The sequence below is a fragment of the Oryza sativa genome, chromosome 9, assembly GCF_034140825.1.
Source record: "Oryza sativa Japonica Group chromosome 9, ASM3414082v1".
NCBI classification, from domain to species: Eukaryota; Viridiplantae; Streptophyta; class Magnoliopsida; order Poales; family Poaceae; genus Oryza; species Oryza sativa.
This window is the reverse complement of record NC_089043.1, coordinates 11,643,607-11,714,413: the sequence shown is the minus strand read 5'-3', so window position 1 is coordinate 11,714,413 and position 70,807 is coordinate 11,643,607. Positions and strand designations below refer to the sequence as shown.

Here is a 70,807-nt window from a genome sequence, read left to right as displayed (position 1 = left end):
AATGTACCGATGCAGCCTTAAACGACACCAACGTAGACGATACAATTGCCTGGACCGGCGGAACATTGGACTTACCCCTTCGCCGGAGATCGAACACCGATGCAGCCCTGCATCAGGTGCCAAGTCCCGCCGGATGATAATATAAAATAGAAAAGGTAAAAGGTGGCGATACGCCGAATTGTATTGATCGTAGCCATAGATTACAATGACCCCGGGTGTACATATTTATACCCATGGGTAGATACTAGTCCTTGTAGGACAAGAAAGAAACTTTCCTAAAGATAAAAGGAAAACACAAAGTCCTTATCGGACACTAAACACACTATAAAAGAAAACTAACAAACTATTCTTAATTAATAGATACACTTGCCATGCCGCATTCTCTTTGAACTCGGTCTCTTCTGGATAAGCTTCCTTTAGTATATCAATTTCCTTAACCGAATATAGCAAGAATCCAACAACTGACGACTTGATAACTCTCATCGGCTAATCTCAGGACTTCGAAGCTGGTGCTGACTCTAAGCTGATGAATACTCCGGGCTTACCAAATTTCACTGTTAACACTTAGATATTTTAGTATGAGAATGAGTAGCTTCATGCTTGTGTGTCACTCTACCCTTGGATTATCTTAACCCCTGCTTAGACTATGGTTATTGCAAGTAACATATAAATTATTAGTCAGGTTCTCTCTACTATGATCTTTCCACGGGATTAAATAAATACGATAACCTTGGAATACTCTCGGGTGAAATGCTACAATGGTATATCCGTGCGCTTGCGAATGAACTCTGTAACCATAATATACCAGGAGTATTTCTGCGCCATTGCTGGGAATTATATTTCTAGTAATGTCGTTAAGAAATACCAAAAGTCTGCCAGCGTGGTTATAGCATTTAGGTACTCTTACGCCATACCCGAACATGGAGGAATACAAAGGACGGACATGGCTATCATCACCTGCCACCTACCTCACTTTCCGTGGGCACACCCACATCCAACGGTATTTATCTAGCCTAAGCACCATGCCTATGCTACTAAGGCCCTGTTTCTTTCAGCTTGGGATTATTATAATCCAGATTATTGGGAGTAAGCTGAAAGAAATAGACAACTTATTAAAGTAGCTTATTATAATCTGGAGCTCAGCTTATTATAATCTGATAAGCTCATTAAGGTGAGCTTTTTCTAGATTATTGGGTGAAAAATTACCCACCATGCCACCCCACTCCCTCTTTAGACTTACAAACCCAATAATCTAAGCTCTAATAATCTAGGAAAGAAACAACTAACCGCTTATTCTACTATAATTTATAACAATCAAGCTTATAGTAATCTGACTCAATAATCTAGATTATAATAATCCCAAGCTGAAAGAAACAGGGCCGAAATAATATCACTAACTCCCCTAGGTCTCTCACCCTATGAATGAACAAGTTAGAGCTAGATCAACCTATAAAGGTCATTGGACTATTACCGTAGCATGAGACTAGCCTAGGATGATGCAAATATACGAAGTATCTACTACTCAGAACATATATTCAATAAAGAAATATATAAACCATGAGCATAAATAAATAAAGAAGATAATTCTATTAATTCAACTATAGTCTTTCCCGAACCACCGCCGCTTCCACTACAGGAAAGGGGAGGGAGTTGGAAGAGAAGGAGAGGGGAAAGGGAGGAATGGTGGTGGCACTGTGGCGGCCCTCCTCGCTGCCGTCCGCCTCCTATGCTGCCAGCCGCCATAGACGCGGCAACCGACACTCGTGTCCCGCCTCCGCAATGCCCTCCAGCCGCCACCCGTCCTACCCGTTGTGCCCGCCGCACCCCCAGCGGCAGAGAAAAGAAAAGAGAGAGAGGGGTGAGGTAGGAGATATGACAAGTGGTCCCATAGTTTTTTATTATTTCTTTTTCTAATTAGATTGCCACGTTGGTGTCACGTGTATGCCACGTAAGATCAAAACAGCTACGGATTGAGCCAAGGGGGTAATTTGTCCGGTTTTAATTGTTTAGAGTGTCAAATGTCTGGTTTTGTGGTTTAAGGGGGGTAATTTATACTGTCGAGATAGTTCATGGGGGTAATTCGTATTTTTTCCAATTATAAACTTAATCAAACTTAAGTTTGACTTGTAAAAAAACAAAATATCTTGTACCCCCTCCGTTTCTAAATATTTGACGCTGTTGACTTTTTTAAACATGTTTGATCATTCGTCTTATTAAAAAATTAAGTAATTATTATATTTTTTTCCTATCATTTGATTCATTGTTAAATATATTTTCATGTATACATATAGTTTTACATATATCAAAAATTTTTAAATAAGACGAAAGGTCAAACATGTGCTTAAAAAGTCAACGGTGTCAAATATTTAGAAACGGAGGGAGTATATATGCAACGGATATATGTACTTGCCAGGTCGCGGCTACTCATATTCCCAAGTTCCCAACTGGGTCAAAACATATACGCGTGCGTCATTGGCCGTTAAGGTTCCTACGTCACATCCTGATCTATCACATGTGTGTGCTTAAGTAGAGAACCCCACGTTGTAGCGTGTGCTATAAATTGATGGGCGAGTTGTATTCGAACGTGTTCTGCAACAGCTGCTCAGAAGAATATAAGAAATCACTACAAAATGCCGGAGGAGCGCAACAAGGACGACGCAGGAAACCCCGAGATGCATGTCAATTTTGTCCTAAAATAGTACTCACTCTATCTCAAAATATAAGCATTTTTAGACCCTGACACGATCTTCGAGATGCTACTTTGACCAACAATATTAATGAAACTGAGATGTTTTAAATAAAAAGTGTTGCATATTATGATAGTTTGTTTAATGATATATTTAGGAATGTAAATATTTACATGTTTGATCTTTTTTATTTTTTTTTAATTAATGATTAAAGTTAAAAATATTTGACTTATCACTATATTAAAAATGTTTATATTTTAGGACGGATAGAGTATTAATAAGGAAATGTACGTAGTATCTCAGCTCGACCGCTCAAACTAAAACCGATTATAATTACTACATATGGGGTTATTAATATTGTCCAATTCAACAAGCATACCAAGCTAGATAATACTGTCGATCAGGAAAGGCCTTGTTTGATCTGGGAACAAATTAATTAATCAGATCTTTCGAGAAAAGATAATTAATTAGGTACAGTTAACGACAGTGATCGGCAATGGCGGCACGAAGGCGATCGTCATCGACGTCGAACCGGGTGATGATTCATCACCCACCAGCAATGGTAGCCCTGCTGCCCCGGAGGCGGAAGGCCAAAGGTATTCGTCGCAAGAAGAACGCGGTGATGGAGGTGGTTCCAGCTGCGGCTTCCATGTCGTAGATTTAACCAGCAATATGGTGGTGCCCGACGACACGACGACTGAAGATCAACCTCGCCCCGACGCCGGAACGATCAACGGCGACGACTGTCCGTGCCAGATCAGAAGGGTCCATGGCCGTGTCCGCGATATCGACCCCGGCGCGTACGACCCCATGGTGGTGTCCCTCGGCCCCTACCACGCCGACCGCAAAGACCTCCGGCCAATGCAGAAGGAGAAATGGCGCTGCGTAGAGTACCTCTGCGACCTCACAGGCACCCCGAGCTACGTCGATTACTTGCCGGTGATGGATCGCGTCTGTCCCGACGCGAAGACTTACTACTTGGATGAAACCGGCCATGGCCGGAGCAGAGGAGGAAACGGCGCCGGCGGCCTCGCCCTCGCCGTCGAGCATGCCAACTTCCTCCATATGCTGCTGCGAGACGCCGCGTTCCTGCTCGTGTCCATCGGAGCGCTGGACAAGCTGAAGAAAGCCGACGAGGGCGGCGCCGAACAGCGGAGCCAGGACCGGTGGAAGGACGTCGCCATCGCCCACGACATGCTTCTGCTCGAGAACCAAGTCCCCTTCGTCGTCGTCGAGGACCTCTACCGTGCCGCCATCGACACCGCAGGCCGCCGTGGCTGCGACGTTCCCTCCCTCTCAACCGTCATGGGGAAATTCATCCGGGGCGTGATACAAGAGGCGGAAGAACAAGATCTACCACTGCCTCATCATCTGGATGGCAAGACTCCGCACCATCTTCTGCATCTGTGCCACACGCTACTCGAGCCGACCCCCAAAGAACCTGCGTCCCCGGTCCCGGACAACGTCGCCGCCCGGGTGAAGCGGCGGTGGCATCGCGCGGCGCAGTACCATGTCAACGGCGTTGGGTTGAAGAAGAGGCTCTTCAGCGGCGGGGTAGATCACAGCCACCACAGCCTGCTCGACGTCAAGTTCAAAGGCGGCGCGCTGGAGATCCCCGTCCTCCACGTCTACGACAACACCTGCAGCCTGCTCCGCAACCTGATCGCCATGGAGCAGGCGAGCTCCGACTCCGGCGTCGGCCACTACGTCACGGCGTACTGCATCTTCCTCTCCCGGCTCATGTGCACCGCCGAGGACGTCACGCTGCTCGCCAAGAAGGGCATCGTCGTGCACCACCTGGGCAGCGACGAGGTGGTGGCCGGCCTCTTCGCCGACCTGTGCAAGAACGTCGTGTTCAACGAGGACGACGACGAGTGCAACTACCACAGGGCGGCGTGCAAGGCGGCGGACGAGCGGTACCAGAAACGTGTCTGGAACTGGATGACGTTGCTCAAGCACAAGCACTTCAGTAACCCGTGGCTGGCGATGGCGACTGTCGCCGCCGTTCTTGTCACCATCTGCACGGTGGTGCAAACCTTCTTCACTGTATTCCCAAGGAAGTAAGAACTACGAACAAGTACTACGATGGGATTAAGAATTATATTGTATTCACTCTATCCTTTTTATTTTCATATATTCATTCTATCTTTAACAACATCGTTGTTTAGAATTTTATGAAGTTAGTTCGGACATCCTCGATTAGGCCTGATATCTATTATATCTATAAAGTAATAAAAAAAAGGAGTCTCCACGTTCGCTCTCACACGTTCGCTCTCACGGCGTAGAAATTCTTACATTAATAAAAAAAAAGAAAAAAGAAAAATAGAACTAGATTAGGATTAGGATTTGTTAAAAACTGAAGAAAGGAAAAAAATGCATACTAAGAAACTTCAATCGGACAACAGTCAAAAACTAAAAAAAGGAAAACCGAATCATATCATATATACTCTGGAAATGGACAATGTTTTGGGAATCCGCATGTTCACACTCACTACACTGGCCAAGGTCACCTGTGACGGGCCCAAACCCTCATCTTTGACGGCTTCGCGCATGGTCAGTGATCAGTGGTCACTGGTGAGTCCAGTCACCTTTGACGGGTAGCCGGCCGTCACAGGTGACACCCACCTCTGACGGGCAAGTTACTAAAAGGCCGTTAGAGGTGTTGGTCTCCGCTTGTCTAGGGCGAGTTGGCACCCGTCACAGGTGACTCATCTCTGACGGCCCTTTAAATAAAGGCCGTCAGATGTGATGGTCTCCGTAGTTAGAAGCTGTCACAGGCGATCTACCTGTGACGGCCCCAAAAGTAAAGGCCCGTCACAGGTAGGTCACCTCTGATGGGCCTTTATTTGCTAGTCCGTCAAAGGTGATGTTACCTTTGACGGATTTTTGTTCCGACCCGTTACTGATGAGTTAATTCCAGAAAAAAATAAATGCTAAATATTGGCTAGCCTCAGGATTTGCTAGCCATGCCCTCTGAAACACAGATACATCACAGATAAATTCCAGTCAACCCCCCCCCCCCAATATAACATCACAGATCCATCTCAAACATCACAGATCCCCAACAACACAGATCCATATCAAAAATTGACATCATTCACATATGCAGTTCAAATGGCACAATTTTGCACAGCAAATTCACACCCCTTGAAAGCCACAATTTTGGTCGTTGCTCATATAACCGCATATATACTTACCAAATGGATTAAAGCCATAATGTCCTCGACCTCCACAACCTGTCAATAAGGAAAAAAAAAGGAGAAAACAGATAAATAGTACAACGTAAATCGTAGTTGATCAAATTTGATGAGAATTTAGTAAACTACCATAAATATTGCACATATGAAAGTAAATTACATTGCACTTCATAAAAACATATTTTTTTACATCACAAGAAATTATGAAAACATCTTTTTTACATCACAATAAATTATCTAGCCAAGTTCATGAGTCTATCTGACGTGAAAACGTCCTTTCTTATTCATTATTTCTGCCAGAATGAAGACACACACTTCGCCTCTGATAGCGGGGGGTTGATGGGTGAGATCTTGAGGCCAGCTCTACCTTTCTGTTTAATAAATAAGATGTTAGCACGTTTTGAATAGCAATGTTGGTATTGAAATGAGCTTATTCGCCATTAGCAACAACCTCAGGGTCGAAATCTTTCACCTCTCTTAGAAATGTTGACATGTTGTGGCACACATGGAAACCACATTGGTCTCCGATCTGTTGTGCGCATGCGAACTTGGTGTCATGGTAAAGTTCGTCCTTGCCCTCCTTGTGCCTACCACCCTTTTCCACATATGGGCCCCAAGCCATATTTAAGGCCTTGGTGATTTCAGTGAAATCATAATCTTTGGACTTATTGGAGTTAAGGTAGGTAACGCTACTCCACTTAGGTACGATGACTAGGAGAATCCAATGTCGCTTGCGCAGTGGTTATGTAGCGTTAGTACTAAGAACCTTAACTTCAAAAATAATATACACGAAGGTAATTGTCCTCTTACTCTTGGTTATGTGCGCACATGATGTACTCCTTGTCTTGATGGGCCCATAAACACCGGTTGACATAGTCAACCACCTCAGTGAAGCTCTGTCGTAAATTAACCTCGTTCACCATGGATGGATCAAGGAACCCAACCTGATTACTAAGGCGACGACTCTCGATCCAATACAACCTTAAAACATTTACGTATTAGAACTAATTTAATTAGGAGATATAGTCCAATCATATCACAAGCATAGAAGGTATGCACTTACAAGGAGTAGCATTTTAGAAGACCAGTGTCCAACTTCCGGATCCTGAAAAGGTCGAAGAGGTCATCAAAGCCTATAGTTATATAGGCAGGCGATGATAGGAACGGCTGGTGGTCGTGATGTCCAACTATGGATGACTCCCTCATTTTCCGCTTAGCATTGCTTAGCTCCATGAATTGCTTATGTAGCTCTCGGCAAGCAATACCCATCACGGCTAATACATTGTCCTCCACCAATGGCATGCCTAGCTCAAATTGGGCTGGCGCCCTCCCGACCTTCCCCGCTTTGCTCACCGGCATCGACATCGTAGCCTTGCCCCTTTTTGGCTCCGGCACCAACTTCCCCTTGCCGCGTTCACGCTTCTGGCCTTTGACAAGTGGTGGGGAGCTATCGGCCTTTCTTGTGGTCTTTATTGGAGCCAAGCTTTGAGCTATATCTGCCAAGTCCATATCAGCTCCACCAAGAGAATGAGGTACTGACAATGCCGGTCCACGGGGAGCCTCAATTGATAGCTTAGACTTGGGAGGTGTAAGCTCCGTCGGTCGACTTGGACGAGGAGTCATCTTCACAACTATGTCTTCTTTGGGCCATTGTATGAACGTCTTGCGCGCATCGACCAAAGTCATGATTTCATCATTGGGGGCACGGGCAGCGGATAGCCTGACCAGGTGTCTTTTACTGTATCGATGGACACCTTGGCATACCCAGCTAGCAGGTCTGCGCCATGGACCTTGTCTGTAACCGAGGGCTTGAAAGCCATGCCCTCAGCGACTTCGGGAGCGAAAGTTGGGTGGACCCTCGCCAGTAGGACACACTGTGCTACGCCCTGCATATGTGAAAGTCTGAATTTAATATTGGAACGTGTAAAGGTTTTTTTATTAGATATGGATTGGATAACATCAATTACCTCTATGTGGTCCACTGCAGCTAGTGGTGCGACCGGGAGACCAGGGGCCGGCACCTCTGTGGATGCACAACTACTCCTATGCTGTGACGGACTCGCGTCGTGTTGTGCACAAGGAGTTGGATGCACAGCAGGTGTTGTGTCTCGGGGTATATTCATGTCGGCGAGGACCTTGTTAACCCTTTCTTCCACCCTAGCGTTCATGCTAGCTTCTAGTTCTTGAATGACCTCAACCTTAAGTTCGGCCTTCAAACGAGCGTCCCTCTCTTTCTTGGAGACTTTCCGTTTCCTGTATTGGGAGCTGTACTGCGAGAGTCCATGCTTCCTGTCATGACCGAAAATAACCCAACGGGCGTTCCTTACGTGCGTGTATTATTCCTTGTCCCAGGAGGCAAGGTAAACCAAAAATTGATACATTTCAGAGTTTATCAAGCGGAAGCGTAAATAAATAATTTATTACATGGGCGGCGAAGGCCCAGCACACACAAAGACAAACGGGAAACAGCGGAAGACTAGGGCGACGACCACAGGCGCTTGACGGCAGGCACGAGCTAGACACCAAAGCCTTCATCTTCCAGGAACTCCTCTTCTGGGTTTGGGAAAAATTGAGCAAGACTGAGTACAACCACCGTACTCAACAAGACACACCCACAAGTGCAGAATAAATGCAAGGGAGTACAAGGGGGTTATAATATAAAGGGTTAGGGTTTGCAGTAAACACCATTAAAAGACACTTAGTTGCTCAAAGCTATTTTGTAAACACGATTCTAGAGCTATACAAGATTATTAATGAAGGCCGTGAACCCACACGAACCTGCCTTAACCCAAGGCCTACGATGATTCAGACCGAACTGGCAACCCGACCCTGGGTCCCAGCTCGTCCCAAGCCAACCCAGGCCAACCATTCCACATTTTAGTTGTTAAGCAGGTTTTAAGAATTAAAACACTAACTTGGGTACATTGCTCGGCTTGCCCATAACCGAGGGCGCGGCTATTCGAATAGGTTATACTCTGATCAGAGGTGTACATCTTTACCCACAAGACACATCTTCCTCACGTGTAACCACGTGCCACATACCACCACGGTATATGGACGGAAGATGTGACATAGTTTCCAACCCATCCTAGCCATAGACAAGAGTACCGACCCAACCCCACCTACGGCCGGGACCTCCGGGACAGGTAGGCAGGACTGAGCCCCTAGCAGCAGGACACCGGCCCTGTGCCATGACATCTCGACTACCGGGCCGCAGCTCGTGTAGCCTTCATTTGCCCTAGAGATGTCCATCGACCCCCGACTTCGTCCATCTCCATCCGTGTACTTTTGTTTATAACCAGACTGAGCCACAAACTAAGCCTTACCCACTAGACATGTGGAAGTACGGTAGTGCTTTGCAACAGAGGCCCGAAGACCGGTCCTTATATGGCCGAGTTGCTACTATTAAAACCATGCACCCCGAACCCAGCCTAAAACCATTTTGAGGATTTTGAATAGAGGGGGAGGTGTGAATCCAATTCCACAATAATCCATCCATTTCATAGTGTCCAGGTGATGAGAATATTCTCAAAGTCTAGAGTTGTAAAACCACCTAATGTTGCCTAATTAACCAGCGAAGCATCTACCTAAATTCATACTAGTGGTACCATGAGTAGAGTGTCCACTAGTTGGGGTTTTGTTTAATCTAGGGTGAACAAGGTAATAATATCAATAACAATAATAATAAGGTCATAACAAAGGTAAATAGGCATGGCTAGATAAAACAGTGATAACGCGGGAATTTAAGTAAAGCGATAATGCAATAATTTAAATCAAAATAATTTTATAAAATGGGATCCAATATGTTCAAGGATGATGTGACTTGCCTTGCTCGCTTTCCCAAACGTCGGCTTCAACCTCCACGAAGAGCGGATCTTCCGAAGCTGCAGCGTCTACACGACCAACGGAAAAGAAAAGGCTTTTACTCTAATAAACTCCATATAACAAGCAGGAACAAAGCACAAAAATGGGTTCTTGACTTCTTAAGGAAAAATTAGAGACTTGAATGGTCCAATTCCGAGTTCAAATGGCCAAGTTATGGCCATTTGAAGTTTATATGCTCTTTAAATGGATATTTGCGAATTTCTTCATTTAAATTTTTAATTTAAAAAGGGTTTATTGCGTCAGCCGAGGGGGAGGGGCGCGCGGACCGGGTCCACGGGAGTGGGGCCCACGCGGCAGCCTCACGGTCCACGGTGGACCGGGCGCACCCGGGCTCACACCGGCCGGCGCCGTGGGCCCCACACGTCAGCCGCACCTGAGGGCGCGGGCGGCTGACGGCCGGGCTCCACGTGGCAGCCACTCGGCGCGCCCGAGGGCGGCCACGCCGGCACGGTCGGCGGGAGGCGGCGCGCCCGCGCCCCGATGGTCACCGGCGGCGGCCATAGACGCGGCGGAGCGGCGGCCGAGAGAGGGGAGGGAAGGGGGAAAGGAGGCGACGGTCCACGGCTCACCCCGGGGTGACGGCGGCGACGGAGGAGGCGGCCGGAGCGGAGGGAGGCGGTGGCGCGGCTCAGGTCGACGGGGACAGCAGCGCTCAATCGGTCGGCGACCAAAACGGAGAGGTGGACGAGGTCGGCGAGGATGCGGCGAAGCCGAAGGAGGCGGCGCCGAGGCGGGAGACGGTCCCGGCGAGCGAAGAAAGCCGGCCGGAGGTCGTCGCCGACGGAGGAGAGAGAGAGCGACAGCGCGAGCTCGATTCCGGCGAGGAGGAAGGGCGGCGAGAGGCGGAAACGGACGGAGGAGGTGCGGGGAGGGTTTAAATAGAGTTGGAAGGGGGAAAGAGCGGCCGGAGGGGAAGGAAACCGGCGCGGGAGGTCGGCCACCATCAATGGCGCCGGTGAGATTTGCGGGGGCAAATCCGCCCGTTTGAACGCAAGAGAGAGAGGGGAAAATAGGGGGAAAGGGAGAGGGGATCACGGGGAGTGATTCCCCCCACTTTATTGCATGCATGGACGGCGGGAGGCGGCGGGATTCGCGGCGGCGGCGGCGCTAGGCGCGGGGGAGGCGCGGGAGCGGCGGGAGGAAGGGGATGACGGGTGGGCCCCACCCGTCAGCGAGGGTGGCGGGCGGGCCTGCCCGTCAGCGGCGCGCGCGCGGGTAGGGAGGCCGAATGGGCCGCGGGGGAGAGGAGAGAGAGAGGGGGGAGAGATGGGCCGGGCCGGCCCAAGGGAGGGAAGGGGGACTTTTAGGGTTTTTCTTTTTATAAAACTTTTTCAACTTTGTTTATTTCTTAATAATTATTATTTGTGCTCTGAGAATTCCATTAAAATTTATTTACACATTTTAGGCTTTTAGGAAATATACAAAAATCCTCTAAGCCTTGTTTGACTTTTACTTTGCACATTTTAATTTTTGGAGGCTTTCACAAAGATTTTAATTATTCTAGGCATAATTTAAAGGATATATTTTAGAGTCGTTTTGGGACGTGACAAACCTACCCCCTTAAACGGAATCTCGACCTCGAGATTCGGAAGAACTGGCGAAGAGATCGGGATGGGCTGCCTTCAGCTCGTCTTCACGTTCCCAAGTAGCCTCTTCCGCAGCGTGGTTGCTCCATTGGACCTTGCAAAAACGGATTACCCGGTTCCTGGTCCTGCGCTCCATGGTGTCCAGGATTTTCACTGGCCTCTCCACGTAGGTCAAGTCTTCGCGAACTTCAATTTGCTCTGAATCGGCCTGCTCGGATGGCACTCGAAGACATTTCTTGAGTTGCGACACATGGAACACATCATGCACGTTGCCCAAGGAGGCGGGCAGCTCCAACTGGTAAGCGACTTCTCCGCGTCGAGCAATGATACGGAAAGGACCCACGAACCGAGGGGCGATCTTCCCTTTCGTCTGAAACCTATGTACGCCCCGCAATGGCGTGACCCGAAGGTACACAAAATCGTCCACTGCGAATTCCAGGTTACGGCGTCAGTTATCTGCATAACTCTTCTGCCGGGACTGTGCCACCTTTAGATTATCCCGAATGGTTCTGACCTTCGCTTCAGCTTCTCTCAGGATATCAGTCCCGAACATTTGGCTTTCCCCAACTTGGTCCATACAACGCTTCATAGGGTGTCATTTGTATGCTGGCTTGGTAGCTGTTATTGTAGGAGAACTCGGTATAGGGGAGACTCTTATCCCAGGTCTTCCCAAAATCTAGAACACAAGCACGGAGCATATCTTCTAGGATCTGATTTAGATGCTCGGTCTGTCCATCTGTCTGCGGGTGATACGCGGTGCTGAAATTTAATCGGGTACCCAACTCTTCTTGGAGCTTCTTCCAAAAGTGAGAGGCGAATTGGCTTCCCCTATCAGATACAATTTTCTTAGGAACGCCATGGAGACTCACAATCCTAGCGAAGTAGAGTTCGGCTAGTTTGTTCCCTCCATAGGTGGTCTTCACAGGAATAAACCGAGCTACCTTGGTTAGTCGGTCCACAACTACCCATATAGAATCATATCAGCCTTGGGTTTTTGGAAGTCCGGTGATGAAATCCATCCCAATTTCATCCCATTTCCATTCTGGTACTTGGAGAGGTTGGAGAAGTCCGGCCGGTCGTTGGTGCTCTGCCTTGACACACTGGCACACATCACAAAGGGCCACGAACTCTGCAATTTCCCGCTTCATACTAACCCACCAGTATTTCTCTTTCAAGTCTAAGTACATCTTCGTACTGCCAGGGTGGATGGAATAAGGACTTTCGTGAGCTTCCTGAAGTATCAACTGTTTAAGTTCTCTGTCGTCTGGAACGCATACCCGATTTCTGTTCCATAGGGTTCCGTGTTCATCCTCTGTGAAACCAATGGCTTTACCCTGTTTCATATTCTTGAGGAGTCCACGCATATCCGGATCATTTTTCTGAGCCTCGCGGATTTGATCGAGCAAGGTAGGCTTGGCTTTTAGCGTAGCCAAGAATCCACGACCAACTATGCTTAGGTTCAGGGCTTCCATCTGTTGATTAAGTTCACGCGGAATGCCACGGACGCCAAGAGTGTTGCAATGGCTTTTTCGACTTTGATGGTGGCGGAGAGGTCGAGGTCGAGGCGGTGGAGAGGAGGGCGGTGGATCTGGATCGAGAGAGTGAATGAGTGAGAGTGGGTGCCGGATCTGGATCGATCTAGAAGATGTCCAACCCTAGGTCAACCCTAGTCAAACTCACCTGTGACGGGCGCCAACTATGGGGCCGTCACAGGTGTCCTCACCTGTGATGGGCGCCAACTGTGGAGCCGTCACAGGTGAGGCCACCTATGACGGGCCCAATACTCTGGCCCGTCACAGGTGATGTCACCTGTGACGGCCCCACAGTTAGAGCCCGTCACAGGTGAGTTTGCCTACAACAATTTTATTTTATTTTATTTCACTTAGTTCTTTTATTTTCCTTAACGTATTTCCATATACACTATATATTTTTGTTATACTTAATTATTTTATTTCACTAACAGTAGTAATTGCACTTCATTATTTTACTATTTGTATTATTTTATTTCAATGGTTATACTAATTTAATTATTTTATTTCACTTCTAGTGGGTGCTTCACTTAATTATTTTATTTGACTATTTCATCAGCAATATACTATTGATCATTGCGAACATATTAGAGTCATACAGATAACAGAGACAATATTGCGAACATATTAGAGACATAAACTACGTACATAAATTACAAAAATAATCCTTCCTCATGGTCGACGCGTGCATATTGAACGTCATCTTCTTCTTCCTCCTCTTCTAGAGGTATTTCTTGACCTATGCCATGGACGTGCTGGTTGTAATCATCCTCGTCTGCAATATTGTCCAATCCAACAATTCTCCTTTTCCCTTCACGAATAACATGTAGTTTCTTGTTACACGGGTCAACTATGTAGAACACTTGAACAACTTGTTTGGCGAGAACGAACGGTTCATCCTTGTACGCGTTGTTAGCCAAGTTGACAGTGGTGAAACCTTCGTTGTCAACTTTTACATTGCGAAGATAGACCCATCGACAACGAAACAACGGGACTTTGAACTTCAAGTAATCTAGCTCCAATATTTGCTCAACTCTACCATAGTATTGATCACGACGACCACCGTCACTAGCAGCCTCGATGCGTAACCCACTGTTCTGCACTGTGCATTTGTTGTCTTGCTTTACCATGCGAAAGGTGTATCCATTTATGTTATATCCTTTCCAGGTGGTGGCACTCCATTCAGGACCCTGTGACAACCACTGAAGTGTTTCATTAGACAAGTTCTGCAACCTGGCAATTCGGTTCTTCAGCCACTCGTTGAAAGAAGACATGTGCTTATTTTTGACCCAACTCTCTGATCGGCCTGGGTTCTCCTGTCGGAGAACTGCAAGGTGTTCGTCAACGTACGGCACCACATCAGTCATATACTGCAGTACCGTGAAATGAGCTTTATCGTACACCTTCCGATCCAACCTAACAGTCTTTCTTCCAACAGTACCAACATCGTCAAGCCTCCCTTCATGATGAGATCGTGGTAATCCAATTGAAGAAGTTTCTGACATGTAGTCCACACAAAAATCGATGACCTCTTCGGTGGTGTAACTCTCGATGATACTCCCCTCGGGGTGTGAACGGTTCCGTACATAACCCTTAAGGATCCCCAGATACCTTTCGCAAGGATACATCTGCGTCATCAATGCTGGACCACAGCACTTTGTTTGCCTCACAAGGTGCACGGGAAGATGTTCCATTATGTCAAAGAAAGTTGGAGGAAAGTACATCTCAAGATGACATAGAGTTCTCACAAGTTCTGCCTGTAGTTCATCTAGTCCCTCGGGATCAATGATCTTCTGGCCGATTGCATGGAAGAAGGAACACAACCGCTGGATCGTGTGTCGCACCTTAGGAGGCAAAATATTCCTTAGTGCAATGGGCAACAGCTATGTGATAAGAACGTGGCAATCATGCGACTTCATTCCTACCAACTTAAGATCTTGCAGTGAAACGAGCCTACTAATTCTTGATGAGTAACCAGATGGAACCTTTATACCACTCAAACATGTTAGCAAATCAATCTTCTCTTCTTTCGAGAGAGTGTAGCAGGCTAGAGGAAGGTAAACCCTGCCGGATTTCGTGGTTATGGGATGTAGTTCCGAGCGAACACCCATTTCTTCAAGATCTCGTCGGGCGTTGAGACCATCCTTTGTAGTACCTGGGTTAAGCAGTAATCCCATTAAACTCTCACATACATTCTTCTCGACATGCACCAAATCTATGCAGTGGCGAACTTCAAAATCCTTCCTGTATGGTAGTCTCCAAAATATTGACTTCTTTTTCCACATGCTCCTCTCTTTTGTCTTTTGTTTTTCCACATGCTCCTCTGTTTTTTCCTTCGATGTGCTCTTCTCTTTTGTCTTTCCAACTTTCTTCTTTTTTCCAAACTCGTTGGTTATTCCCATCACCAAGTTGTGCACCTCTGTCCCTGTTAGCTCTGCCGGGGGTCCGGCTGTATCTCTGTGTCCATTGAAATTCTTTTTCATATTCCTATACGGGTGATACCTTGGGAGAAATCTCCTGTGACCCATGTAGACCGTCTTGTGTGAATGCTTCAACCATTTGCTTCTTGTTTCCTTCATACACTCCGAACACGCCCATTTCCCTTTCATAGTTTGGCCAGAAAGGTTGCCAAGGGTCGGATAATCATTGATGGTACAAAACAGCATCGCATGGAGGTTGAAATACTCTTGTGCATATGCGTCCCATGTCCGTGTGCCCTCATTCCATAGCCTTTCGAAGTCATCGATTATCGGTTCAAGGAACACATCGATATTGTTGCCAGGTTGTCTCGATCCTTGAATGAGCATGGCAAGCATAATATACTTTCTTTTGAAGCACAACCAGGGAGGAAGGTTATAGTTAACAAGCAGAACTGGCCATGCACTGTGACGACTACTCAAATCACCAAATGGATTAATGCCGTCCGTACACATTGCAAAACGCATGTTTCTTGGGTCATTTGAGAATTCCTGGTAAATCCTATCGATTGTCCTCCACTGTACTGAATCTGCTGGGTGCCTCAGCATACTATCGACTTTCCGTTCTTCGGCATGCCAGCGCACTAGCTTAGCTTGTTCCTTATTCACAAACATTCTCTTCATGCGCTCCACAATTAAGAGATACCACACCACCTTTGCTGGGCCTCCCCTCTTTGACTTACTTCCTTCACCTTCACTCTTTGCTCGTTTGTATCTTGATGCCCCACAGACAGGGCAGACATCCAAGTCAGCATATTCCTTGTAATACAAAATGCAGTCGTTCGGACATGCATGAATTCTTCTGACCTCCAGGCCCAACGGACATAATACTTGCTTCGCTTCATATGTCGTCTGCGGTAAATTGTTCCCCTCTGGCAACAGGTCTTTTAACAGCTCAAGAAGTTCTGTAAAACTCTTGTCCGACCAGCCATTACTAGCCTTAAGCTTCATGGGTTCCAACACGCATGATAACTTGCTGTGCTTCGACTTGCATCCATCATACAAGGGCATCTGACAATCTTCCACCAACTTACTAAACTACTCAAAATCTCTGTCGTTGTCCTCTGCATCTTCAATGTCATGCAACATTGTAGATAGACATTGAGTGTCCAAATCTATGGTATCTCCACCTAAAGGAGAAGGTACGAACATGCCTTCTCGAGCTGCGGCGCCGGCGGTGTTCTCTACATCCTGATCCAACACTTCTTCCGCTGCGACATCAGGCGCCTCTTGCTCTCCATGCTTGGTCCAACAGGTATATTTCTTCATGAATCCATTCATTATCAAATGAGCATGCATTTCATCGCTATCTTCGATCATCTGTTCATTCTTACAGTCCCTACATGGACACAACATGTGCATGCTCATCCTACTTTTTCTATCATTATCCGCAAATGTGACAAATTCAGTGACCCCCTCTCTATACTCGGTAGACGAACGATGCGCATAGTACATCCATCTACGATCCATCTGAAATCAACAACATACGAAGAAAAATATATGATGATCGATATATTGAGAAGGAATGGAGAATAATGTGTTTTTTACCTTGAATTTTAGAAAAAAATCGCCCCCTTGCCCTCCCAACCGATTTGTGAACAGTGAACTGGTCGGGATGGAAAGCGGTTGGCGGTTTGGGGGGGTATTTATAGACCCAACACACCTCAAACAGGTTAGATTAAAAAAGCCCGTCAAAGGTGTTGGTCATACCTTTGACGGGCTTCAATTGAGTTGCCCGTCAAAGGTATTGACCTACCTGTGACGGGCTGTAAAAAAAATCCGTCACAGGTGGCGGACCACCACCTGTGACGGCTCATAGTGCCACGGCCCGTCACAGGTGAGGGGATACCAGTGACGGGTTGGGAGGAAAACCCGTCACTTCCTCACCTGTGACGGCTTTTCCTTCTGGCCCATCACAGGTGATGGATACCTGTGACAGGCCACGGCCGGATGCCCCACCGATGACGGCAAACCTAGCAACCCGTCAAAGGTGACGGTCATCTGTGACCAATTCATAGGCCCGTCACTGGTATGCTGTCACAGATGCAGGGTTCTGGCGTAGTGACTGCTTTTAGAAACATTGAAAGACAAACCAATCCTAATCAAACTCTGCCGATTCCGAATTGTATCGTTCGCACTCGCGCGCTAGAAATTCTCACAATAATCGAAAGAAAATATAAGGAAATATAGAAAAGATCTAGACCATAAAACATATTTTGCTTCAGATTATACGTTGTAGATTGCTTTCGTAGGATACAGGAAACGGACAAGGTTTCTTTCGATTTAGAAAACGTATTGGACACTAATTTTGAAAACCATGTGAGACACTAAGGTGGTGTTTAGATCCAAGGACTTAACTTTATTCCCTGTATTTAGACACTAATTTAGAGTATTAAATATAGACTACTTACCGAACTAATTATATATAAATGAAAGCTAATTCGCAAGACAAATTTTTTAAACCTAATTAATCTATAATTAGAGAATGTTTACTGTAGCATCACATAGACTAATCATGGATTAATTAGGCTCAATAGATTCGTTTCGCGAATTAGTCCAAGATTATGGATGGGTTTTATTAATAGTATAGGTTTAATATTTATAATTAGTGTCCAAACATCCGATGTGATAGGAACTTTAAAGTTTTAGCCCCATCTAAACAGGATCTTAAAAGACAGACTAAAAAACCATCATCGTCAGAGTCATGCAATCTAAATTGTACACAAATTACATGCCATGGTAATATATAAATAGTACGCTAGAAATCTTCTCTCCACAATCCACCGCAACAAAAAGAAAGGAAAAAAAAGATTGAGTACAAAACAGTGACGAAACTCTCTACCAGCCAAAAAGAAATCAAAAGGGATCCGACTTTTAGCGATGAAAAAAATTGTGAGATATTTCAAGGAAAATAGCAACTAACTGATGCTCTAAAATACCATAGAGCCGAAACGATATCAAAACAAGAAGGCAAACTCAATCTATTATCTTAATAAAGAAATAGAAATAAAAAAAGGAGCCACCACTCTCATAGACTAAAAATTTCCACATGAATTAGAGAGAAATAAAAATTCTAATATATGAAAAAAGAGCCTAGATGGAAAGTATAATAGAAAAAGAAGCCACCACGTTTGCTCTTACGGCCTATAAATTTCCACATTAATCGGAGAAAAAGAAAAGGTAGAGTCCATATAGGAATACAATTTAAAAACAGCTGAAATTCGGAATTAAAAATAAGGAATATTGAAAGAGTAGACTAGAGTCCATAAAAGCATAAAATTTAGAATTAATTAAAATTCGGAATTAAAAAAAAAGGAAAACTAAAATTAGAAGTTAGAGTCCATATAGAAATACAATTTAGAATTAACGAAAATTCAAAATAAAAAAAGTAAGATTAATGGGAGAAGAGTCATAGTCCATATATGAATACAATTTATAAATAACTGAAATTCGAAATTAACAAATAAAGAATACTGGGAAAAAAAAGTCTAGCGTCCATATAGGAATAAAATTTAGAAATAACTAAAATTAAAAAAAAGAAATATTGAAAAAAGAAGTCTACAGAATACAGTTTACCAACAATTGAAATTCAAAATCAAAAAAAATAAGAAATATTGAAAGAAGAGTTTAGAGTTCATATAGAAATACAATTTATAAATAACTAAAATTTAGAGTTAAGAAAAATTAATATTGGAAGAGTAGTCTAGAATCTATATAGGAATAGAATTTATGAACAAAGGAAATTCAAAAGTAGAGTTTAGATAGGAATACAACTTAAAAATAGCTTAAATTCGGAATTAAAAATAACGAATATTGAAAGAGTAGACTAGAGTCCATACAAGCATACAATTTAGAGTTAATTAAAATTTGGAATTAAAAAATAGGAAAACTAAAATTATAAGTTAGAGTCCATATAGAAATACAATTTAGAATTAACTAAAATTCAATAAAAAAAGTAAGATTGGGAGAAGAGTCATAGTCCATATATGAATACAATTTATAAATAACTGAAATTCGAAATTAACAAATAAGGAACACTTGGGAAAAAAAGTCTAGCATCCATATAGGAATACAATTTAGAAATAACTAAAATTAAAAAAAAGAAATATTGAAAAAAGAAGTCTAGAGTCAATATAGAAATACAGTTTAGCGATAATTGAAATTCAAAAATAAAAAAATAAAAAATATTGAAAGAAGAGTTTAGAGTTCATATTGAAATACAATTTATAAATAACTTAAATTTAGAGTTAAGAAAAAATGAAGATTGGAAGAGTAGTCTAGAATCCATATAGGAATAGAATTTCTGAACAAAGGAAATTCAAAATTTAAAAATAAGGAATATTAAAAGATGATTCTTAAGTCCATATAGAAATATAATTTATAAATAACTATCATGTATATACAATACAATAAAAATATCACACATTTGTTAGTCCAACCAAGAATTTAAAATTATGTTGTCATTTTAATATATTTTAATAATAAAATGTGAAAATATTTAAACTATTGTATGAGAAAATAAATCTAACAATGCTAGCCGCGCAATCTGCGTGGGCCGCCATGCTAGTTTGTCTAATATTGTTGGTTTAGATTGATCAATGAGAGAATTCCTTATATGCCACTCAAAATATAGCCCATTCCTTTACCTGCCACTCCAATTTGACACTTTCCTTCTATGCCACAAGCTCAAATTTGTCCACCCTCCTGTGCCACTAATGTCACTCCACCAGCTGTTGACTTATTTCGAACCCCTCCAATAGGTAACCACGTCAAGCCATTAGAAGCCCATGTAGTTATTGCAAATCGCTCCCCCATATCGGTTCAAGGGCCGCATGCAGCCTCTTAAGAGCCCCACTTGTAAAAGTAGGAGATATTTTTCCAAGCAGGCCTCTTACGCAGCCACATGCGAAAGTCAGATTTTCACAGGCACCTCCTTAAGAGGCCCGCTTGCGAAAATCACTAGGTACTAAATATTAAAAAAATCTTCTCCGCTCCTCCTCCACCTCCCCTCTCTTTCTCTCTCACTCTCACTCTCTTATTCATTTCTCCCCCTCTCTGTCTCTCTCACTCATTCTCCCTCTTGTGTGGCGCTAGGCTAGAGCGGCTGACAGTGGACAAGAGCGGTTGGCAGTGAGCTGGAGCGGCAAGCGGGTCGGCGATCGGTGGCAAGGAGCTCGGCGATGAATCCGATGTGGAGGACGACGGGAGCAGTGGTGGCGGGCTCGGGTAGCTGGAGCGACCTCGGGCAGCCGCATAGATCTGGTGCTGGCTGCCCTTCCCTGCACGGGTCCGGTGGTGGGGACCCTTGGTAGCAACGACGCCGGACAACAGCGAGGATAGCAGATCTGACGGGCGGTGGATCCGACGATGACTTATTGACTGCTACGAAGGTCTACCACAAGCACCACGATGGTGATGAGGAGGTCAACAAGGCGGCGGTGGCTGGCGTGGGGACAAAGAGGTGCGGGTCCATGATGAGGCAGCTGTCACACCCTGAAGTTCTCCTCCCAAGCCTAAAATTCAATTTATAAATGACCCTAAGAAAATGCCGGTGCAAATCAAGAGAAAACCGTAAGAAAGTAATACAAATAATAATCGAATATGGCATGTGGAATTTTTCTTGAGTTCTACATGTCAAAATTCACTAACAGGATTTTTAGTGGAATTTTCAAAGCCCTAGAAATAATTTTAACCAATTAAAATTGAGCAAGCAATATTTTAATTCCAGGGAAAATCCTTTTCTTCCTTTTTCTTTTTCCCCTTTTCTTTTCGAGTGGGCCGCCAGCCCATTCTCCTTCCTCCCCTCCCCTCCGCTGGGCCGGCCGAAGGCCAAGGCCCAGCTAGGCCGGCCGCCTCCCTCCTCCCACCCGGGACGCCGACAGGTGGGCCCCACCTATCAGGCCCGTCTCCTACCTCGCGCCCGCAACCGCCGCCGCGCCCACACCTCCGCCTTCTCCGGGCCACGTCGGCCACGCCCGCGCATGCGCCGCACCTCCCGCGCCCACTTCCCTCTCTCTCTCGTCCGCCCCCGCGCCCGAGATGGCCGGGATTCGATTTTCGAATCCCGCCTCTCTCTCCTCTCCCACTCCCCACGTTGGCCGGCGGAATCTCGCCCCTACCGGCCACGTCCGGGACTCCCCTCCCCTATTTAAGCTTCCTCGTCGCCCCCTCTCGCTTTTTCCCTATCTCGCCGAACTCCCTCGTGCTCCCCATCGCTCCCGCGCCATGCAACCACCCGCCGCCGCCGCTTCCGTTACTCTGGTCGCTGCTAGCCGCCGCTAGGGTCGCCGCCGCACCGCGCCGTCGCCGCCGTCGGGTTCGCGAGGCCAAACTCCACCTCGTCCGCCCCTTCCCCGTCGGGATTCGTTGCCGGAATTCGCATCCCCTCACGCTCCGGTGAGTTCTACCTCTACCGCCGCCTTCGGCCATGGATGCCGGCTGCCGTGGTTCATCTCCCTCTCTCTAATCTCTCTCTCCTCCTTCCTTAGGGCACCCCGAAGCCCGTCCACCGGTTGCCGTCGTCCTCCCGTGGCTTGCCGTCACCGTTCGCCATCGTCTTCCTCCGCGCCGGCCACCCTCGGTGAGGCGTCCTCTCCCCTCTACTCCCCTCCCTCTCCCTCCTAGAGCCGCGCCGCCACTTCAAGTCATGCGTCGTCGCCTTCGGCCGCCGCCGCCGCCTCCCGTGCTGCCGATCGCCGTCGCCGTCAGCCGCGTGCCATCGCCGCTAGCCCTGACCGGCCGGCCGGCTTTGATGCCGAGCCGAGCCCGGCGGCCTCCACTATCGCCACCGCCCAATCGGCTCGGGGCCGATCTGGGCCGTTGGTCCCGTGGACCGGCGGTGGACCACCCGCGTGGTCCCGGTCCACGGTGCACCGGCCCCCCTTTGAGCTGCTGACCAGTGGGACCCGCCTGTCGGCGCCGCCCCCCCCCCCCCTCCCTTGATGACGTCAGCCCTGGGAATTATTGCGCAATAAGTTATTTAAGGACTTTTTGTTATCGTAATAAACACAGTGAATCTTCTAAAATTCATAACTAATTCATCCGAGCTCCGTTTAAGCCCATTCAAGTCTCAGTAAATCAAAAAAAATGTGTAGAATCCATTAAAAATGGTTTTGTTCTCTGTTTCAGTAGTCTTATAGTCTGTTTGCAATGTTTGCCTTGTATGTTGCTAGATTCCGGTTCTTCCGACGCTCCGGTGTACTTCGAAATAGTCGCCGAGGTTCCTCCAGCAGCAGAGCAAGGCAAGTCATGCTTGTCACTTGATCATGTTGATCCTATATTGCAAATGTTCTAATGTTTTCTTTCAAATACTGCATTTGTTTTGCAATATCACTATGGGATGTTTACCTATTGTTACAGCCATGCTATTTTGGTACCTTGCTCCTTTGTTAGCTCGGGTTATAACATGAATAGACGTTGGACTAGGAGTTGCTTAGCCATGCTTAGTTCAACTAGCACACAATGGGGAAATCTCATTTAAAATATAGACTGTAGGTTCATATGATAATGTTGGTTTAGTACCACCGCTTTGGTGTTGGTTAGTTAAAATGAATCACATGGTGGGCTGTGGGTGCATGGTTTTGCTTGTCGCACCCATAGCAATTAAGGACCGGTTCGCGGGAAACCCTGGAAGAATTTATCGTGCTTACCACAAGCCAGCGTGGGCAACGGCTGGGCTTGTAGTGTAGCTTTTCTCTAGCTGACGCATCCAGGCAAGGGTGGGCATGATGGAGTTTGGATGGGCCCTGCGACGGCCTATGCGGCTTCCGGATTCACCTAGGCATGAGAGGGGATTGTCCGTCGCCCGCTGGGGACGGGGGTGAAACCTGAGGTATGGTGTGCTTGGCTAGAGGGGGTTATGCAAAGGGTCCTGTCACGGCCTCTTTCCGGTATGTCGTGGTGGCATATCGGCGCACGGAAACGTGTCGTGGGGCTGTGTCTTGTGGGTACAGTTGTACACCTCTGATCAGAGTAAAACTATTCGAATAGCCGTGCCCGCGGTTATGGGAGATCAACCAGATTCACCGTGATTAGTCTCACCCTAGTTTAGTCTAATGAAATTGGATAGTATAGGTGGATGGTTGGGTCTGTTGCAACGTGGTATAGCGTTGGACAGTGGATGATTAATATTGATTAATTATTACAACTGTTTAATTCTTTCAACTTCTGTTTATAAATGCCCGCTTTATGCAAATGAACCACTCTAGCTCTCCTTTGATAATTCCCTGCATCATGCCCCTATTCCGGTATGACTTGCTGAGTACAGTGGGTAGTACTCAGTCTTGCTCTATTTTCCCCAACCCCAGAGTACGAGTATGTGTCAGATAGTGGTTTCTCTGAGGAGTAGGCTTCGTCCGTGCCGTCGAGGATGCCTGTGGAGTGGTGTTCCCGCTGCAGTTCAAGTCAAGGCTTAGCTCCTGTTATCTTTCGTTTTTTCCGCTGCATTTATGTAAGGCTTTTATGATGTTTGTAAGACGTGGATCTGAATGTCAATATTGTCGTTTGTGTACCCCGGCCAGTCCTGGACGGGGATTTTAATGCACATTCTGCTTGGAATTCTATTCGGGAATTTCTGGGCATGACAGCAACGGTGGCAGCGATGACGACTTTAGGGTTTTGGCCGGTGGCGGGCATGGGTTTGGCCGGTGGTGAGCTATGGTTCGGCTAATTTGTTGTTTTGTGATTTTTATTTTTTTCTCCAAAATTATTTTCACATTCCATTGATATAGGTGAGGCATGCGAAAATAGGATTTTTTTTCACATGTGATTGCAATGGCCACATGCAAAAATCTCGATTTTCGTATAAACCTGGGGGCAGGTAGACCACCCACCGCATGCGAAAATAGATTTTCGCCGCATGAAAAAAATCGAATATGTAGTAGTCTAAGGCAACACGGCGACGTGTGGCGGCAGGACGAACATGTTGGTTAGACTCCTTGCTGTTGGACTATATTATTGGTTAGGGTTGTTGCTGTTATTGGGCTGGGCTAGATGATGCTATCCAGGTAATATCCAGATAATTTATTGGGTAATATCTATATTCTTTATAGGATATTCGTCGGATACTGCCATCCCGAACCCGATCTCACATCCACCAAAAAGTACCCGAATTCGGTTCCTATATCTGTACAAAGATCCAGATACCCTGATTTTTTGATCCAAAATTGTCCCAAAATAATACGAGTGGCGGGCAGACGGAAATATTTGTCCCGTTTTCATCCTTATTACTAGAGAGGAGCGGCATCTTCGCTCCACTCTTGCACTTCTGAAATTTACACTACACGGGAGGAGTGTCAGCTCCGCTCCAGCCTTTAAGTAGGAGTTGTATCAAACGGGCCTTATATATCATCACTACTGCAGAAAAGCTGGTGTCAGTTTTAAAGGGTTTATAGGTGCTGGTTTTGGTGCCGACACCAATTATCCGGCACCCAAGTCATCGCTGCCGGTACTATAGGTGCCGGTTCAAATTTAGAACCGTTTTTTAGTTCTGCGGGTGCTAAAAAAACACTATAGGTGCCAGTTCAAATTTAGAACTTTATTTATTTTTCCAGGTGCTAAAAATACGAAAAAAAATATTTGGTATTTTCATTAGGCACTCACACTTCATTTCCCACATGTCACTTGTTTTTTTAGCCCATATTCGTAGACATGGATCAAGTAAGATTCACTACAAGATAATTGTGCTATTGCCACCAAATTATTACAACAAAAAATAATTCGTAGCAATATATTATACTATTGCAATGATAATTTTTCTGTGGCAAATAATTATTTTTTATTGCAACGATCTGTTTTATTTAGTACTTTTGTTGCAATAGAAAATGAGATATCGCCACAAAAAATCATACTATTGCAAAAAACATGTTCTATCACCACAATTTTAATTTTTGTGGCAATTTATATAGTACAATTTTAATTTATATGGTACTTTTCACTATTTTTTGTTGCCACGATCAACAAATTCGTTGCAATAAAAAAATTGTTGTTTCATAATTTAACTTATTTTTTTCATATGGACTCGGATTGAGACAAATTTTATATGGAAATTATAGCTCTCGACGAGATCTACAATTTTATAGGTGATAATTTTTTCATTTGAAATCTTTTAGATATTCAAATATATGATTTAAATCTCAGTTAGCTAGGCTCAAATGGAACTATATGTATTTTCCAACAGAATTGATGTGTAGGTGAGTTGGTAAAGGAGAGCACACCTAAAGGACAGGATTTGGGTTCGAATCCTAGCAAAGACACAAAATAAAAAAGATATCTAGATAAATAGATAGGATGATAGATTAATATTTGAAATTTTAATTTGGTACGTAAAACTAATACTACATATGGAGTGGTGGCAATAATTTTTATTACAACAATGTGAAGTGTTGCAATATGACTTTTTGCCACATTCATTCCGTAGCAACATCTAAATTTATTACCACAAAATAAAAATCGTTGCAATAACCTATTACCACGTTGTTTATTACCACAGCTAGCAACGATTTTACAATTGTGGCAACATATATCTATTGCCACAATTTTAGTATTGATGCCACGATTTTTTTCATGGCAACAAATGATTTTTTGATTTTTCTAGTAGTGATTTAAACTCAAGACCTCTCTCTCCATCCAAAGCCTCCATACCAACTCACGTACAAACATCTGTTGTGTTGGAAACAAATGATATCATGAGACTCCTATCATCCGAATTTATAATCCATATTTAACATCGTTGATGAGTTCAAATGAAAAGCTTGTGAACTACAAAATTTTAGATCTTAGATTTGCAACTTTCATATATGTTTGTCTCCATCCGATATCGTTAAGAGATTTTAAATATTTACTTATGCAAATAGATCTCAGACCTTGTAACTCATTTTCAGATTTTTAAACTACCTTAAATCGAAAAGTCATAAACTACAGAGTGGAAAAGCTTGCTAGGTACCGGTTTTAAGCAAACCGGTACTTATAAGATCGATCTCTATGCGTTGTTTTAGTAATGCATCCTATCAAAATTTCAGTGTAAAATGACTTGTATAGAAACAAATAAAATAGGATAATATCGTTCGAAAGCAAAGTGAACCATTTTGAAAATAGTTTATGAGTAAAATGGGCCGAGAAATATTGTAGAGGTAAAGTACTCTGAATGGTTTGACGGAGTAAAACGATTTTTTTTCTTTGAATTTTACGTGCCCATCAACTTGCGCACACTTTTACGTGCCGATCGTAATTTACCGATCGGATCAAGACCTGCTAGGTCAATTAATGTACGTATCTGGAAACTTACTGCGCATATAATATTATTAAGAACTTTCTACAAATTTAATTTTATGCTCGCAGCCTAGTTGGCATGCCGCAGTTATCTTGTCCGCATGCATGGGCAATTGGACAATTAGCACGTTAATTGGAATTTAGACCCACGTGTTAGTTTCACTGACTACCATCCCCAAGGTGAAAGTGTTGGTTTGTCCCCTTGGTTAATATATACAAATTGATCATCTCAAAATAGTTTTTCTATTAATATATAAATACATACTGATAAAAAAGAGTGTTATTGACATCCAACTATTTTATAAATAATTGATCAACCCTTATTTGGATAAAAAGTAAACATCCACTCTTGAATGTGATGTGCAAATTGTCACATGTGAGCATGTGGCAGCCTAGCTAGATAGTTGCTACTAGTACAGTAGTTAGCGTGAGAGCCAAGAGTAGTTTCATCGTGGTCAATAAAAGTATTAGATCCCTTCTGGCATGCCTGTTCCTTAACAAGTACAGTTCAGTGCAATTAGCTTTGGAAAAAACTATTTAGTATAGTCATGCAACTAAACATGAGAAGTAATTGCACACTTGCGTTGTTTTATCAGATTATTCAAAGTTATTTTCCTTGTATTAAGCACTACGCCAGATTTGCTCACTTGTGATGGGTTATCTGTGATGGGCCAAAGTTCTGATGACCGTTACCTTTGATGGCTCCTACGGGATGCCATCATCGGTGAGTCCTCGACTACGGCTCACCTGTGACGGGCTGACAATAGAACCCGTCAGAGAAACACCTCTGTCTGATCCCACTTTCGACCCGTCACAGGTGACTTGATACCTATGACGGGTGGTGTAGCTCCGGCCCGTCAGAGGTGTAGTTTAGTCACCAGAAACAGGTTTTAGCCCTAACCCGTTTGAGGTTAGTTGCGGCCTATGTAAAACCCCCAACAACCACCTACTTTCCTTACAACCTAGTGCACTGTTTACATTTCGTGTGGGAGGGTGCGAGGAGGGCAATTTTTTGCCCGAAATGGAGGTAAAAAACACTATAATAATTATTTTTTTCTAACGTGTATTATGTATTATGTTTTTATTGATGAGAAAACACGGCGCCCGGGAATTCTTCTTAGCTACAGCGCATGTCCAAATCTCGCTTTCGGGTTAAGGACGTTGTTGACGAGAAACACGACGGCCTGGGAGTTCTGCTTAGCTTCAGTACAGGTCCAAAGCACTTTCGGGTTCAGGGCGTGCTAGTTGGTTTGATCTTGCAACCAACGAAAATAAACAAGAAAATCTAGTGAGAATACGATAGCTGATCGGCCGGTGAGCCAATGACGTATCGTGTTAGCCTAGCCGATGCGATCTAACCGAATCGGCTGTGAGAAGTAAGATAAATGAAATTAAGTATACCTAAGATATGTTTCATCGGCTGTAGATGTAATCAACATGTAATCTATGGACAGAGATTATATCTTTTTATATCATAGCCGATGACACAATACTTAGGGTAAAATAGATACCGTATCGGCTAATACCCCAATACAGCTTTATACAAGAGTATCAATCTAAGTAAATATATCAAGAGCAAGCTTGAATTAAAGGAATTTAACAAAGCTAACACTACTACATATGTGATTATCCTGGACGCCGGCACCTTTTGGTTCCAGGTGGGCCATAAGTGGCTCCGCCTGGAACCAGACGAATGTCAGGGTCGGGCTGTGGGCCGCACGGGATAATCGATTATCCCGTGCGGCCCACAGTAGGCGACCGCTTGCGATGGTCAGGGGGCATATAAGCCCCCAGCCCAACCGTTGCCATGAATTTCCGGCGTTTCTCTCTCCTAAACATCCACAAATTAGGGAGGAAGGTTTTCGACCTCAAATCTTTGATTGTGTTCCATATAAAAGATGTAGAGCTTGTTCTCCTCCTTCATTTGCTTCCATTTTTGTCAGTTTTCATTGGTGGATACGAAGAAACTTGCACTTTTATAAATGGAATAGTGTAGGCACATTTTTGTTTTTTATTTTTTTAGCAAATAAATAATGCAATCTTTTACTTGTTTAAAAAAGTATTTAGTACCTACATTGAAAAGTTGGGTTTGCCTGTATTAAATTTATTTTCATTTGGATGAAAGGACGATTATTTTTATTTTTTAGAAATGGACAATATTATATTAATGCTTAAAATTGTTGTGCGGTTGTTTAAAAAGTCCGTAAAATTTTAAATTACTAGGTGATTAGTTCCCTCCAATTTAAATACATTCGTGTTTGAATCGGTCATGGATGTATTAATGACAAGCTTTATTGTAGGTCATGGATCGGACATGGATGCACAACACGAAAAGAGCTCATCCAACATTCTTGAAGGAAGCAGCCAAATTTGTTGAGCTCGTAAAGGCACATGCTGTGAGGGAGAATTTGAGGAGCATTTTTTGCCCATGCAAAGTTTGTAAGAACGAAATTTTGCTGTAAGATCCCAATGAAGTATTGTCGCACATCGTAGAACGAGGATTTAAGAAGGGCTACGAGATATGGACTTTTCATGCGGAAGTCGGTGGTCGTAACGAAGAGTTAGATGATTTCTGTTATGATGATGCAGAAAATTTTATAATCGAAGACATGTCACAGGGAAACATCCCGGAATACGGTGGCTCAGGTATAGAGAATGAAGGTATTGATTTTGATCTGGAAGATATGTTACGGCACGTTGAACCAGAGGTCCTAACTGGTACAAGACGAGGGTTGGACAGTTGGGAAGCGTTGAAAAAAACAGCGAAGGAGCTTCTGTACGACGAAGCCAAAGGATGCGACAAGGACTATTCGGTCCTACGCTCAGTGCTCGAACTTCTCAGATTGAAGGCCAGACATGGATGGTCGGACATGAGCTTCAATGATTTGATGGATCTTTTGAGAGTTATGCTTCCAAAGCCGAACCTGCTACCGACGAACACATATCAAGCGAAGAAATTGATATGTCCATTGTCTCTAGGTGTTCAGAAGATCCATGCATGTGAAAATCATTGCATACTATACCGCAAGGAATTCGCGGATTTAGACTCTTGCCCAACATGTGGACACACACAACTCTATTGGAACAAATCACCCACATATTTTGGAACCCCTCTATTAAGGGAATTCGTTCCATTATTTGTTCCGCCAAAAATGTTTCATCTAGTGTACTAAGAATGTTTCATTATGTATAGACCTAATGTTGTAGTGAACGAAACATTCTTTTGCAACAAATCACCTACATATTTTGGAAACCCTCTATTAAGGGAATTCGTTTCATTTTTTTTCCACAAAAAATGTTTCACCAAGTGTACTAAGAATGTTTCAATATGTATAGATCTAATGTTTCACTGAATTGAAACATTCTTTCGCTATTTGTTGAAATATTGTTTTTATATAAGGTGAAATAACGCCCGATTTAAACGATTGTTTGATCTACCTAGTGAAATAATTCCGATATACTTGGTGGAACATCATGCAACATTTAAAAATAATTCAATAATAAGCTAAAAAAATTGTTGGAATATATCCATGTGTGGTCTTGTTTTGAAGATTTAATTGGAACGAATTTAATGGTGCAATCGGATCATGATTTGGATAAATAATTTAAGAGAAAAATTAGTTTAAAGTAGTTTTGCACGTATATCTGGTTTTTTACGGTTGAGGAATAGGAAAGAAACTCGGGAAAAGCTAGTTAGCGCGCGCCGGCGGCGCGCGTTTTAGGCCCAGAAGGCCCAGCGCGCGGCGCCGGCGCACGCGTGCCTCCTCAACGCAACCCATTACGAGTAAGACGAGAATCCAAGACGAAGTAAACGTGATTAGCAGCATGATTACTTCCAACCTTTTTAATTAAGCCGTATTAGAAAATTTAATTAGCGACATGATTAGTCCTGAATTATTTTTTCATGTAATTGCACCGTTTAGAAAACGTAATTAGCATCTTGATTAGTTCCTATTTTTCTGTAATTAGAACGTATTAGGGTCTAGTTGGTTTTTCTTTGAAATATAATTTAATTTAAGACTTTGAATTCAAAATTAAAAACCTTCAACACTAATTTAAAAACTTTCAACTCTAAATTTAAACTTTTCACTCAATTGAAACTTTTCAAATTAAAATTTGAAAAAATCAAATCAAAATTTTAAAACTTTCAACACAAATTTAAAAACTTTCAACTCTAAATTTAAACTTTTCACTCAATTGAAACTTTTCAAATTAAAATTTGAAAAAATCAAATCAAAATTTTAAAACTTTCAACACAAATTTAAAAACTTTCAACTCAAAATTTAAAAACTTTCAACTTAAATTTAAAAACTTTCAACTCAAAATTTGAAAAGTTTCATCTCAAATTTGAAAACTTTCAACTCAAATTTGAAAACTTTCAATTCAAAATTCAAAAACTTTCAACTCAAATTTAAAATTTTCAATTATTCTTTTAAAACTTTTAACTAAATATTTATGTTTTTTAAATATTTAATGCTAATTACCATAGTTAGCCCTAATTTACTGTAATTAGTGTTGGCTATGTAATTAGCGCTTCGTGCTCTTCGCGCTTAGTGTTGGCCTAGAAGGGGTGCCTTCGTGCTCGCTGCTTCTGTAACCGGCGCGCACGTGCCGAGTAGGAACACCCAAGAAACTCGAGCTGGATATGAAGTAAACTTTTTCCTTCTTGTATTCCAACCCCAATTCGACCGACTGCTACCATTGAGCCCAGCCTCCATCCAGGCCGGCCCATTTCGCCCTAGTTGGCCTCATAAAGCCCAACCCACCCACTCGACCTCCGCATTTCACCCCTCTTGGCCTCCTCTCCTCTCCTCTTCCACCACCACCCGCCGCCGCCGCCTCCGCCGCGTGGTTCGCCTCCGCCGCCCGATCCCCTCCTCCGGGCTCGCGCCTCGAGCCGGAGCGCCGCAGGTGAGCCAGAGAGTCCCCCCGTCCCCCGCCCTTCCTTCACCTAACTCTAGGGCCCGAGCGATCTGGTGTTCTGGTGCGCTAGGGTTCTCGCGTGGGGGGTTGGGTTGGTCGACCGTGCTCTCCGCGATCTAGGGTTTGTGGCTAGGGCGGCTCTGAGCTGCGCGGAATTTTATTCTGTTAGGGGGTCCTGCTAGTCGACAGCTGATATGATGTGTGTGGTTGAAGTTATTACACTTTGACTTGTTCATGATGAAATATAAGACTCTTCGATGCTTCGTTTTAAGTTATACTCCTTATTACTGATTGTTCATATGTATGGCCTTTCATTGTTGGATTAGTTTGTAGTACTTGCCCTTTTTAGTTTACTGTTGATTATTAGTAATATTGCATCAAGGATCAGTGGCTCGATTTAAATAATAATGGTACTAATTTTCTGTAATTGGGCTATCAGTTGGGAGATGGCTGGGTATATGTCAAGAGGCCCCCCAAATGGCTCTGTTTATGTGTGCAATCTGCCTCCTGGAACCGATGAGACCATGCTGGCCGATTATTTTGGCACCATAGGGTTGCTGAAGGTATGGATGGGGGTCTTCCCAGGCAACATTTTTGTAGCTGATTAAAAGATTCTTCAAGCCTTTGTCGCTTCATTTTCATGGTAATTAGTCATTTTCTGTTGTTGATCTCAACAGAAGGATAAAAGGACCGGTCGTCCAAAAATCTGGATTTACAGGGACAAGGTTACCAATGAACCAAAGGGTGACGCGACAGTCACCTATGAAGACCCACATGCTGCTTCAGCTGCAGTAGAATGGTTCAATAACAAGGATTTCCATGGAAGCACCATTCAGGTCCATATAGCTGAGTCAAAAAACAAAGACACATATGACAACTCGGCGAGTTTGAACAACTCTGCTGGCCTTGGTGGACAAGATGAATTGGACAACGGGGCAGGCAGAGGGAGAGGGCACGGTGATGGTCCAGGAAAAGCCTGGCAGCAAGATGGGGATTGGCTGTGCCCAAATACAAGGTCTGTTTTGATTGGTAAGAGGCTTCCCTGTCACTTAATTTCTTTTGCTGACTACTATAGTAGTATGGTCATCACCGTGTATTCAAAATCCTGTCTGATATTGCTTCCTCTCCCAGTTGTGGCAATGTAAACTTTGCCTTTCGTGGTGTCTGTAATCGCTGTGGAGCTGCTCGCCCTGCCGGTGTTAGTGGATCAGGTGCCGGTGGTGGTGGTAGGGGTAGAGGCCGTGGAAGTGACGATGCAAAAGGAGGCAGCCGTGCTGCTGCTGTTGGTGGTCCTCCTGGACTGTTTGGTCCAAATGATTGGTCATGCCCAATGTAAGAATACCCACATAAGTTTGCTGTTTCATGACTTCTTCTGTCCTTACCTTATTTGTATTTGTTATTAGCTGTTGCATGCCTGCTTGATGAACCCAATTGTGCTGTGCTCTCTATGACTATTTATGCCTGTTCAAATCTTCAATATTATTTCTACCCTGTGTTTATGCAGGAATTTTGGAGAAGCACTAAATGTTGGTAATCAAGCTGTTAGAAATTTAAATTTCATAGGTGTTATAACTCAATCATCTTAAACTTTAGTGACTGAAAATCAATTTTGCAATATACTCCCTCCGTCCCACAAAGACTTTATTTCTAGCATTCAAAATTTGTCCCACAAAGACTTCATTTCTATATGTTGCAGCCAATCAAGCTAATGCACGCACATTTAATTGGAGCCTAGGAAATACAACCAAGAGTATTAATGAGGGGTACCATAGACATTTTTTCTCCCTACTACTAATTTGTCTGAAAATCGCTAGAAATGATGTCTTTGTGGGATGGAGGGAGTAGTTATTAGTGAATGGTGACCTTGTAATCTTTCATTCTTGTTACTAACCTACTATGGGGTCTAAGCTTTTCAATAATGTTTCGTCAAACCGTTATTTCCATTAACACAAATATTTTGTAACTTCATTAGGATGATGACCTGTTGGTGTCTCCTCAGTCCTATGGGATTGTAGTACTAATATTATGTATTGACTAAATTGATCAACAGTAATAAAAGCATCATGGTTGTACCATGTACTATATTATAAAACCGCATATGTGATGATAAATAATTTAATGTTTTCCAGGTGTGGCAACATAAATTGGGCAAAGCGGATGAAATGTAATATCTGTAACACCACTAAGCCAGGTCACAATGAAGGTGGTGTGAGGTAAGACATGCACAACCTGCATGTGGCATGTTCATTGCTTTGCCAGTTAAATAGTCGAAATGTATTATTTGCCTTTGCTTTGGCATGAACTATGGTGAGCAATTTATGTAAAGCAAAGCACTACATTTACCTGTCCTGCTCATGTCTAAATTAGAGTACACTCATCACACCCTGGTTTGTGGTGACTGATTTTTGGCTATAATTTGGCAGACTTTGGAATGTAGTTGCCTCAAAAACTGGTTACACAGTTACTCATTGGCATTCTTTTTTTTTTCATTTTTGGCACATACGAATAGCATGGTAACTACAGTGCTACTCTGTTTTCTTGTAAACAGTTTTGGGCTTTTGGTCTCATTTGAGCAACACTAGACACAAATTAGAGCGATATGCTGTTGCATTTTATCCTATTTGTTTGGCATGACTGTCTGTGAACCTGTGGTGATGACAATTAGTGCACCTAGCTGACAGTCACACGGTGCACCTTTTGCCAGTTGTAATATAGAGTTATGACAACACAATTGGGTGCAGTACTGCAGTATGTTGTTATGACAACATAGTTGGGGCACCATCAGTGGAAACGTTCCCCATTTATTGATGATTTAGCACCTTTGAAATTCAACTTCAAACTCAAGTATCGAAATAAACATGAAAAGGAAGATTATTATGATGCAAAGTTTTTCCTTTACTTTTGATTGACTTCCTTTCTGTTAATCTTTACACTCAACATAGAATTTTTAACACAAAATTGTACAAAAAGGCATGGTAAAATGAGAAGTGCATGTGGTTGCATTACCCATAAAATCAACTCATGTAATTGTTAATTATTATACATGAAATTGTAAGTCTTTCAATCATGAGACTTTTCTCACCAATTACATTTATTTGCAGAGGAGGCCGGGGTGGTGGGTATAAAGAACTTGATGAAGAAGAACTAGAGGAAGTTAAAAGGCGCCGCAAAGAGGCTGAAGAGGTGGGACATGTTATTTGATGTCCCATGTGTCAAGTCATGAGTTTTCATCTAAATGTTTTTTTTCCTGTTATAGGATGACGGGGAGATGTATGATGAATTTGGCAACCTCAAAAAGAAATTCCGTGCTAAAACACAGCAAACTGAAAATGCACCAACCCTTCCTGGGTCTGGACGGGCTGGATGGGAGGTTGAGCAACGTGGTATTACATGCTCATTTCAGTTTCTTTTGTTAATTAATTCCGTTTGAATTTGTGTGTAGTCCTATCACATGTTCTTGGTAAATTATTTTTGTAGAGGACTAAACATTTGCTATGCTTATTAACATAGGATAAGTTCAAACTACACCTACTTTATGATTTGTACTTGTGCACTTCAACAAATCACAAAATAGATACACATAGTTCTGGACAAACAAATTACTTTCTGGCACAGAAATCTGATTTACCCCCTTTTTGTATTGTACATGATAATATTTTTCCATCATCATTATAGGTTCAACTAGAAGAGAAAGCAGGGAAAGGAGCAGAGATCGAGGCAGAGACCATGACTACAATGAACGGGATAGCAGGAACAGAGATAGAGGCAGTCATGGGAGAGAGCGGCGCCGAAGCCGAAGTAGAAGTAGAGACCGTGAGAAGGAAAGAGGGAGGGACAGGGGCAGAGACCACAGCTATGAGAGGAGCTGGGAGCGAGGAGCCGAGCGTGACCGTGATCGCTATAGGTGAATACTTCATGCCAGGATCATCACACGCTGCATGCCGATTTTTGGTTTTCCGATACTTCTGTTTTGTTGCTGGATAGCTATGCTGCTTCAGCTATTTCTGTTGGATGCGGTTGCACATTGTCTGTCTTAGCCTGATGACAGTTTATATCTTCGGACTTCTCGATGAACTAGACCACTAAGCTCTGATTAAATGTGCTATGTACCTTGGGAGTATTTTTCATGTAAGATTTTACCGTGAATGCTGTCCACCTGGAACTGGGAATTAATTTTAAGGATATTGGTTTGGAATCCAACTCGTCTCACCGGTTGTTGGGTATATCATGCAAGACTTAATTTTACTGGTAATTTGGATTTTCGTCTAGTGGATTAACATACTGTCAACAGTTAGCCAATTCAACCTCGAGTTGGTTACTTTTCCCTCTTGTTTTATTGCTGATGGAGTCACAATCTTGGAGATGAAAACAGGAAATGAATAATATGACACTAGTCTCTAGAGCCATCATCATGCATTGACATTTCCAATGGTTTGTGTCCTTGTCAGCAGCAGTAGAATTTGAATTGATTGGGTGGTTCTTATCTATCATGTTAAAAATTTTCAGGTGTTATATCGGATGTTTGACTGGATGTTGGAAGGGGTTTTCGGACACGAATGAAAAAACTAATTTCATAACTCGCATGGAAACCGCGAGATAAATCTTTTTAGCCTAATTAATCCATCAGCACATGTGGGTTACTATAGCACTTATGGCTAATCATGGATTAATTAGGCTCAAAAAATTGTCTCACGATTTTCCTCTTAACTGTGTAATTAGTTTTTCTTATAATCTATATTTAATGCTCCATACATGCATTTAAAGATTTGAAGTGATGTTTTTGGAAAAAACTTTTGAGGAACTAAACCGGGCCTTAATACGGCTCCTATCATATCCAAATTACACTTGGCAAATGTCAAAAAAAAATTACACTCGGCAAACCAAACTGCTCGGAGAACGGATAATTACACCTCCTATTGCCAAATGAGGGTTAAATACAAACAAGGGTTTTTTAGGCTATGTTATGTCAGTTTCCTGATGCCACGATCGTGATTTGTGATTTGTGCTTGAACAGTTCAAAAGTACTCGTAGAGAACTACTGCATGATGACCTCTATGTTCCTACATTCCGAAATCGCCAACTTGCATACGCATAAGAAAATCTAGCATGATTCACGGAAAATAATCCTGTATATAAAGATTATATATCTAGATGGTCTTAAAAAGCATTGTTGACCTTTGTTTTTTTATGTACATATTTTAGTAAAAAATAATTATATAAAACAATTTGAAAAATACCACAATTCCAAATACTATTTCTGGTATTGTTTTGTTCAAAGTTAATAAAGTTTGATTATAACATTATTTGTTGAATCTGTGTATATGTCCCAATATACGCCCTATTCTTTTCATATTATTTCATCGGATTATTGAAATTTAAATTATTTGCTCTAAAGCTTCAAAAGAAATATGTTTTTTTAAAGAAGTTCTATTCAATTTTGACCACTTGTTTTAAGCTACTTATGAAGTTTATAATTTGAAATATTTAATCTATCCCTATAATCAAATAGATAATCCCTACAATGGCTAACAATCTTTCCATCCAGGGAGCTGCACAATAAATCATAATTAACAAGACATTTCCAAGCATCCTTTCCTAGAGAAAAAAAAATAGAACCCCTGTATTGTATTTCTTTAATAATGAAAGTGGTTTATATCTCAAGCCCTCTACGAATCTACCATGAGACACAACTAATATTACCTCAAAATATACTTAACAATTTAAAGGTCTCATTTCATCATACAGAAGACAGAGAAACCCACACCTTCGCTGGACGTTCCAAGACAATAGGCAACAGTTCCCCATCCACTCACATGCCAACACTTTTTTGTGTCTTTGTCCAGCTTGCTCAAGTGCACAAGCAAAAACAGCCATCATGCACACATGCCATCGCCATCACCGGCATCATCAGCAAATTCTTAAATCATAATAACGCCGAGAGTTTCTGCTTAATGATAGGAATTAGATTCTCTAATGCATCCTTAAACTGTTGGATGACAGCATGAGTAGTCATGTGCTGTGATGCACACAACCACACGGTTTATTTTTTTCTGTCTTCCATGCTTGGAACCTTCATTGGATCAGGAGCTTTCGTTTTGTGTTGGGTTGGAAACTTGGAATCTTGACATCAACAACAGTAGCCAGATTGTTGGACAGCCAATTCCACAGTACTGTGAAAAGTTGATTGGTCACGAATCACAAATGTCACTGATTTTATATATCAAAATTTTGGTGTAAGATTGTAGATACAGTAGGTAAAGTGGTGACATGAGCAAAGAGTTATATTGCTGATTAGTTTATAACAAACGAAAAGGAGTCGATCGTGTGACTATAGAATCCCTATTTAAGACCAAGAGTTCAATTTAAACGATTGGAGATTCATGCAAACATGATATATGATTGAAGAAAAAAAGAATAAAACTTTTAATACTTCTCTTAGAAGAGCAAAAGTTAAGTAGTTATGAAAGTAAAACATCTTTCAGGGGGGGGAATGGTTTTAATCAATTCCGTTTTAAGCGGGATAGCTATGTTCATGTTGTCTTTCTTTGAGGTTCCTAAAGGTATTCTCAAGAAATTGGACTATTATAGATTCCTTTTTTTTTCTGGCAATGTGATGAACACGGGAAAAGATATAGGTTGGCTAGGTGGAGCATTTATGCCAACTTAAGGAATGTGGAGGTTTAGGGATACAAGATTTAGAATTGCAAAACAAATGTCTACTTAGTAAATGGTTGTACAGGCTTTTGTTGAATGAGGATGTGATTTGACAGAATTTATTGAAAAGGAAATATTTGATGAAAAAAAACTTTCACTCAAGTGAAAAAACAACCCGGGGACTCTCCCTTTTGATCATGACTTATGGCGTCTAAGAACGCTTTTCTTTCATGTGGATCCTTAAAGGTTCACAATGGGACCCAAGTGAGATTTTTGGAGGACAGTTGGTGTAGGAACATCTCTTTGGCCAATGAATACCCTAGGTCGTATAACCAAGTGAGAAATAAAAACGCTTATGTGGCAGTACTCATGGGAAAAAGACCGCTTAATGTGTCTTTTAGAAGGGCTACTGTGGTGGTTAACCTTAAGGATTGGTTGGAGGTAGTGGCAAAAGTTTTGATGGTTACATAGACATAACAAAATGACTCTTTTGTTTGGGAGGTACATAAAAAAGGTATGTTATCTGTTAATTTGATGTACAAGGCCATCATATATCGTGATGTTGTACCAAGAAAAGAGGTGATATAGAAGTTAATGTTGCCATTGAAAATCAAAAAAAAATTTATAGTACCTAAGGAAAGAGGTCATTCCAACAAAGGACAATTTGGCTAGGAGAGGATGGGAGGATAGCACTAAGTGTTACTTTTGTAATTCAAATGAAACAATTCAACATCTTTTCTTTGATTGCCCTTTGGCTAGATTTGTTTGGAATGCTATTTTTATAGCTTTTGGAATCCACCTGCCTACTAATGTTGCTAATCTTTTGGGTAATTGGTTTTATGGAGTTCTTCCTAGGCTTAGAGCTCAAATACTTGTTGGTGTTGCGGCTTTATGTTGGGCGGTTTGGTTATGTAGAAATGATGTGGTCTTTAATAGCTTCAAAGCTAACTTATTTTTGCAGGTAATTTTCAGGTAGACATTCTGGGCGCAGGAATGGTCCTTGCTTCTTAAAGAGGGAGATGTAGGATCATAAAGGGCATTTCCCACCCCAAAAGCTAGCCATTGAGGTGAGAGCTCCCCCACTTATATCTTAGGTCCTTTTCCCTTCCACAACTAATGTGGGACTATTCAACAATCTCTCCCTTCACACATTAGTGTCCCTCAGCCCTTCATCGCCCCTTCACTGTATACGGGCCCCGCCCACGGTCCATCAGGTATACGGGCCCCGCAGGCACCCACGATCCATCAGGCCTTGACACACTGTGTCCATCGGGCCAGAGATGTTAAATTAGCCATACTCTAATACCAATTGTAGGATCGTAAAGGGTCTTTCCTACCCCAAAAGCTAACCATTGAGGTAAGGGATTCCCCCACTTATATTTTAGGTCCTTTGCTCTTTCATAACCAATGTGTGACTATTCAACAGGAGATGGTCAACTTGTGAAAGACGCGTGTAGGAAGCTGGAATTGACAATGTTAGATTTCTTTGCTAAATATGGGTGGAATCAAAGAGGAAGATTGGAAGTTTAAGACTTTTCTTTGTTTGGATGTTGCTTTTTATGCTTTTTGTTGCATTGTGCAAGATGTTATGTGGTATTGTTGTTAGTTGAGTCTAAGTACTTGTGTGAAAATTTTGGTTGTCTTTCTCCTTATGTAAGGGGATGAGTCTAAGAACTATTGTAAGTTTGGTTGGTTGTATACATCCGTCTCTAGATGTAGAGGCCGGTTATTCCATTATCTTTAAAAAAAAGTAGTGATGAAAGATTTGTTTGTTCAGTTCAGATAAAAACACTAAAGTAATTCTAAATTATGTTATGAATTCAAAATCAGTCATATCACAAATAGGCATGCCCAAGGTCACCAGATTCAAGGCCTCACCAGTTCGGTTGGAGAATTTAGATTATCTACCACCTAATTCGCGTGCCTCAACTTTTTTACCACCCAATTCGCATGCCCTCTATAATATGTCATTAGAACTGCTAATTGCTCTATTTGATACCACTTTCTCAGTTTTTCATTTATTTCTCATTTCTTAATCCCATTTGTATTTTTTCTCAAACTTTATGGACTGTTTTGTCCCTGGGCCCACTGTCAAATGAAAGGAAGAGAAATCCTCTTCTCTGGATCGATCGATCTCTCGCTGTAGCGCTAGCCCGAGCGCGACGAGCTCCTCCGCCGCCGAGCACCTCCGTCGCCGGGCGCCACCACCCCGCCGCCGAGCGTCGCCCCCACGCCGCCGAGCGCCGCCACCCCACCGCCGAGCACCTCTGTCGCCGGGCGCCACCACCCCGCCGCCGAGCGTCGCCCCCACGCCGCCGAGCGCCGCCACCCCGCCGCTGACCACCGCACCCTGGCGCCGCCCCCAGCTCTCTGTCCTGTAAATACAAGGTCCCAGGGACCAGAGATCGGCTATGGCAGCAGCTGGGGACGATACAAAGTCCCAGGGGCTGGCTAGGGCAGCTGGGGATGGTGGGGTGTCCGTTCTGGGCCCCCAACAGCGGCGACGGCGCACGACAGCAGAATGGTGGCGCAGCTTGGCGGCAGGGTGTTGGGGGCGGTGGCGTCGACTGCCGGCGTCGGCGCTTTGTGGCAGCGCCTGGCTGCGGGGGCGTCGAGTGCCGGCGGCGGCGCTTGGTGGCGGCGCCCGGCGGCGGGGTTGGCAGCGCCCGGCGGCGAACGGCGGCGACGAGGTTGGTGCTCACGGCCAAGCCGAGCGAAGACGGAGACGAGACTAGAGGGATCTCGATCCAGAGAAGAGGATTTCTCTTCCTTTCATCTGACAGTGGGCCCAGGGGCAAAACAGTCCACAAAGTTTGAGAAAAAATACAAATGGGATTAAGAAATGAGAAATAAATGAAAAACTAAGAAAGTGGTACCAAGTAGAGCAATTAGCAGTCCTAATGACATATTATAGAGGGCACGCGAATTGGGTGGTAAAAAAGTTAAAAGGCATACGAATTGAATGGTAAATAGTCTAAATTCTCCACCGGTTGCCAAAATTTGGTACTAAGCCATCACGGCTTATTAGCAAGAAAAAAAATTTGTGTGTCAAAATTTTAATAACTTCAAAAGCAATGTAAAATAAAAGGTGCGTTGAAAATATCTTAAAATCATCTTCAAAATTAAGTTTTAACATTACTTAGATATAATGAGTACACTTAATTTTCTTTTATTGCAGGCTCCTAGACCTATGTGGTCCATTTGAACTGTTGTCCCATTCAAAACCACATGTTAGGTAATGTTGCGTCGATGCTAAGATGTATCCAACCTGGTTAATGGGTTATGATAATTTGAGATCTAAATTCTAGCCAATAGAAACAGAGGGGGAAAGGGAAAACGGAAATTAGCTCATATAAGATCTGTTTATGTAACATTAGTCATATGCACTTGGGTTGCAATGGGGTGAGATATGGTGAACATGATTCAATTTTTATTTTGTTTTCTCCCATTTATCTTCTCTCGGTTGGTTAGTTTATTTTGCATCATTTTAGCATATTTTTATAGGTAAATTTTACTATAGAGCACCCAGTTTTTTTTAATGTGCGGATAAACATAGAAAAAGCATGTCATGGTTAAAAGACATCTTAAAATTGGTGATTTGCTAATGGACACTTTCGGGCCAGTTGGAGAGATAAAATCTTAAAGAAAGACGAGAATGCCCTAAAACCACATGCTTCAACACATGGCATTAGAGTAAAAATTTAGAAATCATGTAACTCTAAATCTATCATCACCCTAAATACATCACTAATATACATCATATTTCATTTTCACTTTAGGCTTAGCTCAAAAGTTTTTTACCCTAGGGGTATTCTCATGTTTTTGAATAATTTTCTCTCCAATTGAGTCGAAAATATGCTCCAGAAAATTATCAATTATTTAAAATGTCTTTTAGCCTTGACGTGTTTTTATAATGTGTACTAGCAAAATTACATAAATTTTAAATGTCAATTAGCTATTTTTACTTTTCTTTTAATATGTGGAATTAGGGTAAGAAGGAAAGAAGTTTTAAACAGTAGAGATATGTACTAATGGGGAGAATGATATCGCTTTTAAAATTAAAGATTTTTGGAGGTATTTAAAATGAACTTTTGATTTTCCGCGTTTCATAAAAACACTAAAATCTCCAAAGGATTTACTATGGCATATTTGACTTCGGACGATGTACAACTCAAGATTTTAACAACAAAAACCATTGGAAATTTCAAAACTTGCAGACAAACATCCCACATTTCGTATCGTGCCGTTTAAACAAATTTCAGAAAATAAAGCATTGCCATCCATCTGATCTGATGTCCCGGAGCCGCACGCCGCTGATGATCCATTATCCCATCCCTCTCATTATTTATTTCCTCGTATCTCCAGCCGCACACGGAATATTAAATTATTTCATCCATCGATATCGTTTCAAAATATATTTATTACTTATATCGATTTATCACAATCAAAATCAAATCAAACCGAAAAGGGAAGTCGAAAAATTCAGTCAAAAAAAAAAGAAAGCGAAAAATACTTCGCCGTCGTCAAGTAGACGTCGCCGTCTTCCGCAGCCAGCCTCTCCCCCATCTCATCGTCTTCCTCCTCCTCGCATCGCCGGAGGCCACCGGGGACCCCAAGAATCCGACCAATCCGATCCCCAATCTGCTTCTCCCTAGGCCCGCGAGAATCTTGCGAGGAAATCTCGCTGCCGGATTCGAAGAAACCGCCGGATTCCGTGGAGAATCAAGAAACCCCCGCAAGGTGTTCGTCCATGGACACGGAGCCGCTGCTGTCGCCGCTGTCGCCGTCGCCGCACCTGCTCCACCCGCTGCCGGAGCACGCGGAGGTGTCCACCTTCTCGCCGCCCCTCTCGCCCTGCCCTTCCCCGGCGTCCTCGTACAAGGAGCGGATCATCTTCGGCGCGCACCCGCCGCCGCCGCCGCCGCCGCCGCCGCCGCCTCCGCCCCCGCCGCGGGGGAGGCGGTACTACCGGCGTGTGTCCGGGGATGACCTCGACGTGCCGTCGTGTTCGTCCTCGCCTTCCCCTCCCTCCGACGAGGAGAACCCGCCGCCGAACCCGCCGTCGCTGTTCGACTTCATCGGGGGGCGCACGAACCTCCACCGCTCGCGCACCGCGCCGGCCATGGCGCCGCTCAACGCGGCGGCTATCGCCGCGGCCGCCGCCTCGGGGGACAGCCGGAACCCGCCGCCTCCCCCACGGCGGCCGGCCATCGTGCTGCACGCGTTCCTCTTCCTGCTCGCCTACCTCGCCATGGGCGTCACCTTCTACGCCGCCTTGCCGGGCAACTTCACCTCCTCGGCCGGCCCTACCCACCCCGTCGCCGACGCGCTCTACTTCTGCATAGTGACTCTCTGCACCATCGGCTACGGTGACATCACACCGGCGACCCCCGCCGCGAAGCTCTTCTCAATCTCCTTCGTCCTCATCGGGTTTGGCTTTGTTGACATCCTCCTATCCGGCATGGTGTCCTATGTGCTTGACCTTCAGGAGCACCTCCTCATCACGGCGCTCAAGAACCCCCGCTCTGTGCGCAAGCACCGGCACAATTACATCTTTGATCTTAAGAAGGGCCGGATGCGTGTGCGCATGAAGGTTGCACTTGCGCTCACCGTGGTGGCCATCTGCGTGGGGGTCGGTGCCGCGGTGCTCAAGAGGGTCGAGAATTTGGGGTGGCTCGATGCCGTTTACCTTGCTGTGATGTCGGTGACCACCGTCGGGTATGGCGATCACGCGTTCCGGACACTGGCTGGACGGCTCTTTGCATCCGCGTGGCTGCTCGTGTCGACTCTTGCTGTTGCAAGGGCATTCCTCTACTTAGCGGAGATGAGGATTGACAAGAGGCACCGCGCTATGGCTAACTGGGTGCTGTCGAGAGACATGACCGTGTCAGAGTTTCTTGCTGCGGATATCGACAACAACGGTTATGTCACGTAAGTCTCCGATACCTTAGCTATTCTTTACCTGCCTGCATTTACCTGATTTTTAGAAAATATGTGCACAGATACTTCTTAGTCCTTGCTGATGATGATCTAGCAATTTACAACTGAAATAGATGTTTGAACATCCAAATTAGAGACTTTGCAAGGTATAGGATTTCCGAACATTAAGCAACATGTGCTAGTTGGAGAATCAATCATTAACACTGCTTGTTCACTAGGTTGTTGGGTGTTGACATATTGTGTCTGCTGCTCTCTAGTTCTTGGAGTATACTATGGTTCATTTTAGTATGATGCAATTTTGTTACAACTAATGTAAGGTGGAACAGAAACCTAATTTATTGGAGGAACAAATGGAATAGTGAGCAAGGACTTTCGGTTTAGAATTAATAAGGTCTCTTAAAGGAACTTAGCATCTTAGTTCTGTATGCTTTCTTTTGAACACTATGTCTCATTACGTAGGCTTTACCTTATCTTCCTTATGTATAGTTGTAGAATACTTTCTTTTCACTACAAATGTAGTCTTTTCGATCTGCGTATGCCTGAGATTCTAGTATATGTGGGTATTGATTTTTTTTTTCAGGCTCACAATTTGCATGGTTGATTATTGGGTTGTGTGGATTGTACATTGCATTTGGGAATTCAGAACGCCTGTTCATAAGATAAATAAGAAATCAGAATGGGGAAACTGGGAAAGAAACTCTTGGCTTAGTACTGGATATGTGAGTTTTATAGTATTGGAATTTTGAATTTACTGAAATTGTAGGTATGAGAAGTGTTGAAGAATTTTGTGCTTGGAGACTGGGCACTGTTTTAGATACATGGATATGTCATACTACAAGAGAAATTAAAATGTGCTCTGAAAAGAATTACCTTTCTGAATGTAAAGTAGCTAATTCTAAAATTTTGATCATGTGCATTTAACTGGCATGTATTCGGGAACACGGGACAGAAGCAGTACCATTTATGTTGATCATGAATTCATGCAACTTCTTTTCTGATGGCATACAAAATGAATGACTAACAAATTCGTTGTGTAGCCCATCAGTGGAATGGAATCTTCTTTTTCTTGTTTCTTGATACATCTCAGTATGAGCAATGAAAATATATTGTGCAATTATATGGCTATTAAAACTTAAAATATGCCAAATCGAAAGAGCTTGACAATTTGTCAATACAGGATTATGACATTCGATGATTAGAAATTCTAACATCTGAAGTTGTAAGAATGTGTTGTGTAGGAGAGCATTTGAATTAATAAATAATAAGGTAGAACCTGCTTCTTTCATGATCTTATATTTCTCCTCTGTGTCCAGAAGGTGGCTGGACAAATATTGTGAAACAGATGGAACACTTTTTGGCTCATTGATTTGAACTGTATTTTGTTGGTCTTTTGCTTGATGTGTTAACAATACTCTATTGAGTTTATGGATATTAATAAGATATGTGCATTAAATCGATTTGTGTTTACAAATACCTCGAAAAAGCAAACCTTTTACTGTGGTTTCATAAAAGAAAATGTGGGGACTTTGCCTTCTCTAGCAACCCAGGATTTCAGTTGCTATTCCAACACAACATTTTAGACCACAATAATAAATCAGTTGCATGTACAGCTAGCCTCTGATGCCTGAATAGCTACTGTTATAAAGACTTTTTAGCTCATTGATTTGAACCGTATTTAGCTGCTACTCCCTCCGTCCCTAAATATAAGGGATTTTGGTTGGATATGACACATCCTATGTTCAGATTTGTTGTACTAGAATACATCACATCCGACCAAAATCCCTTATATTTAGGGACGGAGGGAGTATTTTGCTTGATGTGTTAGATTGAGTTTCTGGAGATTAATGAAATATTTGCATCAAACTAATTTGTATTTACAAATATCCAGAAAACAAAAAGTTTTTAGTGTGGTTTCACAAAAAGGTTGGCACTTAGCCTTGTTTAGCAACCCAAGATAACAATAATACATCAGTTGCACATAGCCTGTGAGAACTAAATATAAGCTAATAAAAAAACATTTTCATAGTACATTGATTGTGCCAGACTGATCAGCTCTCTTAAAGTGGCATTTGATTACATATGTTGACAGCATGTGCTTTTAATTTAGTGCGGATGCAAAAGGCAGTTTTTTTTTCTTGAAATGCTTACGAGGTTATCTGCACAAATTTATCTCACTTAGAATGATCACTCTAATCTCCACTACCAGACTTATTAGGGAGTAGCTACAGCATGCAACCACAAGCCTAAAAATAGTTCGTTCACTTAAATTTTGCATAGCATTTTATTTTATAGCACTTTTTACACATATTATTGCTACAAGCCTGCGGTATAAATGTGTTCACAATCCACATCGACACATAGATTGCAATCACTTTTAGTTAGATAATAGCTTAATAGAATGTTAGCAATGCTATGTATTGATCATCACTGAATTTGCCACAATAGTTGAGTGCTATCTTCTTGTAATAGCATGGAATTTTATTGCTTGTCATAATCTCTGAAGAATACAGCTTCTTCTAGCTGTATGGATTATTGTTCTAACCATCACTTTTTCTGTTCAGGAAATCGGAATTTGTAGTTTACAAGCTCAAGGAGATGGGCAAAATTTCAGAAAAAGACATAATGATGATCTGTGACCAATTCCAAAGAATGGACTCAGGAAACTGTGGGAAGATTACACTTTCAGATCTTCTCGAGAGTCATCAGCTGGTCACTGACCTTAACGAGAAGAAAAAGGGGAAGAAATCATAATACATCACAAGACGCAGAAAAAAAAATCGTAGGGTAGTAGCATTTTGCTCATGAATCAATGGTAGAAGAGCTAGGAGGCTTTCTCCTACGCTGAATTCAGAAAGCATCCATTGATGGTAGGATAGCTTCAGGAAAAGTAGTTTACTGCTCTCCAGCTATGATTGTACCCTAGAAAGGGTGAGAAGATCACTGCTGTGAATAGAAGCTGTAAATAGGAAGGATAATACAAGGACATTTATTCAGATTCTTTATAAATATATATTATATGGAGGGGTTGGCTGGTGGCCATTTGGCTTTTCAAGTTCTTCTGAAAATTATCATGGCCAAAGTTGTGGTTGGTTGGTGAGACAAGAAAGATGAGCACGCCATTTCTGTTTATATGCATACAATATAGTAGACACCACACATTTTTTTTCTTTATGATTTGATTAAGTCGTTTCTGCTGCTGACACTAGGAAGGCGACATTAGCCTTTGTCATCAAACCTGTTTTGTATTCTTTTGCTCTGATTGACAATTCTTTCGGACTCTCTGAATTCAATGTATTCTTTTGCTCTGATTGAGAATTCTTTCGGACTTTCCCTGAATTCATGGACATGAAATTAATAGCATAATAATTTATTTGTTTGTGGACATTATATTGGACGTAGAATTATGGGGCTTTCTGCCACGCCACGTGGCATGAAAGGATTAGGTAATTAATTGGAAAGTGAAGTGTTAATTGAGTGAAATTTTGGATGACAGTTTCCGACATCTAGTGGCCAGTGGGTACGAGAGCAGGTACAAAAGCAGGTATAAATAAGCTAGCTGCAAATATATTTTAAGAAGATAAATAAGCCAGCTGTAAATATATTTTAAGAAGATAAATGAGGAGAGAGAAAAGCAGCGGGCTACAGATTTATAGCCAGTTGGAGCACGGACTTCAAGACACAGTGTGTGTATGACATGTGGGACCAGGTGTTAATAGTATAGTATGTAACTATTGTATGAATGAGCTATTAAATTAGCTATAGATCAATTGGAGCTAGTACTCGGCTATACTATTAAACTTGCTCTGATTAGGATCGTCTGGTCCATGATCGAGAATTTCATCGACAGCAAATCGTGATTCTGAAGCTAACATCGACAACAAGGTAACAATCATAAATCACCACGTAGGATGAGAAATCGGACGATGATATTATCGTTTCAGTTTTGGGATGCGCTTCAAAGAAACAGAGAGAGGCATATGGTACAGAGAAAGAACGATCACAATGCTAATCCAAAGATTGATTTCCCAAGAACACAAACTTAGAACCATAATGACTAGTGTACCATTCACCCTAAATCTGCAGCAGCAGCAGCAGCAAAGGCGACTGTTTTCATTGATCTTGAATTCTTGATCGCATCGGCGTCAGGTGGACAGGTGCTACGATGATTGGGGTGGTGGCGCCGCCGCCGGCGCCGGTAGCGGCAGAGTCTTCTTCTCCTTCACCTGCGGTTCTGTAAAAAAAAAAAAGAAAAAAAAAGAAATCAACTTCCATCAATATTGAGTCGTATGCATCGAATAGTCCTCTAGTTTGGAATCAAAATGGACTATAATCATTATTTAATTGCGTACTAGTCAGAATTCGAACTCAAGACCTCTGGTTGTAATACCATGTTGAGTTGTGTTGCATGCACGATTAGTCCTACCCAGAAGCTTAAGTTGATGATAAAAGACGGAAAATTCAATTTATATTCCAACGCTCAAAATGGATCGAAGGATTAGTAGTAGATCGATTACTTGAGATGAGAGCCTTGGGCCGGTCCTTGAAGAGGATCTTGTGCCGGATCACGCCGATCACCTCCAGCTCCGTCTCCGCCGCCACCGCCGTCGTCTTCTTCTTCCTCAGCACGAGGAGAGGCTTCTTGAGCGCCACCTTGGTGCCGGCGAGCTCATGGTACCCCACGGTGAAGGTGAACGCCGCCTGCACATCCGAATCAATCGAAACGTGAGATGGCCGGGACCGGGAGGGAGTGGGGTGGAAGACCGCCGCCGGCGGAGGTGGGTTCTTGCCTTGGAAGACGGGGCGGCGGCGGCGCAGAGGCGGCCGATGTGGAGGCCCTGGATGCGGCCGGAGAAGCACGGCTGTGGCTGCACCACGCCCTGCACCTCCACGATGGCCCACTCCGGGCACCCCGCCTCGCCGCACCCGCACCGCACGCGGATCTGCATCGCCCGCCGGCCCGCCGCCTTCTTCTCTCCGCCGGCCGCGGGTGGAGGCGAAGGCGAAGGCGAAAGCGAAGGAGGAAGAGAGGAGAGATTTTTTTTTTCTGGGCGATTGGCGCCAAAATGGCGTGCTAAGTTGGTCCCTTCCCGCCATTTCTCCCCCCGGAAAACAATATTTCTTTGCTTCGCGCCAAAACAAGAAAAATAGGATTTCTTAGGAGAATTCGAATTGGGCTCCGGAGTTTAGGATAGCCAGCCCAGAAATGGTATTCAATATCTCTACTCCTCCATTCTAAAATAAATCAACTTAGAATAAGATACATTAGTAGTAAGGACATGTACAATGATCTTTATTAGCGGTCTTTCTTTATTGTCATGCAAGCATATTTGGTGATGTTGAAGAGAGAGAAAGAAGAAAAGAGAAAGATGGTTGCTACGCATGACAACAGCATAGAGTCGACTCTTAGCATTTATTAGGAAATTTTTTATTGCATTGAGTCTAATAAAGGAAAGATGACTAGTAAGAAAGTATTTTGGTACATTAATGATTAGAGACCGTATTGTCTTAACTATTGTAACGTGATAGCCTCTAATTAACGTAGAGACCATATCGGTATCTACCTTTGTACTTGCCCTAAGAATCTGAACAACGTTACTTATGCTAAGTAATATTTTGTTTTATTTTAGGTTGGTTTATTTTAGGATGTAAAGAATATCTTTTGTTTCTCTTTTCTCGAATACCCCATCATATCTCTATCTAGATTCGTAATATTGGAATGTGTCATATTATATACTAGATTTGTTTTTTAGGGACGAAAAGAAGTACATGCCATCAGCACATAATAGAAGCTTCCAGTAATCACACAGAAATTATGGACAGAACACAAGAAATTATGGAGAAAAGTAACCATGATAGTAACATCCAAGTGTAACAGCATAACATCAACAGCTTGTGCTTCTGACCACTGACCATTACAAGTTTACAACAAATTACACGCGAAAAATTGTTCATGTTAAACACTTTTGTCAATAAAGATTTACCCAGATGAGCAGAAGTCGACGCCGCGACAAAGCGCAACCTTCAAACTTCCCAACTCAACAGCTGATAATAAAATTTACAGGCCACGAAATTACAAGCTTAAATAGCTGTCATATGTAGTATCATGTAAACAATCATCTGAACACCTACAACATTTTTGTCTACCAACATCTCCATTGGGACTTAGAAATATACTACTGAGAGCTACAACACGGATCTTAGATCATTACTTCGTCTCGAACAAGCTAGCGAAGATGCTGTGAGGAGTATCACCAGATGCTAATGACCTGAGTAGGACATGGAACATTGTTGGAACTCTGACCCCGAACTCGACTCGAAGATAGAATGAGGAAGGGCGAAGTCAGTTTCCGAGAACTCTGCACCATTACCTCGTTGCCTCTTTGCTGCCCTCTCATGCTTTGGACTAGCGGTAGGAGAACCAGGCTGACAGTTGGAATCAGGGGTTAGTGGTTCATGGCGGGACAGAGAATCATCGCGCTGGGGGCTCTTGGTTGCTTCGTTTTGTCCTCCATTGTCCCTATTCGAAGGTACACCTTGAGTTGGAGATTCAGATGTAGGTGCAGGAGTCGAGGGGTCAGTTCTTTCGGAATCAGGGAACTGATCGCTTGGCAATGTGACGGAAGCACCAGCAGCAGGTGTTTCAGATTTCACTCCACCGAGACGCTGCTGCTCCTCAATGATCTTCTTGAGGTACTTGCCCTGCGCCTCAATGCGCAACTGCAGCTGCCTTTGTACCTGAAGAGAATGTTTATCATATCATTAGGGCCTGCTCTTTGCTGGATATTTCACAAAGATTTGAAGAATATGTGCATCCAGAACAATTTCTTTGCATAGATTTGGAATATTTTAGTAACTTCGGAATAGGCTTAATAAATATATAAGGATGGAGTACAAATGTTAGAAGCTAACAATTTTATGCTGAAAGGAACTTCCACAAAAACTTACTTCTAACTGTTCATGTAGACGCTTTTGGACCTCCATCTGCAGCTTCAGAGCTTCAGATATCTGTAAGCCACTGTACAAAAAAAATATCACGATGAATATTGACTATTGAGGTGGAGAACAGCACCAATCGAACAGTAACATAATGGAACTGTCCATTGAAAAGATAAATAGGCATTGAAATCTTACAGAAGATAAATAGAAAGCACAATAACAAATGACTTAATTTTTTCAACTAAAAGGAAAAAGCATATTAATCAGACTTAAGTTATTTCACATATTTTGTTGTTTTCTAGTATCTAGGATTTATGTTCTTGAGGATGTTGAAAGCCAAAAATGGTGGGCAGAAGAAATTATGTGTAAAATACTAGTAGTAGTTTCAATCTCAATCCAGCAGCAGCCTATTATTCCTTGATACTTTCAACTACAGAGGGACTACAATCTAGAAAGCGATATTTGCCGAGCAGCATGGCAGCATGCAAACAACAATGGTAATAATTTCAATAGTTGGTCATGGTAGATTTACTGGTAAATGGTAAAATGTGGCAAACCAGCATACTTCCATTTCATACCATAACAGTATGTCAGTAGCATTTCTTTTTTCTTTTTACAAAACGACTGATATGATATCGGAGAAATAATTAGGCTTATGTATACTTACGAGGATCCCTCAAGTCCAGCAAGCAAATCTCCAGGGTCTTTGTTTTCAGCCTTGTTACCTACCAAGGAGACAAAAATTAGGATAAGCTAAAAGAATGCCAGAGTACTAAAAAATGCAATGCATGATGAAGAGATTGTCCGCGTACCATCAGCTGAAGAGTCGGGAATGTACTTTGCAAGCCTGTATTTCTAGAAACAGGAGGGGAATTAAATAGGATAAAAAAAATACTAGCTACAAAAAATATTAAAGGGAAAGTGACACACTGTAACAAGATGTACCTGCAAATGACTTTTCACATGGTATATCGTCAACCCTTGTACACCCATAATTCTTAGAACTCCTTTCGGAGTTGCTCCTGTTGCATTTGAGGAATTCAAGTGTTAGCAGAAGCAGAAATTTACAGTTAATAAGTTCAATGGTAAGAGAGCATGATTACATGCATGCAGTAAAGTTATTGTCTCCAAGAAAAGCATCATACAGAACAGTCTCTATATAAGTTTGATAAAATCAAATAAATGAATAAATGAAAACATAATTGCAACAATTGCAGTATGAATACATACTATCAGGACCACCAAGTTGAGTAACAGCCTCAACAAATCGTTCGTGCAGCTCATTTGTCCACCGTAAGCGTTGCCTTGCAGCCAAGTTGGAATTGTTGTTTGCTCCATTATCTGGGCCCATATTGTTGCCACCTAATTCCATATGCTGCTGATAAGTGACTGAATTATTACAGTAGGGCCAACACTAGGTTCAGGTTTTGGTTAATACAATGATCATCACCTGGGAAAAAATACATCAGAGAGCCAGATATCAGTTTTACAAACAGCGATCACAAACAATGTTTGCCGGTGATAAAAGTACAAAAACACAACTAATCAGTGCAAAGTTGCAGTGGCAGTTTTCTGTCCATCTCTAAGACAGTCACAAGTGTTTCTAGAATTTGTGAGCTTAACTACATAGGGAAGTTTTCATTGTTGCAGAGGAAAGAACTACTAGTACTAGTATAGACAAGGAAAATGCCATTTGTACCAAGAAAACTAGCGTGTGCAACGCTGTCCAATACATCTATCCAATTTGATTCATCATACCATACTGCTTTACATGGAAGGTTAGGCAAATAGAGTGACCCATAAAAATGGTAGATGCAAAGCTCTAACAGAAAACCAGCCAGCATACATAGTTAAGGCGAATACTTGCATCCACAGCTTGCATGGTGCATCAATCGAATTATCATCCATTAGTATTTATTTATTTTGCTCTCAATTTATAACCAGGCAAAAAAAAGGTAAAGAGCTCCATGGGAGCAACCCACACAACCTATCGCCAGACATATGAAATTAGCTTTGATACATGATGTTCTTGATGCCCTTCAATTGCACAGTAGAAAAAGATGAAATCAAAGCAAAGCGAATTGCAGCTCCATGCTCAAAGCAAAGAGCACCCCGTATATGCCAACCTACTACCACCAGAGAACTCATCACAAACAGCGCAAGCCACACGCCATCTCCGGCGGAGGTGGGCCCGACCTGTCAGCCTCAGGAAGCCCTTTTTTTTTTCCTCTCCTCGCTTGCATTTTTTCCCTTTTCCATTGGGGGAACAAAAGCGAGAGCAATAACATCTCAACACGGAAAGCAAAAAAACACGCACAAATTTACCGGGAATTCTCTCTACAGAGGCAAAGTAAATTTTGGGGGGGGGGGGGGGGGGGGGGAAACGCTGACGCACCAAGAAACCCCCCCCGGACCGAATTCGGGCCCGAATTGGGAGCGGAAGAAGGCGGCGGCGGAGGCAAGATCGGAGCTGTGCGGCGCCAGTGGAGTGTTGGGGGGGGAGGGGGGGAGGATTGGTGGGTTCTTGGAGAGGCGAGGAGAGGGGGAGAGAATTCCACGAGATTCTCTTCTCTCCTCTCCTCTTCTTGTCTCGTCTTCTCTTCCCCGCGTAGGCGTAGGTGTGTGTGGCCCTCTGCTGCTGGGTGCCTGTGCCAGCCTTTCTACCTGGGCCTACTACGCTATAGAATGACCTGCCCATAGTTAAAAAACATGATACACCTTTTTTTTCGGTTTGGACCCTGGGTTTTTGTATATTATCATTGGGTCGGCAAATCTACTCCTCCCAAAATAGAATTTGTTATATTTTAGAACGGGGGTAGTAGTATTTTTTTTATAAAAGAAATAGGGTATAACGCAGGTGCTCACATGAGTACACACCTACCTCTATGAACACGTATGTGCATGCTCTATCTCTATGAGCATCTCTAATAGGCTGGACCATCATATTTTAAGATTGACGAAGGAACTATAGACGTCTTACTGTCATGTCATCGCATTGACGGATTCATCGCCTACAAGTCGTAAATGCGAGCACTTATGCCAAGTCGAATTGTTTATAGAGTAAATTTTACCTTGAGCCATATTTTTATTTTCTATGTTTTCACTTTGGACCACTTGTCTCTCTTCTCAACCATATGAACGATCTCAGGTATGTCGACACCTACTCATCAATGAACTCTCATAGTTATATGTAAGACATTTTTTAGCATACGACGAGTTGGATGTAAATGAATAAAAAAGTTGAGGGTGGTCTAAAATACCACAAAGGTAAAAATATCTGGTTCAAAGTAAAAAATATTGGTTAAAAGGTGATCCATAGCGAAACATCGGTAATAAATGTGATATAAAGTTGCATTAAACTCTAATATTAGCTATAAGCTCATAGTTATCTCTACTATTAAACTTGCTCTAAGTAGATTAACAATGGTTTAAAGGCTGGCCTCGAGCTGCTCAACTCAACAGACCAACAAATAAGGTCAAGCTTTTGACATTGTATAAGTTTAAACCTGATATGATGCCTCATGAACATAGACATGTTCATAACCTGATGCATCATGAACATAGACAAACCTGATGCAACGAGAGGCCTTCCATGAACCTGGACATGATTAATCATCCATGTTCATAATATGGCGATTTTAGTGGGTGCAAGCTGAATTTTCATACGCAGGAAGGAGACAACGAGCACACCTGCTCTCGAGTCTCGACTCGCTGGCCAATGGGCCATGGCGTCTCCTCTCGGCGTGCAGGCCGTTGGATTGTGCCACGTGGAAGATTTCTATACGTCCAAAGTAGTAAATGGTCAAAGCTTGCTGCTAGGAAGGGTACCGACTACCGAGTGGCTTTTCTATGAACACTTTCAAGAGAACGCGCACTTTGAATGGGAGTTTTTATTTTTTGAACATATTTAATAAAATTTTAAAATGGATTCTCTACTATTTTTAAATAAATGTTTTAGCCATAATGTTGACAAACACCGCATATATTATTAAACCTTAGCCACAAATAGTATTTTACTAGTGTCGTAGTATTATTTTATCACACCAGTAATATTGGAAATAATATAATATAACAAGATTATTTCACATTTTTTAGGAAAAACTTATTTATTAAAAGAACTCATTTCAACGACTTGCTGGCCACCGTAAATCGCTTTTCCTTAATGGCAGAGCCATGGCCTTTTTAGAGTTCATACAAATTTAAGTTTGTTGGAGTAGTTATTAGGGAAATTCTATTTTCAATTTTAATATTAACATTAAAAAAATTATATTGTGCATTTGCTGACAAGCCTAGGCTGTTGCCAAGGATAGCCGAGCAATCGCTCCACAACTGTTTTTCCTCATATGTGCTATTTACATATAAGAAAACTAAAAGGCATCTTCAATGGCTGTAAGAATTGGGGAAATTTCTTCTTTTCTAATATAGGCTAAATGGTCAGCTGAATCATAGCATTTTCTTTTCAAAATAGGAGCACAACATGGTTGCTCGATGGAAGATCCATAGTTTTTTTGCACATGTGTTCCGAGCTACAATTCTCTACCACTTTTATGGTTACGTTTTCTTTTCTGCCATGATAATGATGTTATGGATTTTTATTCAACTAAAGAAAAGGTCGATGCAAATATTAGGGATAAATGAGTTATATGTTGTTCCTCATAAAAGTTTTGCGTTCTGAAATGGCCCATGATCAAGTTGATTTTGTTTATTTTCCCTTTTAATTTCCATGTCAGCAGATTTTAATATGGAGAACATGTATACTGAAGTACATCATATCCATATGTGTAGAATATTGCTTCACGAGAGAAATTTGAAAATATACTTTATTTTCTCATATTTTGCGTTTATATACCTGGCTGTGATTAATTTCCAAAAATATACCCAATCCGCGGAACGGTTGCGCGGGAGTGAGGACGAACCAGCCGGTCCCGCAGGCTGGGGATGCAGTACCGCGCCGGTCCCATGGACTGGGTGAGCGCGGCAATGCTCCCGCATGCCAGATGTGCGGGACCGGCTCTCCCACATGCCGCCCCCTATCTCGGTTCCCGAATTGGATCTGATCTCCTATGCACGGAAAACGGAGCAGACCATTACCACATAATTAATTAAGTATTAGCTTTTTTTTCAAAAATATATTAATATGATTTTTTAAACAACTTTCGTATAGAAACTTTTTTTAAAAAATACACCATTTAGGAGTTTGAAAAGCGTGCGCGTGGATGAGTAGGAAAAATTAGAGGAAGAACACATCTCAAACAACACGCGGCCTGCTCGGTTCCGCGTGTTGGAAACACGGGACAGCGTCAGTCCCGCGCCACCGTTCTGCGGCACCGCCGCGTTCACTCGCTATCCCACATGCTCCATCGCTCCCGCACATCAGAGCCGCGGTACCGACTCAGTCCCGCAGTCCAGTCATGTGGGACCGGCTCGGTTGCGCATCCCAGTTCCGCGCGACCGGCTCGGATTCCGCTCCCACATCCCCAGTATGCGGTTCGTCCTCGCTCCCACCCATCCGTTCCGCGAATTAGGTATATTTTTACAAATTAATCACAGGTAGGTATATAAACGCAAGATATGAAAAAATAAAGTATATTTTCAAATTTCTTTCATGGCTTCACAATAGTCATGTAGGAATTCTGCGTTAAAAAAATCACGTAGGATCATAAAGCTTCCAAAAAAATTCAAACCATATATCCAGGAAATTTAAAGGATTTTCCTTTTTGCACAATTCCGATAAAAATCCTCAAATTCCGAGCATTCCAGCAAAGCCCTTATCGTCTATTGATGCACATGCCAGCACTCGAAAGTAGTTAGAATCGAGAAAGTCGTACAAATGCGAAACCCTCAACAAGGTTGGAGAGGAACAAGAATTGGAACTGTCCATGCAAAATCTTGAAACTAAGGTATATCCGGTGCAATATTAATTTCTAGTTTTCTACTATCTTGTACTGCTCGTTGGAGCCATGCATGACATCTGTTGCAAGCTATAAAGAGATCACTTGCATGGGAGAGGCATCGATTTCATCTTTAAATCTTAGACACCTAATTCACTACTGGTTTGCAAATTGTAAATGAGCTGGTCGTTGTCGAAAGTTGCCCGAAATTATAGTATTTTTTGGATTTGGAGGCATCCGTTGCAGGAATCTTTAGAAAAAGATGCCCGGAATATTCCTTCGAGGTTGTCCCTAGGGCTAGTCATCACTTGTGAGAAATGGTTTCTCTGTCTCTTCTTCGTTTCTGTAATGCTTAGTATGTGCTGGAAGGGGTTAATTGGGCATTAGGGCATAAACAAATGGGGATTAAGGTGAAGACGAGGTGTCACGCCCGGAATTTCTATCCAAAATTCCAAACGCTTACATGTGTGTAAACCCTCGTCTAGGAATCAGCCGAGGCACACAATAACAAATTGATAATAGAGTACAATTATTACTCTAATTAATAAGCGAATATAAAGTCATTATAGAGGTAGATAGTTCCTCTCAAACAATAAAGTTCTAAGCAGTGGAAAATAAAAGAAATAGCGCAGGCGACTCCTCTCCACAGGCAGCTTGACCAGGGCTACGCCTAATCATCCACACCATCAGCATCACTGTAGAACTCCTCCTCTGATGAATGATTGCAAGATGAGTATATGACATACTCAGCAAGCCACGCAGCAAATATGCAAGTGCAATGGATAACAAATGATGGCATAATATAGGCTCATTTGCATAAACAGCATTTAATAAGCAATTGAGAGAATAGTAAAACAGTTGAGTAATTAAACAATATTAAATCAACACTATACAACACACCCGTGTTGCATAGGGCCAACCATTCTGAACAACCAATCCCGGCTGCACAGTTCTATCTCCAAACCAGGAATATACCATTCCAAACCAGGAGCTAAACAAGTTATTAACATCATCATTTAATATAGTGAGAAGTGTGAGACTAATCACTAAAGACATTGTTAGACCCGCTCATAACCTCGGGCACGGCTATTCGAATAGTTTAAACTCTGATCAGAGGTGTACCACTGTACCCACAAGACACAACCTCAACATCATGTCAACCATGCGTCGCGATACTTGACAAGTACCCGAATAGAGATTGTGACAATACCTCCTGCATAACACAATTCAAAGCAGTGCACCGTTCCCGGATCATAATCACCCCCTTAAACAAGGCATGGACTCCCCAGCGACCCCCGTGGCCTTATCTCCGCCACTTCACAGTCTGGTGCTCTACTATGAACCATACTATACAGAAAGTAAAGCCGTTGCCCACGCTGGCTTGTGGTTGGCACGATTAATGTTTCACAACTAAAAATCGTGAACCGGTCCTTAATTGTCATGAGCACGACCATCAAAACCATGTGCTCACAACCCACCATTATCAGATTTTAGTTGGCAAATTAATTAATTAACCAATCATGATTAACCATCATGAGCTATCATTAAGCCATCATTAAGTAGTAGTAAATCATAAGTTATCCCATTTATGTGAGCTAGTGTCTCTAAGCATGGCTAAGCATCCTAATCACTTTAGCTAAAACCATATAATGTTCTAGCTAATCAAATTATTAACCAAGTGACAAAGAATAGGGAATCAATAGCAAAAGGGCTATAACAAGGCAATAGGTTATTTCGACCCAATGACATTCGAAAATAAATGCAATAGTTGAATAGAAACAATAGCTTTAAACGGGATCAATATGCTCAAAGGGTCGTTTGGGATCTGTGTGACTTGCCTTGCTAGCCTTGGAACTCTTTAAAGTCTTCTCCTGCAAATTCGGACTCTCCGGGAACGTCGGAATCTAAAGAGAAAAGAACAAAATCACCAAAACAGCACATAAACAAGCATGAACAGTACATGTGGATATTTTTAACATGTAGGTCTCAATTTTAGAAAAATTTAGAGACTTGAACCAACTAAATTCGAGCTAAGATGAATTAGTTATGAATTTTCAAAGATTTAATCGGATTAAATCATTTATATAGATTTTAATTGAATTATGATGCAATAATGAATTATTTTTGAAAAGAAAAAGGGGATTATTGCGTCAGCGGCTAGGGTTCACGGCGGTCCACGGGACACGGCGACGATGACGTCAGCGGTGACGTCATCACCGACGACGGCTCGGGCGGCGCATGCTCGCCGGCGAACGACGGCGCGGCGGCGCGAACGGACAGCACCTACGGGTTGCGGGCGACGCGGCGAACTCACCGGTGACCAAAACGGCGGCGGAAGATCAACGGACGGCGACGGCGGCGAGGAAGAAGCGGCGGCGACCTTCGGCTTGACGACGACGGCGGTGCTCCGGTGACCTAAGGCGACGACGGAGGGGCGGACGAGGTCGGCGACGACTTGACGATCACGACGGCGGCTTCCCTGAGCGACGATGACGACCGGAGCGGGGGCGACGCACGGTTGGACAAACGGCGGCGACGGCAGCGCTAGGCTGCACGGTGCTAGGGCTCTACCGGCGGCGAGAGGCGAAGGCGAGGGTGGCGGCGGGTAGCGAAGGGCTTGGGGGTCCTTTTAAAGCGGCTAGGGGGCGGCGACGAAGGCCCACGGTGACCGGCGACGGCGATGGAAAGTTAGGGCTCGGGAGAAGAAAACGAATCCGAATCAAACTCGAATCCGATGATTTCCAAACCGAATTAGGCGATGATTCCAAAAGAGAAAAGATAGAGGAGATCAAGGCGATCATTTCCCCTCTATTGATTTCACCGGAGAAGGAAAGGCGCGGTCGAATTGGAAGGGCGGCGGCGGCGCTGCACGGTTAGGGTTCGGGCGCGAGGAGGACGACGGGTCCGATAGGTGGGCCCCACCTGTCAGCGGCGGACGCGCGCACGCACACGAGCGGCGCTCGGCTGCGGGTCGACTTGGGCCAGGGAGGAGAGAGAGAGGGTTTTGGGCTGACTTTTGGCCCAAAGCCAAAAGAGAGATTTTTAAAACTTTTTCAATTTAAATTATTCATGAAATGCAATTCTATTTATTAAAAATACTTCCTTGGCTCAAATAAATCCCAGAAAAATCTAGGAACTATAGAATCAAGAGAAGTATTTAATAAAAATTTATCTGGCCCACTTTTATATTGGAATTTATTATTTAAAATTAGATCTTCTCTTCTAGGCTTTTAAAATCAAATTCTAATAATTCCAATTAAACAACAATTTATATATTTAAGATTTTTAGGGTGTGACACGAGGACAAAGCTTTCCTTGTTGGAACCTTTTGTATTGTTTTTGTTTTAGTGAGTGTGAGACCATGATTCTCTAACTTTGGCCTGATGATATAATATGTAGAAGGTAGTAGCAACTTTCAGCTCTGCATGGGTGTTCCAAGAAGTGTTTAGATTGGTCGTGTGCAAATAATGTTTATAAATTGTAATTTGCAAAAAAAAAAAAAACTCCAGTATACTTTTCTGTGTATTTATTCCAACATGTTATGATTCAAAGTAGTATGGTTTCATCTTGGAGATCATGTAGGTGACCAAACACAGCAATATACCAAGTGAAAATGATGATGGTGATGTACAACTTACGACTGAAATTTTGAGGAAGAAATGAAATTTAGAAGGACAATAATTGAATATACCAAGTGGCAAGAGCCATTCAATTTGCAAGTCATGTTTAAGAAAGATGATGTAGCCTACGAAATGCTACTGCTTTCAACTATAAAAGAAATAATTTGTTCCTGTTGACTTACAAATTCAAATATTTTTTTTATTATTGATGGTGCATACAGTATTTGGATATTGATCAAATTTTATTTGCTGATTCTAAGAAATGAAGTGTTTTCTGAAGCAGTTTAGACAATGAGGACTCTATGTGGTACATGTGTAGACAAAAACGACAGGAGCATTTTGCATTCCCCTATTTGCATAGAAAGCTAGGAACTGATATTCGAAATTGTTTCAGATGGATATATCAGTTAATCATGTCAGAACCCAAATCTCACGGTAATAATATTATTTATCAAGGAAGGCACTTGATCTAGCACATTAGGCATTTTATATAAGATATGCTGATTGGATTGATAACATAAGAGAGAAAACCTTGCTACTTGACAATGTTGGCATGCATTAGCCAGAGAACAAGATGGCCTCTACAAGATTGGCAGAGCATCCCCCCTTCTTACCGAAATTCGAATTCCGAAATTCGACATGACTACCCCCATGACAAGAAAACTGGTGTTTGCACATCCAGATTGCGTCGAACGACACGGCTCAGCAAGACTTGCGCTTAAGCTCAGGTGACTTCTGGAGGATCATTTGGCCTTCGATGCCCGAGGGCGTCGGCTTGCCCTCAGGACTATGCAGGTTGATTGGGCTGACAGAGAGCTGGTGGAAGATGGAGGAGCTCAATGTGTCAGCGGAGCCGCACATGACACCACCAGAGAGCTCCGGGAGATCATTGTCCGAGATGCTGAAGCCGCTTGAGGCAAGCTGCTCGGAGACGATCTTGCATGCCTTCTCTAGTAAAGTGTCGATGTACTTCTGGTAGGCTTCCATTCTGATCTGCACATGCTTCTGGACCTGATCATGGGAAAATGAAATAGTCAACTATTGTGTGTTGGACAATGTATTCCTGATTACAATGAAAATCTTAAAACTAACAGATCTTCAATAGAGCTTTTCATGTTGACATATTGTGTGGCATGCTAAGTGTTAAAAGTGCAGTTGTAGAAATGATAATGAACAAGTGTGTTCCACATTTTTCGGTAACACGAGATGCAGCGCACAAATCCTGAAGGACCGGCTGTTCTGAATATTGGTGAAGTATCAGCCTCACGGTATATCATTTGTTTTAAAGCTTGAGGGCTTTATTCTTATGTAGCAAATACTGAAGTTGGTGAGCACTAGCTCTTCTTTCTTGCTAATGGCATGTATAAAAACCAAAGAATATTATGACGGATCAAGCTTTCAAAGTTACCTCCACTTGTTCATGCAGTCTTCGTTGCATTTCCATCTGAGCTCGCAATGCTTCCTTGACCTCTTGATTTCTGTAACAAGTACATGTGACATTTTAACTCTTTTTAAACTAGCACAACACGAGCACTATTATTAAAATATTCGTATTTGCCAGAATGGAGAAACAAATGTCCAGGATGAGTATCCCATGGAGCTTACTCTTTAACATCTTGAGTAGAAACTCTAGGCGACACACTCATTCCACCTTGGGCATCTAGAAGATAGGATGCTGCAAACCATAGCAGAGGTCAGAGGTTAGTAAAAGGTCAAAAGAACTCTTAAAAGTGTGGTTTTCAAGTCAAAAAGACATATCTGCATAACAAAGTCCAGAATTTGACTAGATGAGCAAATTCAATCTACAAACGTTTCCATTTGAAACAATTACAATAAACTGCAATTCAACGATACATGTACCAACACTACGCTTAATATTGCCAACATTTTGTGTATAATTTCTCTTCCATTTCCCACTGATGAACCTTGATGTGATTATTCATGTTAGTACTCCTACTTAGCAATATGCAATTATTACTGGGGCTAAATTTAACTCAAGACTGAACTTTTTCTACACAAGGCAAAAGTACAACCCACAAATTCTCCCTACTGGACAGGACCTATAGCTTCTGGATCAGCATGTGTGCCACTACGAATTTGCATATACCCATATGGAATCGCTATATTTGTGGCGACACAAATATTGATAGATTTCAGTCAGTTTTTTATGCATGGAGTCTTTGGTATTTGTACACAGCGCACCTGTTAGTGCTAGTTTTGCAGGTACATGGGTGTTTACCTATCAGTCGATTTCTGGTTTGCTTCTACTACACTGTAAATCCTATATAAAAATTATGGTGTAAATATTGGAATTTACAATGTAAGTTTTGAAAACTACAGTGTAAATTTGTGTAATACAGTGTAAATATATGTAATTTACAATGTAAAAAACAATTGACTATTTTATGGTGAAAAATGTGAAGTCAAAAATATAGCTAGTCCCTGAAAAAGAAAAGCTTGTCCACTGACGTAAAATACTCCTCCACATACAGATTCCCTCTCACCATTCAGTCCTTGGTTGCCTGCAGACCACTCAACTACGAATCCTCCCATTATTTCCCACATCAGGTCCACTCTATTCCTTCATGTCCCTACAGACTGGTGCCCCAGAACAGAGATTTATGGTAAGCTTAAAGGAAATTCATAACACTGTTAACATAGCTGCCATCTCCAATCCATACGATTTCCAGCAATCCCTGGTCTTTTAAGAAGTTGCTACCAATTGATTCCTCCCAAGATGCATCCAAACTTAACACCAGTAAACCCAAGCTACCATCTCCAAATCATATAACTTCAAGCAATCTCCAATCTTTTCAAGAAGTTAGCTACATAGTGATTCCTTGCAATACATCAATATTGATCAAATTGCAATCGATGATCAACCAACTTCATAAGACACCAGTTCATGAGCAGAGCCGTATTTAACATGTCCACAGATCAATGGTAGGATAGTTGCATGACTTCAGAATGAACTTCCACAATGTGAACAAATTGGAATTGTTGCAGCAAGACTTGGAAGTTGGAATATTAATCGAAATTAACAGTGAGGTCAGTAGATTGCTTTGTGTAACTTACCATCTTTAGATTGCTCCGATGCCTCTTTTCCAGATTGTTTCCCCAGTCTATATTTCTGGTCGAGGAAGATCAAACTTAAATAGCTGTATTTCAAACTTTGCAAGACATGCAAAAGTATTATGAATTACCTGAAGATGACTCTTCAAGTGGAAAAGAGTGAGCCCCTTCACACCCATTGTCCTCAAGATAGTTTTAGGTGTTGCTTCTGCAAGATAATCATGCATTGAGTACTCAATTTAAAAATATATAATGAAATCAAATCTTAAACTGTTTTACTGGATTCCCCTGGATTTTTCACATTTTAGACCTTTTGGGAAACTTATTTTACAAATAGACCCCAAAAAAAACTTACTCCAGGAATAGACCCTTTTTGCGGTGCCAACATCATTGACGCTGTAGTCCAACATGATGGCGCCAATGACATTGGCACCGTCCCCCTAGCATCCCCACAGAAGCTAACTCACTAATGTAAAGGGGGACGGCGGTAATATCTTTGGCATCATTATGTTGGACCACGGCGCCAATGACATTGGTGTCGCGAAAAGGGTCTATTCCTGGAATAAGTTTTTTAGGGGTCTATTTGTAAAATAAGTTTTTAGAAAGGTCTAAAATGTAAAAAAAATCCATCTTGATTCCCTTAGCAATTGACTAATGATAAACCAGCAATTTAGAGTGCCAACATTTACTTTTTTTAGATAATGGAATAATTATCCCAGGCACTGCACCAGCAATTTAGAGTGCCAACATTTACTTTTTTTAGATAATGGAATAATTGTCCCAGGGACTGCACTAGAAGGTGCACAAAGCCACAGGCACAACCTTTTTTAGACTACCTACATGATTCAATTAAGATTTAGAATTTTGATCTAGTGTGAGTTTCGCTGTGCTACTGATTATACCTCCTACAAGAAAATAAGGAACAGTACAATACACGCTTTTCTTTGTATAGACAGTTGTCCAGGTGCATAGCTAAAACTAAGGCCTTTTATGGACGGAGGTAGTAATCACAGAAGCACTTGTAATGTTGGTCTGAGATTTAAATGGTTCATCAAAATAATTAGAACCTAAAGGTAAAAGTGAATCCTTGAATTTTTATAAAGAAAATAGAGTAAATTACAGAAAACTACAGGCCAAAATTTGTGATAAATTTGGTGTTAAATCTATAGTTTGGTGATATTGTGGCTTAAATATGTAAATTTGCATAGTTCTGTGAAATTTGAAACAAGTCCCAAGAAAATTGACAGTAGTAAATTGAACTAAACTCATGTCAACAAAATTGAGTAAGACCTCAAAGGAGAAAAATACAGCCACTTCTATTCACTGTATGTCCTTAATAAATTTTAATGATTGAATCAAAGACTTCTTGCAGACACCACAGTCCACTAAAATCAAAGCATCAAGCTAAACTAAATCAGTATAGAACTATTATAGCTCTATACCATAAGTTAAGCATTTTGGCATGTAAGCACCAGATTCTAAGAAATACACCAAAAATGCCTAGACTGCGCCCAAGAAAAATCAAACAGTATCATCTTTGAACAACTATGTTGTTTTTAAGATAAATGAATGCCTTTATTCCGGCCTCTGCATAAGTCATGCATCAACCATTAGTGATTAGTCATTACAAAGTTTTAGGCATAGACTAGCACAGACAATGCATAGCACCCATCTCACAAAATTCAAACATGAACGAAAAACTTATGCACAAACCCTATCAGTCAACTATGTAATATAGTCAGGTTAAAAATATGATGTGTGCAGGGATTACTGTTCACTAGTGCAAACAGCTCCATGGTTACGTGTTGAACCAAGATTCATACATCAGATGCTAGAGTAATCAATCCTTTATAACTTCTGCTTCTGAATACCCTTTGCCACCAAAAACATGATTATATGATAAAACATTCAATGCATACTCTAGGTTGATTATATACGGTGGCAAGCGCCTAACGCCTAATCACCAATCAGGTGGCTCTAGGTGGAACGATTGGCTATACAGGTGAGGCGGGAGTTGCACACCTATGCAAGCTAGGCAGATGTCTTTCTGAAGTACTAAGCATAGCAGGTGAACCGTGTTGGTGGCAACAATCAAGCCGCTACCTTAGGGCTTATTCGGTTCATAGGAATTCCAAATCAAAGGAATAGGTAAAGTTAAGAGGTCTCACCTCATGCTAAGAATCCTACAGAATTAGCTTGAAAGACTACAATCCTTAGGAATTTGGTAGGATCCATTCCTATGAAACGAATGATGCATATAGGAAAAATTCCTAAGGATTCAATTCCTACAATAATCCTATGAAAATCCTTTAAACCGAATGAGCCATTTTCTCCAAATACTGATCTGCTCTATGCCTGTGCCAATGTGAGATACTGCACCTCATCATGTGGGAAATTGCGAAATCGCTGTATTTATCCCACTGCGTTCACTTACAAACCACTGAAATAAACCCAAAATGAGCAGAAACTTCTCCCTCATCCTTGTCCCAATTCTAACACCCGAAACCACCACCAATTTCGTATTAACAAAACACTCTTGATTGCTACCGGTGCAGAATTCGTTAAAGTACAGGACAAGCAAGCAGCTCAAATCAGTAGCCGACCTCGATTTTTCACCTCCAATCAGTAAACTCCCCAAACTTGTAATTTGTAAACAACTAATGGGTACAAGTTTCCCCTCCAAATCACACCAAAACCAGCCTAGAGCGGGCTAAATCCGCTTCCCTAAGCGCTGGCCAAGCGGGCATTTCTCTCCTTGCCAAAATCGAAGACTTATTATAACCAAACGAAAAGATCCAAAGCATTTCCTGAATCTCCGAACAAACAAAACAATGCCCCCCAAATCCCGCGCCGAAATCTCCGCTCCCAATCCGAGCTTTGGCGCGAACCACCACCACCACCACCAAGAACGAAGGAGCAACCCACCCACCCACCAACCAACCGCGCAAGCGCAACGCCAATGCGCCGCCTCTCCAATGGGGGAGCTAAGCTACCGGAGATCGGAGAGAATGGGGGGGAGAGAAGCAAGGGGGAAATCTCACTCTCGGGGCCGCCGAGCTGGGCGACGGCGTCGACGAAGCGCTCGTGGAGGTCGGCCGTCCACCGGAGGCGGGGCTTGGGATCGGCGGTCAGCACCAGGCTGGGCCCTCCCCCCGCCGCACGCCCCGCCTCGCCGCCGTCCGGCCGGTGGTGGATCAGCCCAGGCGGGAACATCTCCTCCTCTTTCTTCTTCCTCCTCGCCGGCAACAAGGAAGAGAAGAAGAGAGGAAAGACGAGACCTTTGCTGCTCCTCCCAAAAGCGGAGGATCCAATGAAAAGTCCCAACGCTTTCTCTCTCTTTCTTGCTTCTTGCTTCTCCTCTGCTGCTGCCTGCTGCCTCTCCCCTGCTGCTGCTGCTTTCCAGTGGCAGAGGCAGCGATTCTCCTCTCTCCTCTTGCTTCTCTTCTTGACCTCTTCTCTTCTCTCTCCTCTATTGCTTCTTTCTCTCTCTTCAACTTCTGTGTTTATAGATTGGAGGGTTGTAGTATAATCTGGAGATGGATGGGAACAGCAGTGGCCATAATGATGCGTGTTACTACTAGTGCAGACTGCAGAGCAACGTCATTTTCTTACTGTTGTTAGATTATTACGCCCTAACTTACTACTGTCATCAGAGCTAGGAGTAGGTGATAATTATTTGTGATTAGCACACTACAGCCACCCTCCCTCCCTCCCCATCGACGTATAGTAGCGAGTACAATAGCAGGCTACAAGTCGAGTCGACTGTAAGCACATGTGAAAGAGACGTGAAAGAGAGAAGATAAGAGAGAGAAGGAAAGCAGGATTTATAGCCAGCTGCAGCACAGAATCCAATGCATTGTGTGTGTATGAGATGTAGGATCATACATTAATGGTGTATTATATAACTATTGATAAACTATTAGATTGGATATATACGAATTAGAGCTATTAGTTGGCTATACTATTAAACTTGCTCTAATTGAGTTCAACTCTTAGGCTCTGTTCGTTTACTGGAGTTCCCAACTCCCCCATCTCATTTTCCGCGCGCACGCTTTTCAAACTGCTAAACGGTGTGTTTTTTGCAAAAAGTTTATATACGAAAGTTGCTTAAAAAAATTATATTGATCCATTTTTGAAAAAAAAATTAGCAAATAATTAATTAATCACGTGCTAATAGACTGCTTCGTTTTCCGTACCGGAGGGATGGGTTCCCAACTCAACCAAAAGAACAGAGCCTTATTAATTAACTCGTTTAGTATGGAATTAAAGTACAACGTCTCAATTATGCTCTCCTAGCTCGGCTTAAATCATGAAAACATTAGAATCTGGTCGTTTGCTTGCTGTTTTAGAGCACGCTCTAAAAATTAACGCGTCATTTTCAACCAGTTTAATAGTCTATCCATGTTATAAATATATGATATATTGTAACCTGATTTTCATCTTAAATCTATAACCTGATTTTTTTTCTCTCTCCTCTTCTCCATTCTTAACCTAAGCATAAATTTGATTTGGTAATTTTTAGAGTCTGCTTTCATCATTTATTATACTCGCTTTTAAAACTTAATTTTTAAAGTTAATTTTGAGATTTTTTTTATCAACTTATTTTTAGTCTTCTTGGCTTTTAAATCGATAGCAGCACACATAGATGTTTTATCCATGATAATTTATAGGTGTTTAGTTTATTTTTCCACTGACTTGTTAGCACTATATCAAACTATCATAGCATTAAGAGCAAGTTTAGTAGTATAGCCCACTACTTACTATAAGCCAATGTTAAAGCTAACATGTATAATAGCTTATGCTTTCATCATAAGATACTCCCTCCATCTACTTTTGATAGTCATATTTCCAAATCTAAAAATTTTATTTTTGATAAGCATATTTCACTTCAACAACTTATCATTTTAATGACTTTCTCAGATTTAATGCATGACTCTCCATTCTTCCACACATGATTGGCTACATGGGCATTGAGAAACGTAAATATAAATGAATCGCTTGTTTACGAGGAATGACTAGTAGCATGTTTATATGGATGATAAGTAGAATTACTTATCCTTGGTCTGTGTGCCAAGATGAAATATGACTATCAAAAGTAGATGGAGGGAGTAGGATTTATTTTTTTCATCATCTCTCTTTATCTCTTTATGAATTTAATGCTTATTTCTTGGAGCTTGTGTGGAGCTAGCTCTTGCATGAGAGCCAACACTCCCTATTTTTTTTATCTCTCTTTTTCACATAAGCATTTAGCTTGCTTATAGCTCACTTAGCTCACTGTAATCCTTGCTCTAACACAAACACAAGTCAATTAATTGTAGAAAATATATAATAATTGGGTTTCTTGCACTTTGGTGCTGAGGTAGGTATTGGGAGCTGGGCAAATGATTGGTGCATGGAAAATTCAGCCTGGCCTCTCTTATCTGTCTACCATCTCCCAATCTCTATCTCTGTGTGTGTGTGTGTGTGTGTGTGGCGTTTGGTGATGCTAGCAAATTGACAAATGGGATTAGTTTAATTGGGGTTTTTTTGTGCCCTTTTTGCTTAGAAAAAAAGCTAGTGGGTGGAGGATCATGTGAGAGCTGAACAGACAGCTGAGTGGCCCTTCTCCATTTGTTTAATTTTCTTTCGCGTGTTATTTAATTTGTAAAAACCCTTGCTTACATCGGCTTTGCACATGCTCAATGTCCATATCCAGACGTCATGTGTGTTTCAACGCGTACAAATGCAGGAAATGTGGTGCTTCAAATGGTCTCTTTCACCTTGCTAAGAGTGTATATACAATAGACCTAAATTAGTAATAAAGCTATCAGCCTGATTACATCGGAATTTGTTTGTCGTGTCGACTAAAAGCTGTGTTGCGCTGGGGTTTTCAACTTATCTCTCTCATTTTCGCACGCACGCTTTTCAAACTGCTAAACGGTAAATAATGTGTGACAAACAACGTGTAAGCTTCCGATTGTGTTCTCTTAATTTGTGTTGGGTACTTGGGTGTTGGGGTCAAACCATGAGAAAAGAATCAAGTATATGATTGTTGGGAGGATGTATGTAGTCCGGGTGAGACTGGTATGAAAATGGAAAATGTACAAAATGCAAATTATGTATATTTTGTTAGGGACCACTATTTTGTGAAGATTGCTTGTACGGTGATGCCTCTAGCTATATATGATAGAGGTGGTATGTAGACAATTGAGGATGGGAGCTAAGCTCCAAATTAAGTTCGATGGGCTGACTCTACGGCTATATTCTTCTCGATGAGTTGGGAACTCATCTCCCAGGCACACAGAACAGAACGACTCATTAGCACATGATTAATTAAATATTAACTATTTTTTTTAAAAAAATAGATTAATATGATTTTTAAAGCAACTTTTTTATAGGAAACTTAAAAAAAACTGTTTAGCTGTTTGAAAAACGTGCACGCGGAAAAAAGAGATAGGTGAGTTGGAAAAGAAGGGAAGAACACAAACTACGTATATATAGAGCTAAAGTTGAGTTAGAAATATTTAGAAGAGAATATATGCCAAAGATGCTGATGTCATATTTTTTTACAGGAGATTGACTCGACCAGGGAAATATATACAAAAGACAAAATAATAAGCTTATTAAAATTTGATGTGTTTTGCATATATTATCCTTCCCTATCAATACAAACGATGCAAAGCTTTTGCCCTTTTAAAAAAGATATAATTAATGATTGATGCATAGATTTTTCTATGAACTTAACAAACCAAAAAAACCATTTTGTATGTCAACAGTGTGACATGCAGTCTCCTAGCATTGTCACGTTATCAAAATCATAGACAGAAAGAGAATGTGAAAGAAGGTAGCACACTACGATTTTCTATTTATATTTTCTTGAACCTTTTTAATTTTCAATTAAAAAATAAACCAATTCTAAACTTATTTTCAAATCTTAAACTTTTGGTCACGCCACGTGGTAAGACAAATTGCTGTTATTGTTTTGGGGTTGTGTGGCCAAAAAGATGATTTAGAAATAAGTAATGATCTATTTTGTAAATTAAATCATTAAAAAGTTTAAAAATAATAAAAATTCGTACCCTACAAGATCCTAATTTTTACCTAGGTGTTTATACCATCGGCCACCTATAAAAACCGTCGGCCTTGTATATTTCTAAGCGTAT

At 42.2% G+C, this 70,807-nt stretch overlaps 5 protein-coding genes across 7 annotated transcripts; 2 read left to right on the top strand and 3 right to left on the bottom strand.

Annotated features, from left to right (window-relative positions):
- Window positions 1–31,407: 31,407 nt before the first annotated feature.
- On the top strand, window positions 31,408–35,752 carry LOC4346663 (transcription initiation factor TFIID subunit 15). Of its 2 annotated transcripts, none has more exons than XM_015795799.3 (8): window positions 31,408–31,540; window positions 31,992–32,115; window positions 32,230–32,567; window positions 32,684–32,884; window positions 33,682–33,765; window positions 34,654–34,735; window positions 34,809–34,932; window positions 35,228–35,752. In XM_015795799.3, the coding sequence occupies exons 2-8, from the start codon at window positions 31,999–32,001 to the stop codon at window positions 35,458–35,460; spliced, it is 1,179 nt and encodes a 392-aa protein (XP_015651285.1). In that variant the 5' UTR covers window positions 31,408–31,540; window positions 31,992–31,998; the 3' UTR covers window positions 35,461–35,752. The 2 variants fall into 2 exon arrangements, with proteins under 2 accessions (XP_015651285.1, XP_015651284.1); XM_015795798.3 differs by having other exon boundaries at window positions 34,809–34,935.
- Window positions 35,753–42,665: 6,913 nt separating this feature from the next.
- On the top strand, window positions 42,666–47,211 carry LOC4346662 (two pore potassium channel c). Its single transcript, NM_001422723.1, has 2 exons — window positions 42,666–44,137; window positions 46,708–47,211. Exons 1-2 carry the CDS (start codon window positions 42,957–42,959, stop codon window positions 46,895–46,897), a joined length of 1,371 nt encoding a protein of 456 aa, NP_001409652.1. The 5' UTR covers window positions 42,666–42,956; the 3' UTR covers window positions 46,898–47,211.
- An 818-nt stretch (window positions 47,212–48,029) lies between these two features.
- Window positions 48,030–49,214, bottom strand: LOC107278101 (uncharacterized). Its single transcript, XM_015755909.3, has 3 exons — window positions 48,934–49,214; window positions 48,661–48,844; window positions 48,030–48,377 (listed from the first exon to the last, which is right to left on the bottom strand). Exons 1-3 carry the CDS (start codon window positions 49,090–49,092, stop codon window positions 48,304–48,306), a joined length of 417 nt encoding a protein of 138 aa, XP_015611395.1. The 5' UTR covers window positions 49,093–49,214; the 3' UTR covers window positions 48,030–48,303.
- Window positions 49,215–50,015: 801 nt separating this feature from the next.
- Window positions 50,016–53,713, bottom strand: LOC4346661 (myb family transcription factor PHL7). 2 transcript variants are annotated; one of them, XM_015756499.3, is made up of 8 exons: window positions 53,478–53,713; window positions 52,313–52,532; window positions 52,028–52,104; window positions 51,895–51,937; window positions 51,750–51,807; window positions 51,092–51,161; window positions 50,515–50,881; window positions 50,016–50,412 (listed from the first exon to the last, which is right to left on the bottom strand). In XM_015756499.3, exons 2-8 carry the CDS (start codon window positions 52,452–52,454, stop codon window positions 50,405–50,407), a joined length of 765 nt encoding a protein of 254 aa, XP_015611985.1. In that variant the 5' UTR covers window positions 52,455–52,532; window positions 53,478–53,713; the 3' UTR covers window positions 50,016–50,404. The 2 variants fall into 2 exon arrangements, with proteins under 2 accessions (XP_015611985.1, XP_015611984.1); XM_015756498.3 differs by having other exon boundaries at window positions 50,016–50,881.
- Window positions 53,714–61,063: 7,350 nt separating this feature from the next.
- On the bottom strand, window positions 61,064–66,987 carry LOC4346660 (protein PHR1-LIKE 2). Its single transcript, XM_015756500.2, has 6 exons — window positions 66,707–66,987; window positions 63,797–63,873; window positions 63,669–63,723; window positions 62,199–62,268; window positions 62,002–62,071; window positions 61,064–61,604 (listed from the first exon to the last, which is right to left on the bottom strand). The coding sequence occupies exons 1-6, from the start codon at window positions 66,876–66,878 to the stop codon at window positions 61,296–61,298; spliced, it is 753 nt and encodes a 250-aa protein (XP_015611986.1). The 5' UTR covers window positions 66,879–66,987; the 3' UTR covers window positions 61,064–61,295.
- Between the last annotated feature and the right edge of the window lie 3,820 nt (window positions 66,988–70,807).

What these genes read in the sequence shown, in the direction of transcription:
- LOC4346663 (XM_015795798.3), top strand. Translation starts at nt 31,999, where the DNA reads ATGGCTGGGTATATGTCAAGAGGCCCCCCAAATGGCTCTGTTTATGTG. An exon ending in AATGATTGGTCATGCCCAAT is followed by an intron (nt 32,885 to 33,681) that starts GTAAGAATACCC and finishes AATGTTTTCCAG; the next exon opens with GTGTGGCAACATAAATTGGG. An exon ending in GCCGCAAAGAGGCTGAAGAG is followed by an intron (nt 34,736 to 34,808) that starts GTGGGACATGTT and finishes TTCCTGTTATAG; the next exon opens with GATGACGGGGAGATGTATGA.
- LOC4346662 (NM_001422723.1), top strand. Translation starts at nt 42,957, where the DNA reads ATGGACACGGAGCCGCTGCTGTCGCCGCTGTCGCCGTCGCCGCACCTG. An exon ending in GACAACAACGGTTATGTCAC is followed by an intron (nt 44,138 to 46,707) that starts GTAAGTCTCCGA and finishes TTTTCTGTTCAG; the next exon opens with GAAATCGGAATTTGTAGTTT.
- LOC107278101 (XM_015755909.3), bottom strand. Translation starts at nt 49,092, where the DNA reads ATGCAGATCCGCGTGCGGTGCGGGTGCGGCGAGGCGGGGTGCCCGGAG. An exon ending in CCGCCGCCCCGTCTTCCAAG is followed by an intron (nt 48,845 to 48,933) that starts GCAAGAACCCAC and finishes TCGGATGTGCAG; the next exon opens with GCGGCGTTCACCTTCACCGT. An exon ending in GCCCAAGGCTCTCATCTCAA is followed by an intron (nt 48,378 to 48,660) that starts GTAATCGATCTA and finishes TTTTTTTTACAG; the next exon opens with AACCGCAGGTGAAGGAGAAG.
- LOC4346661 (XM_015756498.3), bottom strand. Translation starts at nt 52,454, where the DNA reads ATGGAATTAGGTGGCAACAATATGGGCCCAGATAATGGAGCAAACAAC. An exon ending in ATGTGAAAAGTCATTTGCAG is followed by an intron (nt 51,938 to 52,027) that starts GTACATCTTGTT and finishes TCCTGTTTCTAG; the next exon opens with AAATACAGGCTTGCAAAGTA. An exon ending in TCCCGACTCTTCAGCTGATG is followed by an intron (nt 51,808 to 51,894) that starts GTACGCGGACAA and finishes TCTCCTTGGTAG; the next exon opens with GTAACAAGGCTGAAAACAAA.
- LOC4346660 (XM_015756500.2), bottom strand. Translation starts at nt 66,878, where the DNA reads ATGTTCCCGCCTGGGCTGATCCACCACCGGCCGGACGGCGGCGAGGCG. An exon ending in ATCGGAGCAATCTAAAGATG is followed by an intron (nt 62,269 to 63,668) that starts GTAAGTTACACA and finishes TATGGTTTGCAG; the next exon opens with CATCCTATCTTCTAGATGCC. An exon ending in GACTGCATGAACAAGTGGAG is followed by an intron (nt 61,605 to 62,001) that starts GTAACTTTGAAA and finishes TCCCATGATCAG; the next exon opens with GTCCAGAAGCATGTGCAGAT.